Source organism: Triturus cristatus, chromosome 10 (genome assembly GCF_964204655.1).
Source record: "Triturus cristatus chromosome 10, aTriCri1.1, whole genome shotgun sequence".
Taxonomy (NCBI): Eukaryota; Metazoa; Chordata; class Amphibia; order Caudata; family Salamandridae; genus Triturus; species Triturus cristatus.
The window spans coordinates 463264676-463336764 of NC_140593.1; the positions used below are offsets into that span (position 1 = coordinate 463264676).

At 45.6% G+C, this 72089-nt stretch overlaps 1 protein-coding gene across 2 annotated transcripts; it reads left to right on the forward strand.

The window, feature by feature from the left end:
* The first annotated feature begins 7547 nt into the window (after positions 1-7547).
* GJD4 (gap junction protein delta 4) lies at positions 7548-57738 on the forward strand. 2 transcript variants are annotated; one of them, XM_085631889.1, is made up of 3 exons: positions 7548-7626; positions 7805-7938; positions 54357-57738. In XM_085631889.1, the coding sequence occupies exons 2-3, from the start codon at positions 7875-7877 to the stop codon at positions 55523-55525; spliced, it is 1233 nt and encodes a 410-aa protein (XP_085488015.1). In that variant the 5' UTR covers positions 7548-7626; positions 7805-7874; the 3' UTR covers positions 55526-57738. The 2 variants fall into 2 exon arrangements, with proteins under 2 accessions (XP_085488015.1, XP_085488014.1); XM_085631888.1 differs by lacking the exon at positions 7548-7626 and having other exon boundaries at positions 7641-7938.
* The last annotated feature ends 14351 nt before the right edge of the window (positions 57739-72089 follow it).

Consider the following 72089-nt stretch of genomic DNA (forward strand, 5'->3'; position numbering starts at 1 on the left):
CTAAGAACTGGGAGCTCTTAAATTTGAAATCTTGGAAGGGGTCCTGGAGCTGTTGGGACCTGCAGTTATTGTGGATTAAAGTTGAACTTTCATAAAAGAAGTTGAAGAAAGGGAGCCTTTGTAGATCCGAAAGAACTAGAGACAGAACATTAAAGAAGAAAACATTTGCGAGAAGAAGAATTTGTGGCCTTAAAGAGATTTATCTGAATGAGAAGAAGACTCACACTCACGTCTATTGACATTGTATTAGGTTCTGAACGTAAGAGAAGGATGGCAGGGATTAGAAGTACACACCGGAGGGCAAAGATAGTGATAGGTACACTTTTGGGAGTAGTCATAGCTGTTATTTTTGCAGTGGTCATATCTTCGTATGTAGTGGCCTACCGAGAGGAGGGGAAGATGTTGGGAACACCTACACCCGATACCACCAGTACCGAGAGAGACATCTCGTTAGATAAGAGGGAGATGATGATAGAAGAAAGTCGTAGGCTACACATGGATTTGTCGAAAGGTGACTTCAAGCTCAATGCAAATGCAAAACTGTTGTATGAGTACGTTGGTGCGATGGATGCGAAAGATTGCTATTGCTATTGCCCTTGGCCCCGTTACTCTGCCAGGTGACCCTCAGGATCGAGTGATGTATACAGCAGATACATTATGCGCCCTACGTCCTAAAACCATCCTGGCCTGCTACCACACGTTCAGTGCAGAGAAGGCCTTCTCGACTTGCCCACACTGCAATCCGATTCCCCCCCCTAAATCTACCATACCTGCTCTGAAATCAGGACTCCTCAACTGCCGTTCCCTCCCTAAACACGCCACCGAAGTAAATCTCTTAATTCAGAATCAGGATCTTGACCTGTTGTTCTTAACGGAAACATGGCTATCTGACTACACCGACCCGGACGTCGTCACAGCCCTCCCTACAGGTTATCTCTGTCAAGCTTTAAATAGACCTAAAGGGAGAGGAGGTGGGGTAGCCATAATTCACAGGGAACAATTCATCTGTAGGATGACTAACGCTGATATCGAGGACTGTGAGTGCGGCCAGTTCTCCATCCAAATCTCTCCAGCCCTCACCCTGGCAGGGCTTCTGACCTATCGTACCCTGGGGCGCCAGGCAATTTTATCAATTCCATATTTGAATCTATTTCCCAACTAGCTTCTTCCACCTCCAACTTCCTTATATTAGGTGATCTGAATCTCCACTTCCTAGACCCGATGGATCGAGTAGCCTCGGACATTAGACACGACCTTACATCTCTAAAGGTACGTCTAGTGAACAACGAGCCCACCCATGAGAAGGGCCACCTATTGGATCCTATCTTCACCAATATAGCAACGGTGACCACCAACTCACCTGTGACCCTTCCATGGACAGACCATTTCCTGGTCCCTTTTTCCTGGGAAACTCCCATACCTATTCACCTAACCCCTAAAACCCAGGTTACCGACCGCCAATGGCACAAACTGTCACCTGAGAAATGGGCCCTTTCTCTTGCAGATTCCATTCCCGAGCTCTCCTCTGACTCTAATACGGCCGACAAACAATTCAGTGATTGGATCACGTCGTCTCTTGACACTATACTTCCAAAAATCACCACCTTTAAACAGCCTAAAAGGATATCCCCCGCTTCATGGTACACGCCAGAGCTTAAAGCCCTACGCCAAGAGTGTAAAAAAACCGAACGCTCATGGAGACGCGATAAATCAGGAACCAATAAAAACATCTACTCTATTTCTCTTCTAACTTATAAAACCGCTATTCGCAAAACCAAAAGCGTGTTTTTTCAGGAGAGAATAGAGAAAGCGGGATGCTCCGGGAAGGAAGCATACGCTATCCTTAAAGAGCTCTCAAAACCTCCAGAACAAGGACGGGGACCTCCTTCCGACCCCAAAGCCGACCAGGAGAAATGCCAACAATTGGCTAACTTCTTCCAGGACAAAATCCGACTAATCCTGGACTCAATTCCTCCCTCGAGCCCGAGGGGAGAAATTGCTCTCCCATGTTCGACATCTTCTACTGGTCTGTCCACGTGGGGCCAGGTCACAATAGACGAAGTACGGACGACGTTCAACTCCATGAAGAGCGGTTCCCCTAGAGATCCTGCTCCTCTTCGGATCCTTAAGGAGGTAGCCCCTTCTATCATTCCCTCCCTCACTCATCTGATTAATACCTCACTCCAACAGGGAGTTGTACCCCCGAGCTGGAAGAAGGCTGTGGTAAAAGCCTTACTGAAGAAACCTGCTCTTGACCCTGAGAACCTGGCGAACTACAGGCCCATTTCCTTACTCCCAGGAGTTAGTAAGATCGCGGAAAAACTTGTCAACAGGAAACTCTCGCAGTTCCTAGAGGCCAATAACAAACTGAAAAACTCCCAGACGGGCTTCCGACCAGGACAGGGCACGGACATCGCCCTCCTGGCGGCGGTAGAGGAAGCCAGAACGCTATTGGACGGGGGAGGATCAGTGGCAGTGATCCTCCTCGACCTTAGCGCAGCGTTCGATACCGTTGACCACCAACTCCTCATCGAAAGACTGGCAAGAGTTGGAGTGGAAGGTACAGCCTTATCCTGGCTTTCATCCTTCTTGACACAACGATCTTATCAGATCTGGGAGAAGAACGCCCGCTCCTCCGAAATGCCCCTCCAATGTGGTGTGCCTCAGGGCTCCTCCCTGAGCCCCACATTATTTAATATCTATATGTCCACATTGGAGGAGGTTATCACCCCTTTCGGAGTGAGTGTCGTCAGCTATGCTGACGACACACAATTAGTGGTGTCTCTGTCCCATCCCAAACAACAGAAAGCTGATCTCTTCAACTGCCTCACGCAGGTCCATCACTGGATGAATAGATCAGCCCTAAAGCTAAACGGGACAAAAACTGAGGTCCTTTTACTTGGCCCAAAAGGAACCTCACTCCCCCTGGACATGTGGCCAACCTGTCTAGGTCCTCCCCCAGACCCAAAGACTGAGGTGAAAAGTCTGGGTGTATGGATAGATTCTGAACTCTCATTCGCCCCGCAAGCAAAGAAGGTCGTAGGGACCTGCTTTGGTCTTCTAAAGTCCTTGAGGAAAGTCCTGCCCCTTCTTCCTCCTAAATCGCAAAAATTACTAGTCCAAGGTCTTATAATATCAAGACTAGACTATAGTAACGCGATTTATTTGGGCGCACCGGAAGCGACTCTGAATAAACTGCAGAGAATTCAGAACACGGCTGCCCGGATTATCACCAACACCCCGGCCAGATCATCGGCCAAACCCGCTCTCAAACTCCTTCATTGGCTCCCCATAAGAGAGAGAATCAAATTTAAAGCCTTGTGTCTTGTGCACAAAACTTTGCACAACCAAGGCCCCCCAGTCCTCTGCAATTTTATCACCCCTTACATAGCCACTAGATCCCTCCGTTCCAACGCAGAAAATCTCATCAACACCCCAAGATTTAGGAAAGTCCGTTCAGGAGGAAGACGTTTCTCGGTACAAGCGGCCCATCTCTGGAACTCTCTTCCTCGTGACCTTCGTCTTGAACCTCAATATCTGCGTTTCAGGAAGTTGTTAAAGACACATCTGTTTCCCTAGTTCCTATGCCCTCCCCGTGAACTCAGCCTCGGTCCTCAGATGTTATTGTTTTTAGGGTTCTCTAGCGCTGGGATACCTCCGGGTGACTATGCGCTTTATAAAAATAAATAATAATAATAATAATAATAATAATATGTGTGCATGCATTTGCCTGCTTCTGTGGAGGAAGGCATCAGATACCATCACCTTCCATTGACTTATGGAATCTCTTGCAGTTTATTGCTTAGCCTGTTTTACGAAAGGAAACAGTTCGAGTACTATTTCTCAAATTATGACACAGTACTTCCTGACGTACCAGCATTTAAGAATTTGAATAAATATGATTATTATAAGTCGCAAGATAGACTGCAGACTTATTTTATCCCGACTCAAAGTTTGGATACTGCTTATGCACATAGAAACAATCTGACATGCTCGGTGTCGGATATTGAAAAGAAATTTATTGAACAGGTTGAGGAAAGATATAGAAAATTAACCCAAGATAAAGATGGGAGAAAGAAATCAACTGATTGGACAGATGAAGAGAGGCTACATAAGTCAAGGGGAAGCTATGGACCCATAGCTTTGGACGAGGTACAGAGAGGAACTCTATGTATTGCTCGTCCACAGTCGTATAAGGACAAAATTTGGGTGGGACATAGTACCTGTGCCCATACATTTACTGTAGAAGATTCAGCTAGAGACTTTCTGCAGGGTAAGGTACAGGTTATCCCAACGGTGTATTATGTGTGTGGAAAGAATGCATACGTGAGGTTGCCTGAGCAGTGGTACGGAGTGTGTTATTTGGCTGTTATTTTCCCAAAGATATACCATGCCGAGGATTTGAAGTTGCTAGAGGCTGGACAACACCCTAGAGTACGAAGAGAAGTTAGTGCAGGAGCGGTGATTGGTGATATCTTTGGAGCAATCATACCTGGTCTGGGTGTGATTTTAAATGATGTGAAAATACGAAAATTAGCAACTGTGGTTGATGAGTTGTCGATGAATACGGCAAAATCATTGTTGTTGGTGGATGGAGAGATGTTATCGATTAGGACAATGGTTTTACAAAACCGTCTTGCCTTAGACGTGCTGTTAGCCAAAGAGGGCGGAGTCTGCAAGACTCTGAAGGTCCAGGAATGTTGCACTTATATTCCAGACAACAGCAAAGAGCTGAGGAAATATATAGTCAACATTACCACCCTTCATGAAGAAGTTGCCGTATTGGCAGAAGAGAATGTGTGGGAAAGGATTGGAAAAGGATTTGGACATGTGGGAAGTTGGTTTGCTGAGTTGGGAAGTGGAATCCTTGGATATGTGCTGAAGCCAATTTTGATTGTGGTGGTTTGTGTGGTCTGTTTGTGGGGACTCGTGAGAGCCTACAAGTGGTACCGAGGGAACAAAGCTGAGAGGATTATCAGGGGATATGAACAACGAGTGGCATTTATGCAAGATAATCAATACCAAGAGTTGAAAAGAATGGAGGGTTTCAGACACCATGGAATGGTTACCACTTCTGTATAAGATGGATTTGTGTGATGACAAGCTGTCATCAAAGGGGGGAACTGATAGAGCGTTACAGATGCGAAAATTGTAGGGGTGCACCATATTCCTTGTTAGACAGCACCCGCATATAAAGGAACGTGTTATTTGAGAATAAAAGAAATGTATTAATGTGAAATAGAAAAGTAGAAATGTAACAGGCCTCGAGAACAGGGAAAGGCCATCAGTTATTTTGAAATGTAGTGAAACATGTGATGTTTAGGATAAATATGTCGTGCATAAAGAGACATTAAGTCATGTTATAAGGATAAAGAAGGTAACTAATTTAGTAGTAGATGATTATGTAGGTTGTGATAATAATAGTATGTTTAGTTTAAGGCCTAAAACGGTGTATGAAAAGTGAAGGCCTTCGTTTATATTAGCCATGTTTTATTGAGGTGGCAGGATTTTAGCAAAGCTTGTAATACAGTGAATTGTGAAATCTCATGATGTTAGGGGTTTTTCCTATTTAGCATTTGGCGGCAGGTACAAGGTCATGTAGCTCGTTAGTAGAAAGAGTCTTTGTTCGGTGGAAAGGAGAAAGAAGGAGTAGACCTGAAGGGAGTGGATCGGAATGTAAAATTGCAACTCCTGGTACAGAGAAGGCCTGGGACCCAAGGTCGAATTCGTGAAGGAAAGAAGAGTCGATCCAAATGGAATTATACTGAAAGAAGAACCTGCCTGAAGGGGTGTGTTGAAGGGCGTATACAGTATTTTGGGGTTTTGGACTAGGGACAGAGCCCCGTGGGTAGAGCAGACGAGACGTAGGAGAGGGACGGATAGGAGCGATTTAGATCGAGCTCTCAAATGGTGAAGACTTCTCAGGAAGTTTCACTGCTGACACCTTATATGAGATCCTTACCTGGAAAGGAATGCTAAGTAGGTATGTCACCTTAGAGTAGAGTAGGGATAGAATTGATTTGATTGATGACTTTAAATTTTGATATTACGATTGCCATAGGGTATCTGATGCTCTTGGAAGCTGTAATTCTGTTTATCTTTAGTCGCATGCGAATGCTTCGCAGACTAGCTTTTGTATTAATCCCCATATATCTTTTGTGTTTGGTATTGAGGTGCCTATATATTCAGATGTTTTTGCTGATAATAAAAGGTCAACCTCCCAGATTATGAGTCTTCATTTCTGAGAATGTCCAATTGTGGTAGATACGACCTGATAATTGTGCTTCTTCCCTCTACGCTATTCTGCAAGTAAAAAGATCCTGGAGACCTGAGTAGGTTCTTGTAGATAATTATATGAGGTCAAGAACCGGCGTTCCCACTCCTGAATACATTTGACAAATAGCAACTTTTTTTCAGTAGATATGGACATTATAGCACTTGTTAAAAACCGAGTGCGAATAATTCCGCTAAACTCGTAATTCTGACCCCTGACTAAAGAGGAGTTTGTGCAGGGTTCAAAACTTATTAGAGCACCTGTAACAGGAGATATTTAAAATACCTGGTATTCAAATACCTCATTCCCAGGCCCAACATAGTCTAACTTTTCAATTTAAAATACTTTTTGCTCCATTTCTGGTTTGGCAAAAAATCCTCCTAAGAAAATCTCTACAGTAAAATAATCAAACCAACACATGCTTTTCACAGGATCCAAGCGCCAGATTTATCATTATTTCCCGCAACGCAGAAAGGCAAGTTGCTGCGCTGCGTGAAAGGGCAGAGTTGCACCACATTTACCAATATATGGCACATTCCTGCCCTCTGCCTGTGCTGTTGCACAGTATGCTGCCTAGCGCCAACGCAGACATCCTTGCGCCATGGCACAAGGGTGAATGCGTTGCAGGCAGGATTGTTTTTGTGCAGGACGGGGGACACTCTTGCACAAAAACAGTCCTCTGAGGCCTTTTTCTCTTTCTAAGTTTGCTGCAAAAAGTGTGCTTAGAAAAAGGAAACGGCGAGGAAAAATAAAGATATTTCTCATGACTGCGCCTCCCCTGACAAGGCATAGGATTTTAATGCATTCCCAGGTTTACTAGTCTTGCCTTTTGTTACTCTAGATATGCCAACCAATGTAGGACCACGCAAGGTGGCCTTGCGCTGCTTGGTATATCTGACTTTAGTATTGTGTTGCATCTGTGACACCCTGCGTGACGCAAGGGCAATGCCATGCAATACATTGATAAACATGGCCCCAAGTCTCATTTGCACAGACAGACCCAGACAGCCCGAGGGATGCCGCGCATACTCAAAGGCTACCTGCTGCACCGGTTTAGTGCAGCAGATCACACCCCAGGCATCTGGATAAAGCAAAGATGATCCAGCCTGGCTGCACTAAAGCTACAAACGCGCCTAAAGAGGACCAGTTTATTGCCCCTGTGTATTTGCGGTCGACCCCTGAGAAGCCACATGCTTCTGAAGTGGTCGCTGGCCCTGTGTCCCTCCGCCGAACTATTCCAGCAATGCGGGGGGCTGGAATGTCCTTGAAGCGCAGGAATAGCTTCACAAAGGCTGGATGGCTCCGCACAGCTTTCACGCTGCCCCATTAGGCTGAGGAGTAAAGCCACCGAGGTACGTCTGCTTCAGATGGAATAAGAGCGATGGCAGAGAAACAATTGGCACACCCTGGGCACAGGGCAAGCACAGGAGATGCCAGCCTGGCTGCGCGCGGGAGAACAACCCTATTAATAGGGCAATGTGTTTTTTTCCATCTGGCTACCAAGTTAATCTTTTTATTTGTATTAACTAGATCACGTTTGGGTTGAATTTGTCACTTTCGTCGCCAAGTTTGTGCACAGCGAGTTTCTCCGCCTTGTGCCATGCAGCACTGGAACTGGCTGGGGTTTTTAGTTGTCACTCTCAACTACAACGTGACCATTGTGGGTAAGTTTACATTTGCATTCCATTAAAATATATGTATATTACATTTGGCAAATTATTCTCCCGTATGTAGCGCCTAGCTTTTGTAGTCATCTGTGGCCACTACAATTCATCTTTACCTGAGTAGGCAAGTACATTGGAGCAAATCATAATAATATTTGATGGTGTTGTCACCATAAATGTTTAAATTGTAACAAGGAAATACATCTTCGGGAGAGGGTTTTGTATTTTTCGATGTTCATGCTTATTTCAAGGATGTGTGGTTCTTAACTTTTTTCAAACACTTAATTTTTTTCCTAATTTTTTTTTTGCGATTGCTATAATACAAGAAAGGATACCTTTCACATTTTATTGAGGTTGACACTTTTATTATTAAGGGACGAGTAGTCAGATGAAAGAGCAGATTATGGGAGTTGTTGGTGTCTCATATCCTAGTTGCTTGGCATTGGAATACACACTGATAATGAAGCAACCCAATGCTAAACACTATTTCTTAATAGTGATTTGTCTTGCATCGGGCTCTGAGCGCTAGGAAGTTAAAACCAAGACACGGTTTCCCATCAGTGAGTCTGCAGAAACTGCAGTGCAGGACACCACCCATAGCACACCTGAGCCTACTCTATTGAAGCCTGACTGGGATCAAAAGCAGCTCACAATGTCTTTGGGTCCCAAGTCACAGAGCACTTTGGGCATGTCAGTGTACCTTCCATTCACAAGTGCCCTTCTTCAGGAGTGTAATGCAGGCGTCGTTCAACTGCTATTTGCATGTGCGTGACCTAGGTATTTGTGATGCTGGTAGTGGATGATGCATGATGTGGCAGGAGGTCTTTACCAATTCGCGTATATGCCATCTTGTTATATTGCTACACACATTGCCATGCTACCTGTGTGGGCAAGGAATTTTCAACTATTATGTCCTGTTGGAGATGCACAGTCTCCATTTTACAGGCCTACTGTGTGGCGTTGGCTGGGTATTTGGATGTAGTGCTTTATGTGTTGTGTGGCGTGGTACATAGATGTGTTGGAGGTGGTGTGCGGTTGCAACTTGGTGAAGGCCAATTATATAGTACCTATGACCAGTGTTAGGTGTATGTGCAGTGCTATGCCCAGTGTGTTTTGTTAAAAACTGTGTGTGCTATTATGGTTATACATGTTCTTGGCAGTGATTTTACTAAAACATTCTTTTGGAGTTTCTGGGTGTAGTTTCCAAGTGGTGTGGATGATCGTCTGTAGAGTGATATCTCACTCTATGGTTAGTCGCTACTGTTTGGTGAACGAGGATTGTTCTGTCCACCATGTCCTCATGGACTATTAGGTCTGCTCTGCGGTTAGTGCTGTTGGGAGCATGCAACTATATGGTATGAGAAACATCCTTTACCCCACAGTCACGACAACGAGCTACCTTTACAACGCAGTCACTACCCCGACTGCGACGTTTCCATGTGTTCCTTTAATCCGCAAGTCATTACAACGACTTGCTTTACGGGGCGTGTTGTTGGACTGGTGTTGGATTTTTAAGTTTAACACCTTCCCAACTGTTGCGTGGGCTGGAGTTGGAATAGTAATGTACACTATTCCAAAGTCCAGCGCCCCCCAAGACAAGTCGCTGTAATGACTTACGCGGTAAAGTAACGTGTGGTAACGTCGCAGTCAGGGCAGTGTCTGCATTGTAAATGCATGCGGGGGTTCCGACATACAACTATATGGCATAGGTGCACTGTGCTGAATATGTGATTAATGCTGTGTCTAATGTTTTCTGTTGGAATCAAACATTTTGAAAAAGATGAACCCAGCCGTACCTTTACTTATGAGCAAATGTTCTCTCAGGAGCGGGGAGTGTGAATCCCAGGTCAAGAATGTTATGGCTCACCCACAAATACAATTTTTGTGGGTGTTCAGAAACGTTTTTTCGCCGCCCAGAAAATATCCCCATTTTTTGCAATGTTTTAGGAGGGGGGGGGGTTTCAATGGAGGAAACGGATTTTCCAAATGCAGAAAACAAGTTTACATGCGATCACACACGTGCAAGATATTTGTGAATGTGCAATTCAGCCTGTCTCGTGTAAAATTACCCACGCGAAAATTCCTTTCCAGTACCGCAAGATGGAAATTCGCAAATGTTTTCCAGAAATACTCTTGGGAAGCTTTTTTTTATTGCAAGACAAGTTATTATCAAGTACTCCTGCATGTGCTAATATCAGTGCTGTGAAGTCGCAATTTCGTACAAGCCAGCGCTTTACAAATAAATGAATGACACAAAAGGCCTTTAATTCTCATCATACATCAGGATTTTAAATCACCAACGAGTTCACAAACACCCTCTTTGAGTATTGTTTATATCTGATTGAAATCAGTTGATGGAAGCAGGTCATGCCCTTGTCACCCTCTGGTATGCTTGTCTGCAGCACGGACCCAGTGTGTGAGCGCCAGTGATCCCAGCGACCTGTTCTCTGGGGGGGTCTTCACTGTCAACTAGAAACCAGCTCCAGTTGTCCGAAGGACTGAGAAGCACGTGGTGCAAAAAATAAACAGGATGTTGCCTTTTTGGCCTAGAAAGCGCCTTGGACCAGAAACTGTGGCCCTCATTTATGGGATTTTGGTGTAGAGCAACGCAGCAAGGCACTTTGCGGTTCTGCCCTACGCCAAAGTCGCTGCCGACTTTGGTGCAGGAAACCAGGGTTCGAGCCTCGAGGTCGCGTCCACATCCTGTGATTCTGGGCAAATCACTTAATCTCCCGTGCCTGAATGTGTAATGTAAATAAGGTGCTCATGTACAGCGCTCCAATACCTTCGGGTCGAGTTCGTGCTATATAAAAGATGCAACAAAAAAAAAAAAAAAAATAAAGGGCAGAAAATAAATGCTTCGTATTTATGCAATATGGTGCATTCCTGTCCATTCTGTTGGCGCTGTTGCGGTTTCAGCAGCCTAGCGCAACGTAGGTACCCTTGCACCATGGTTTGGATGGAAATGATATCCTGGAGGCTGTTGCATGCACGGCCCTAATAGCTTTAAGGAGCTTGGTGATGCAGCAGCAACGCTGTTTCATCGAAACCGTCACCGGGAGAAGGAGTGAGCCAGCACTTTCTCACAGAGCCTGAGGGTATTATCTTAAGGCCCGAGAAATATATTTAAAAATCGCATCACGAGTTAAGTTTCAAAGTACAGTATTCCAACCACATGTGTTGAAAGGATAGGTTACTGGAATAGTTCTCACGATAACCTGGCGAAACAATTACATATTTTGATATTCACTACAGTATTGCTCTTCTACAGCACAAAATACATTTAAGAACCCGCCGGAAACCTTGTGTTATGTATTTAGGCCCAGATTTACTAACACTTTGATCTGAGTTTGCACCACAAAAGTGACACACACTCAGTGCAAAGTGTTGTGATGGTATTTACTTTTCAATACAAATCAAGATTTGAATTGCAAATTTGCCTAAAGCAACGCAAGGTAGTGTATTGTACAACATTGAGTCAAGGGGGCGTCCATGGGTTGCACATAAGTGTTCCCATGCAACCATCCATGGGCTGTGATGCAAATGCCTATTAACTAACATTTGTAGACTGGGGTTTCTGGCAAACAAATACGCCTCCTCGAAGCGGACATAACATTAGAGCAAGTTCTCCTACTCTTCACATTTTTAGGTCTCGCTTGACCCAGCGCATGCGCTGGTGTGGCGAGACTCATTGAGAGGGCTCCAAAAAGTGCTACCAGGCCAGCCTAGAGCTACAGTGCATGTGTGCGGGCGCGCGCGCAGCGCTTCACCGCGATTACTTCCACTTTTGCGGCCGCACGGCCACTTGGCATAGCCAATAGGTCTCGCTTTTGGGACCTTATAAGTATTTATTTATGCAACTGGCTAAACACTTATAAGGTCCCAAAGGTGAGACCTATTGGCTATGCCAATGCTTGTTTCAACTTTGCATTTGTGCTGCAATGTAGAGCACACACATAAAGCAGGAAAAGCATTAAAGCACAGTACAAAACCTATGCATGTTACAATGCATTCACCCTTTCACTGTGGTGCAAGGGAGTGTGTGTTGGCACACGGCAGCCTAAAGTGGGCCAGCGCAGGAAGAGAGAAAAACAGTCATATTTTAATAAGATATGGTACTGTTTTCCTCTCATCATTTGATGCAACGCAGTGCTGCAACTTTGGTTATCCATCTTAGCCCTCCAGTGTATTCTGGTTATGTGGTGCAAAATAATCCTTACCCACACTGAATGTAGTGGTAGCTTGAGTGTTCAAGTATAGACACTGCTGTGCAGCATACTTGGGAATAGTTCCCTTGTGGTGTCAAGTAATGAGTAAGAGTACTGGAAGAATTATAGGACAGAAGGGATATGGACAGACTCTGGCACACTTAATCGGTTATGTACATTTTTCATGTTCAGTGACTGGTTCAAGTGTGGTGCCATGCCATGAGCAATAGAAGAACATTTTTGCTATCTTGTTTTAATTAAGAGAGTTGGACCCTTCAGATTTATTAGTTTACTCAGAGTCGTCAGAGTTTCATTAATGCTGTTCAAGGTGTCTGTAACCTGGGTTGACTGTGAGCCTGATGCACTGAAATATTTTGGTCTTAAGTGACCTGAGTGTTTTGCACAAGAGCAACTGTCTGCCAGCTGTAATGGGCTGTATCTAGGAACAAATATCCACCAGCAGGCAACTATGGGCTGTGCCCAGGAGCAGCTATCCTGCAGCAGGCTGCTTTGGGAAGTACAAAGGAACAAATATTCCCAAGCAGACTGCATGTGTGGGATGAAGATGGACACATAGGGGTTTATTTATGAGAGCCCTGCATCGCTTTTGCACCACGTAAAGTGGTACATGTGTGATGTAGGGCTCTCAATCCTATTTATGAAGCCTTGAAAACCCACCCTGCATGGCTTTGTGTGGCTTCATAAATCTTGAGTAAGGTAATGCAGCACAAATCTCTGCGTCTTACTCCCCAACCGGGAGGCATTCCATGAGCGTTGTTGTGGCTTTTCCCATGCAACACCCATGGATTTTGATGTTGCCCCAGATTTACTAAATCATGTAAACCTGGGGAAGTGCCAAATTCATATGCCTCCTGAGGTGAGGCGTGATGAGGAGAGGAAAGAGGAAAACACCTCTTAGGATTGTTTTTGTGCAGGAAGGTGTCTCTTCTTGCACAAACACAATCCTGCATGCAACAGAGCCACCCTTGCACCATGGAGCAAAAGTGTCTACGTTGGCTCTAAGCTACTGAATTTTGCACCAGCATAGGGAGAAAGGAGAGGAATGCAATGTATTGCATAAATAGGTTGTATTCCTGCCCTTTCACTTTGGTGTAGGGCAGCACAGCACGTTGCCTTGCTGCTCTGCCCTATGCCAAAATCCCATAAATGAGGGCCACAGGTTCTGACCCTAGGCGCTTTCCAGGCCGAAAAGGCAATGTCCTTAATCTGTCATCCTTTATCTGGACGCACCAGCTTGGATACCATGTGGTCTCAGGTTAAACAGGGGAACCAGGGTCCAATTGGAACTCCCAGTATCACAGATTGGGCAGGCTAGCCAAATGTGAATCCTAATACACAGGTTGCTTAAATGGAGACCCTTTGCTTGGGAAACCCTAGTTGGCTTAGCAGAGGACAAGAGAGAAAGCAGGAAGCTGCACAAAGTATTTATTAACCTAGGACTACTAGCACATAGAGTTATCAAATTAAATGTATTTTAAGTAATATTTTAATTAAATATATGAATATAATTTACAAATATTTTCTAAAAAGCGATTTAAAAAATCACCACAGTCACAAACATTCCTTTTTTAAATTAATATTTAGTAAATTGTTAAAAGGTATATGTTTAATTAATTTAAATGCATTGTTATTTGTTATTAAAAGGTTTAAAGTTTACTTAAACGTTTTAATTATCTTTATTAAATGTTTATTAAAATTGAAAGCAATAAATAATTTTATCACTAATATGTTATTCACAAATTTATCCTTCAAATTATTATAACTCGCTCACATCTATACAGTGTATTCAAATCGATAGCCACACAATTAACTATAGCTTGCACCTTCTCCATACACTGCTTATACCGTTTTATATCATCTCACTTATACGATCTAAAATAAAAGCAATTACAAGCATAGTTTTTTTTAAAAATTCTTTTTATTGACATTTTCAATAACAAACTTAAAACATTGCTTCACACTGCTGCGTACATATTCCAGGCAATGACGACACGCCTCCCCCCCAACAAGGCACAAAGTACGGAATGTAAAGGACATCAAGTCAGTATTACATGGCAATCTCCGCTTTAACCAACCGTCAATCCGCCACATCTGCCCATCCGTGTCTCCCACCCCGACAGCCACCAACCCGCCCCACGAGCAGCAGCAAGTATTAACGTTCCCCTCCCTCCCGAGGGGATAACAGCGTGCTACAGCATTTGTAGCGGAGTTTGCTCCAGCCAGTGTATGAAGGGCCCCCATATATCCCTAGGCCTGGATCGCATCGGCATAAGCTCCCAGTACAGGGCCAACTGGGTCTGGCAATAAACAACGCTTTTAACCCAGACCTTAATGCTAGGTGACGTGCCAGCCCCCCAATGCATAGCAACTTGTCTCTTGGCCAATAATAATAGCATTGCTGGCAGTTTACGGTGTTTGGGCTCAATCATGTGCAGAATCCCCAGCAATGCAACCTGGGGTGTGCATGGGATCAGTAGGCCCGTGATAGTGCATATTATCTCCATTACCCTTGTCCAGAACAACGCTATTGCAGTACAGCCCCACGCCATATGTATAAAGGTGGCCCCCGATGCATGACAGCGCCAGCATTCATCGGTATCCCTTAGACCCATGCGGTGCAACCGGCTTGGTGTGCGGTAAGTCATGTGTATGTACTTGAAGTGGATCAGGTGCAGCCTGTAGTTGGGGGACAGAAGCTCAAGTAGCCTACAGCACAGATCCCAGTGTATATCAGAAATTTCCACTCCCAATTCCGCCGCCCACAGGCCACGCGCCGCCGGAAGCATCACGGGGTGGTTAGCCTGCATTCGCACATACAATCTGGAGACCAGATTGCGGCCAGAATCCACAGACAACACGTTCTCCAGAGCAAGCAGATCCGGCGGTGGCGCCGGGAAAGTGGGGAACAGCCTCCGGCTTGAGTGGCGGAGCTGGTAATAAAGAAGCGTGTCCAGTAGCGTCGGTGCCTCCGATCCACACATCTGCTCCAGCGTGAGGAAGGTGTCACCCGGAAATAGATCGCCTCCAGTGTGGAGGCCTAGCTCCGCGGCCCGCTCCCCGGTTCGCATAGCCCGCAGCGGCGGCCACATCGTGTTCCCGCGCAGGGGCACAGAGCGGGTATAAATCATATCTAATCCGGCCCTACTTCTCAAACCATTCCAGGCCCACCTGAGCGCGTGCACCGGGTCGATTTCCGTGCACCTCCGGACGTGCGGCACGTAAAGGGCAACAGTCAGCGGCAGCGGTGCCGCCCTGTCGGCCTCGATCGCCACGTGCGGTTGAAACGGTGTGGGGTGCGCCCAGTAGTGCAGGAACTGTGCCTGTGCACAGTAGGCATATAAGGAGAAGTCCGGCGCAGCCAGGCCACCCTGTCTCTGTGGGAGAGTGAGGGTCTCCCAGGACACCCTCGGCTGCTTACCCCCCCAGGCCAGCTCCACCATCAATGATCGCAGTCGTCGCAGAAAATGTGCAGTCAGGGGCAGCGGGATATTCACGAATAAGTAGAGGAGTTTAGGCAGGATCACCATTTTAGCCACAGCAATCCTGCCAGCCAGCGAAAGGGGCAAATGCTTCCAGCGACCAACCCTCTCCTCCACCCAACCCGTCACACGCCCATAATTTTCTGTCCATATCTGCTGCATATCTGTGCTCACCCAAATCCCCAGGTATCGCACCGGCCCAGTCGCCCATTTCAGCGGGCAGTCCGGGGTAAAGCGGGGAGTCCCGGTGGTCAGGGGCAGAATGACTGATTTCTCCCAGTTGATATTGACACCCGACAACCGTCCATAGTCCAGCAGTTCTCGTGTCAAAGGGGAAAGGTTGACCTGAGGATCAGAAACATATAGCGTAACATCATCAGCATATAGCGATATGGTCAGCGCCCTTGATGAGAAGCCAATGCCCCTGGCCGCATGATGTTGTCTAATGCGGGCAGCCAAAGGTTCTGTGGCGATGGCAAAAAGCAGAGGCGACAGGGGGCAACCCTGTCTCGTGCCTCTCCGAATGGCAAACGGCTCAGAGATCAACCCATTGACCCTTAACCTGGCAGTAATGTCGGTATAAAGCAGTCTTATGTATCCGATAAAGGCCTCACTTACCCCCATGCGCTGCAGCAGAGGAAACAGGAACCCCCATTCCAGGGAGTCAAACGCTTTGGTGGCGTCCAGTAGCACAGCCGCAGCCTTAACATGTGGGGCCAAATAGTGCAGTACACCGAAGAGAGTGCGGAGGTTATGGGACGTCGATCGGCCCGGTATAAAGCCCGACTGATCCGGGCGGATCATCAGGGGTAACACCGGCTGTAGGCGAGTTGCAAGCATTTTCGCAAAGATCTTAGCGTCAGTGTTGATTAATGATAATGGCCTATAGGAGTCGCACTGCTGGACATCCTTATCTGGTTTCAGGAGGGTGATGATGACAGCCTCCCTCATGGAGTCTGGGAGTATACCCGTCTCAACCGCCTCCGCATACACCGCCAACAGGCGGGGGGCCAGGAGATCCACATATTCCTTGTAGAACTGCGCCGGGAGGCCGTCCGGCCCCGGCGCCTTACCGGCTGCTAATGACCCAATGGCCTCCCGCACATCGTCTGCCTCAAATGGTCGATCGAAATAACCTTTCTGGTGTGCATTAAACCATATAAGCTGTATAGTATCAAAATATTCAGACAGCTCCGCCTGAGGGTGGGCTGCCCGAGACCTGTACAAATCCCTGTAAAAAGTCTGGAAGGTATCTAGTATTTCCGGGGGGGTATATACGGTATCACCTCCCCCAGTCATCACTGCGGAGACAAATGTAGAGGGCCGCTGTGAGCGCAGCAGGAGGGCGAGCGTCCTGCCGGGCGGTCCCCCTCCCCATATCGGCGGGCCATCGCATGTTTAGTCAGGAATTTGAGCTCCCTGTCGGCCTCCGCTTGATATTCAGTGAGCGTGGCGCGAGTGGCCGCCAACGTGGCAGCCGAGGGGTCCGAGCAGTACTGCACCTCCAATGAGTGCAGACGGTCTTCTAATTTACCGAGCGCATCCCTTATGGTCTTTAGGACTTTGGCCTGTCCCGCAATGCAGTGGCCCCTTATCACCACCTTAAACGCGTCCCACAGGGTGCCCAACGACGTCACGGAACCCTCATTGTGCTCAAAGTAGTCAAGTATGTGTTGGTGGATATCCTCTCGAAACACCGGGTCCGACAGGGCCTGTGGCGGCAGGCGCCACGTGAAGGGCGTGATGTATGGCTTGGGGACTTTCAGAGTCAGCTCAACAGGGGAGTGGTCTGAGAGGGTACGCGCCGTATGAGTAACTGCAGACACCCATGCATGGGCCTGCGGGGTCAAGAGCCAGAAGTCCAGGCGGGACCAGGCTCCTTTGTGCGGGGTGAAGCATGTGCCTTCCCTAACCGCGGGATGCAATACCCTCCACGAGTCCAGTAGATTATAATCAGCCATTAGGCCGCGTATAAGGCTTGCAGCTTGTGGGTGATGTGTGCGAGCAGCCCCCTCCCTATCCAGGTCCAGCGACAGCACGGCATTGAAATCTCCTCCCCACACGCAATCCCCTCCACCCAGTGATTGTGCCAAGTGCCAGACGTGACGGAAAAACCCAGGGTCATCCGAGTTGGGGCCATATGTATTAACTAACGTCAGCGGCAAGTGAAATAGTTTCCCGCTCAGTATGATGTAGCGCCCCTCTGTGTCAGCATTTACCTTAAACGTTTGCCAAGGAAGGCCTTTACGGATAAGAATGGCCACTCCCAGGGAATAGCTGGAGCAGCCGGAGGTGTGTATCTCGCCCCATCTAGCACCTCGCAGCTTGTCCCCGGCGCTTCGAGGCAAATGAGTTTCCTGCAGGAAACATGTCAATGTGGTGTCGTGTCAGATAAGCATGCGTCAGGCGTATCTTGCGGTGGTCGTTAAGACCGCGGATATTCCATGTAAGGCAGCGCAACTCGGTCAGGGAGGCTTATATGTGTGTGTCCCATACGGTGGCAAGGATATCAACGTCCCACGGACCAGGGGCCATCGGGGATCCCCCCGCCACCCAGTCCCCGGGATCAGCAATATTATACAGTCAGCCTGCTGCAAGGGTGCGTCGCCATTTCGTGGTGCATTAAGAAACAGCAGTGAGATAGCAACAACCAACAATAACCAGAACCCTTCACCACCCACTCCAACCCCCCAAACAGGTTGAGATACAGTCCCCCCCCACCTCCCCACCCAACAAGAACTGTCATGTAACAATGTCTCGGGAATCATCCCACAGGGCGTGGGGTCACCGGCACACACCCCCGTCGAAAAGCGACAGGGTGGCCGAACAGTGCTGCCTTATGTAAATACAGTACAGTACAATTAGCCACAGCGTAAGGCGGCCCAACATTCCTCCCCCCGCAGCGCTCCGTAGGGTCTCAGCGGCGCGGGCCGCGTCAAGTCGAACCAGTACGCACAGGTCCGGGACAAATCCCACGGCCCCCAAGGGCCCCATGGACCCCCATCCGCGGCTACAGGCCGTGTACCTTACAGTCACGGTGTCCAGCATCTCTGCACATCTCAGAGGGATAGCGCGCTGCGTCATTCAGTGTCGCTCAACTGGCCTAGCGGAGGAGTGCCTTGCTCATCTCCTCGCCCACGTTGCGAGCGCTCCGCCTGCCTCGCAAATTTGAGCGCATCCGCTGCAGCCGTAAAGATCATTGGCTTCCCTTTGTGGTGTATCCGCAGCTTGGCCGGGTATAACATGGCATATTTAGTCCCCACCTTCTGAAATATTTTTTTAGCCGGTATAAATTCTCGCCTTGCAGCCTGTACCGCTTGCGTAAAATCCGGAAATAAGGAGATGGCCATATTTTGGAATCGGAGCTCACCTTTTTCACGCGCCAACCTCAGGATGGTATCCCTGTCACGGTAGTTCAGAACTCGTGCCAGGATCGGCCGCGGCGGAGCCCCAGGCACGGGCCGCGGCCCCAGTGTGCGGTGCGCCCGCTCGACCAAGAACATGGCCGACAGGTCCGCCCCAAACAGTTCGCGGAACATTCCTTCAATAAATTGTTCCATGTTACCAATATTCGTGGATTCTGCAATGCCAATAATACGAACATTGTTTCTTCGGGAGCGGGCTTCCAAATCCTCATTGCGCCCTCTGATCACCTCTAGGACCTTGTCCATGCGAAGTAGCCTCTCCTGGGTGTCTCCTAGGCTCTCCTCGCAGTCGGTAATCCGCGCCTCCGCCGCAGCGATCTGCTCCTCGTGCTGGTCGACTTTATGAGATATGCCATCAAGCCGCTGGGCCATGGAGTCGAGCTTGCCATCGATTTCCTTGAGGCAACCTTTAAGGTCGCGGAACATACTTCTGACATCGTCCTCCGGTGTTGGGTCTAGCTGCGTTTCAGGGACCACATTTGGCGATGGCGGAACCGCCACAGAGCCGCGGGAAGCCTGCTTCTCAAAGTGGAGCTTCCGCTGCTTGGTGTCGGATTTTCCCATGTCGCCTCCCGGGCCTTCACACACCGGCACCGAGGAAAAGGGGCAGTCGGCACTCAGCAGGCCTCGGGCCCCAACCAGCGCCAGACCGCAAAGGCCCGGCAGTCGTCCTTCCAAGCGGCCCTCACGCGTCTCCGGGGACCTCTCCAGGCAGGCCAGGCCCAGCCAGCTTTCGGCTCACCCAGGCAGCGGGTCAGCAGCAGCCATTCACCAATCGGGGACTCACCGCGGTCAGGCAGCCACCCAGAAGGGCACCCGGCTGCTCACGCTCCACGTGCCACCAACTCGCAGTGCCGTATGACAGTCAGAGGCCTGGGCACGGATCAGCATAGGCCAGGAAGCTGGGGTCGTCACATCGCAGGTACGGATCGGGCCTCGCAGCGGCCGTTTTCCGCCGCCCCAAGCCAGCAGGATTACCGGCTCAGTCAGCAGCGCCCGGCCGCGGCCCCCGTCGGCAAGGCCCAGGCAGCCAGATCGTCAGGCCAGCACACAGCGCGCTCCGGAGCCGCCGTGAAGGCCGCACACAGCCCAGCAGGGGCCCGCCGCTACACCTCTGGTTACAGTCACCGGGCATCCAGCACTCTGCAGGCGTCCACGCCGGTCCCCGCTCGCCAAACGGTCAGCGGCCCCCGACCAGGGCCCCGCGTGGCAGACGTCGCCGCCCAGCGCGGCACGCCCCAGCAGCCGGAGTCACGAGGGCCCGTAGCTCCGGATTTCCGCAGCCGATTTCTGTCGCAGGAGCACCGCCGGGATCCTCGGCGTCAGGGCACCTCCCGCCGTAGCTTCCCTGCACGGAAAGTCAGGCAGAGGCAGGATGGGCTAACGGATTGGTTTTTCGGCCGGCAGAGCCCCGTTACACGGCGGCCATCTTGCAGCTCGGCTCGGCCACGCCCCCAATTACAAGCATAGTTATGACAATGCAAATCAAATCTGTTGTGAGAATACAGTGCATGGTAGAGTGGCAAGTTATAGTTAATGGAGTGTGTCTACCGAGTTGAATACACTGTGTATGGAGGTGCGTGAGATATAATAATTAAGAGTTGTCGTGTAAAGTAAGTAAAAGTATACATTTAGAAATTTAAACATTTCTGTACTTTAAATTCTGTTTGTAGCTAAAAAATAAATAGAGTTATATTCAGTTAAAGGTGGTGCGTAAACGATAAAGTTAGGGTATAACTGTAACTTAAGAATTTCTAATATTTGTTGATTTTAAGTTTGGTTTGTTTTGAAAGAATATAACAAACAACTGAGAATGAGCTTGCTACTATCCTAATGTGCTGTCACAAATGTCTTTCACTCATGTATCAGACAAACCATTGGTTTAAAAAAAAAAAAACCCTCGCCACCAACCTAGTTGGAGGCATACTTCATTATTGGGTTCCCACCCAAGATGCCTAATGCATCTCAGGTGTGCTATGACACCTGATTACAGTGGAGCTGGGTTTTTTGTGTGACGTAGTGAATTTGTGAATTAGTTAAAATTACTTCAAGGCAATACGTCACATGGGAAATTTTAATCGTGGATCCATTGGGTAGGTTTAAAAACAGTGATAATGGATGTGAAGTGAGAAAATAATGGTCTCTCACATCCTAGTGTTAGGTAGACATGTTTCAGCCAGTTATGAATGCCGTATGAGTCACAGTGGCTTTCCTAAGTACCAAACTGCCAGGGAAACCCTAGTCGATAGACGCATACACACTAAGGCATGCATATATAGTGTGGAGTCATTGGTAACTAACGATTTTCACCAATCTTTTTATTGATTCTAGAGTGAATATAATGAGAAAGACATTATGCATACAATAATGGTAGCTCATATCATTGATTGAATCTGTGCAGAGCCAGCACTGCGCATGCGTGCCATGCAATGTGCTCATCATGTGTGAACATCGGTTTTTCCATAATTTCACCATGCTTGTGGTGAACAAGCAATTCAATCCTAACACATGATACATACCATGTCACATGATTATTCTTTTATTAGCGAAAGGAATGTTTATTGTTACATTCATACAAGTGTGATCATCCTGCTTGAGCATGGTTCTCCCCCCACATGTATGCAGACATGTGGCCAATAAACACATTTTTACTTCCACATTTAGGTAACTGTGCCTTTAATATCTACAAATTGTGACAAGATTACATGGTGCTAATATTGAGGAAGAAAATGTGCGATACAAACACAAGTGCCTCTCGAAACAAGGCTTGGTGTGAAAATAAAGAGACACAAAAGTGTCTAGCAAATGAATCACCTACTTCAATCGCACCAAATTAGGGTGACATGGTTCTTGAGAGGGGGCGGTGCCTGTAGTCACACGCTGTGGAGAAAATACGTTGCTGTCATTTAGTGCCCCCGAAAATGTCCAATAACTCTTTGACTGGCTCATGAAATCTTTGTCAACGGGAAAAGTCAGGCTAATCTTATGAGTGCGGCCTCCTCCCTCCCGAAAACTTACTTAATCAAGGCAGGCCACCCATCATAGAATCTTTTACTGACCTTCTCAGGATCCGAATGTTACTGATCCCAATGCCGGCAAGGTCTAAGTAGCCATGCTGGCATCTCGCTGCTACGCTTATCCAAATGTGTGTGTGTTCCTTCGTCACACATCTGATACGGGTTGAAGTGAGTCGCCAAGCCTTTTCAAAATGCTATACACGCCTCATGGAAACTTAACCCTTAAAAAAACATGTAACGGAACAGATGGGGCAAAAAATGACTTGTTCTGTTAAGAGCATATCAGTTTGCTATATCTTGATAAAATGTCACTTTCGGCCTGTTTAACACCTCCCCGTCACAGAGGGGTCAAATCATTGATTGATGAATAGTTTAAACATCAGTGATATAGGCCCATGCTTTTAAGCTTACAGAGATACTTTGGAGGTGGTAGACACACACCATATTGTGGCATAAAAAAATCACTTATATAGTCATTTAACGTGATGGGTGATCATGAAAAACTATATCCTGAATAACCGGCCAGAGTGGCTCATAGGCACATGTTAGTAAACGACTAATATATTTTACAAGGTATGAAGTTATAGAGGACTAGAGGTTCTGCAAGTTGTCCTGGCCTTCTTCCAGGTGTTCAATGCCCACCCACCACATGTCGTTCGGTGTGTGACCTTCGTTTAGGAAGTGATCTGTCATCCTCGTTGCATTACATGTGCATCTGACGTTGCTGCGATGCTCTCAAATCCGCATTTTGATTTTTGTATTGGTTATTCCCACATAGCGAGGCTGGCAGGGGCATGTGATCATATATATCACATTAGTTGAGTTGCAGTTTGTGCGTGTTTTTTTACTATCCACACCTTTCCAGGTTCGAGATTTAGCGTTTTGAGGTAGCGGTAACGTGGCACACACTACAGTTTCCGCAGGCATAATGACCCACTACCTCTGGTAGGCCCCAGTTGTTCTTCGTAACCAACACATCTCGGCGCTCCTGCTACGGAACTGATGCATTTCCACCACTGAAAGATCAACATCAACGCATCAATTTATGCATCGCGTCCCGCATCTCGCTGTTGCAACCAGGATAATGTACTTAGCCTGCTTGGGTCCTGCAGCCGACCTGCAATTCATCGTGGTCGGCCCAAATTATAATCTTTGCTCCATTCCAACACGACAAAAAAAAACAATTGTGGCTTATTGCTTCTAATCGCTGGAACTGATTTTAAACTTTAAAATTCTTTAACTCTACTCTGCTCATTGGATATTTGTCTTTTTGGTCTTGATTTATTTATAAAATTAATGTCTATTTTTCTAAACCTGTGTAGAGAATTGTTGTGGTGTTTTTATTGCGTTACTGTGTGTGTGTTGCACAAATACTTTACGCATTGTCTCTTTAGATAAGCCTGACTGCTCTGTGCCAAGCTACCAGAGGGTGAGCGCAGGTTATCTTTTAGTGTGTATCTAGCTTACCCTGACTAGAGTAGTGGCCCCTACTTGGACAAGGTTTATCCTTCTGCAACTAGAGAACCCATTTCTAATACTGCAGTAAGTTCATGGTATACTGTGATACATGCACATGATAAGGCTGTATGTGATTGGCTAATGGATGTGTTTACCAAACATAAAAGTCAGCCATGTCTTTTTTAGCACATTTTGTTTGTGTTTTGCTGCGTTCTGTGTGAGGGTCTTGGATTTAGGTAAGTAGTAGGCTTTATTTCTGTTACCTACCTATACTACATTGTATTTAAAAAGTTTTTAACATATTTTTATTTATATATATATTTATTTTGGTACAGCAGTGTTATAAAGGCAGCACCGCAGTACTCCATACATTTTTTTTTAAATATATAGAAACTGATATACACTTTTTCTGGCTTTTACCATTTTCAAATCATACCTAATACTAACCTACATCTAAGGGCAAAACGCGGAACACAGGTAAAGTGTACCTACAAAGAACATGGCTGCCTATAACTTTTGATAAGACTGCCTTTAAAATCTGGTTAATTTGTGGGTGTTTACAGGCCCAAAATCAGCCTCCTGTTTATTAAAACAGTAGCGCAGCTGAAAATACATAAAATTCCCAATGTGGAAGACAAACAGAGTATATTAGAAAAGGACAAAACAACTACAACTCTACTGCTGATGAACAGATTGAGCCCAAAGTAAATCCTTTCTAGCGTTTCAAAACCATGAAATATTGGATTATTTCAAATAGGTATTTTTCTTAATATTTAACATGCTTGGGTTGATTTGATGAATTGGAAAAAGTTAAAAGGAAAACAAAACTGATATGATAGCGGTGGTTGCAATGATAATTTTGGTTACGGTGATGATAATGGTCATCATGATGGTAATGGTAGTGGTGGTAGTAGTGGTGATAGTGGGGAATGGTTATGGCAACAGTGATAGTATGGTAATCGTTGTGGTGATGGTAATGGCGGTGGTAGTAAGGGTGGTGGCAATGACAGTATAAGTAATAGTAATGGTGGTAGTAGTGAGTCACTACATAGTCAAAACCTCAGAGGGTTATGCGTTGGTACTGTATAACGTTTTGATAAATGTTGCTACGCAGAATGGCTGCTGGGACACTTTTCATACCAAATTAGCAGCTTAATAGGTGCATCCGATGGGCTGCCTGGTTCTCAGCATTGAAAAGAAATGAATAGCTCTGCAAGCATGTCACAGGAGCATGAGGCTTAAGGTGGGATGAGCAGAATGCAAGATTGCTGTGAGCCACAGTGAAGTATTGAAAAGGAGGGAATGACATAGTAGAAGTCATGATCGCCACAGCAACAAGGATAATGGTTTGGAACACGAGCTGGGATCTTGAGAGATTTAAGGACAGTCATTTGGGTAGGGTGACCAGATTTTGAAAAACAAAAACTGTGACATTTCACAAACATAGAAGTAGTCCTACAATTTTGCACCAACTAAGGGGCACACAATGACTTGATTGATAGCTCTCACCAGCATAGAAAACACAAGAATCAGACACTAAGGGGAATTAAATGCTATTTTTTCACACAATATCATCAGTGTTAACTAAATTGTTTTCTAATAGGGCTGCTAACTAGTTCTGCACAGGAACACATAGAAACTAACCTCCTGTGTTCAGTCAATCCTATCTATAAATTGAGGTATGTGCTAAATTTGCAAAAGTTGCCTGGACAGATGGTGAAAAAACAGCACTGCCTCAGCAAATCCGAAACGCCTCATCACTCTACATTTTGGGTGTATGGAAACCGGAAAAAAATCAGCTAACTTGTCTATCTTAAGGTCATACCATCCCAAGATCTCTGCAACAAGCTCAGCATCTTCTTCCACCAGAAGACCATGACCCTTTACAACAACTTCAACGAGCCAATGAATGCCTTCACCCCTACGACCACTACCACCTCCAAACCAACCATCACCACCTGGAACCCTGCATCCATCGAACATATTGCCACCACCATGAAGAAAACTCACTCATGAGCCCCCACGGACCCCTGCCCCTCTCACATCTTCCACAGAGCCTCCACGGCCATCGCTCCCGAGCTAGCCCGCACCATCAACTCCTACCTGGCCTCTGGCTCCTGCCCCACGGACTGGAAACGTGCGGAAGTGAAGCCCCTCCTCAAAAAACCATCAGCCGACCAAACTGACCTCAAGAACTACCGACCCATCTCCCACCTCCCCTTCGCTTCCAAAGTCCCAGAAAGGCTCGTGAACGCCCAGCTGACAACCTTCATCGAAGATAACTACATCCTTGACCCCTCCCAATCCGGTTTCCGCAGCAACCACAGCACCGAGACAGCCCTGATCGCCGCCACCGTATGTTGCTCGACCAGGGCCACACCGCAGCCCTCATTCTCCTGGACCTCTCCGCAGCTTTTTGACACCATCTCACACCGCACGCTAACCACCAGGCTCCACAACGCGGGAATTCAGGGACACGCCCTCAACTGGATCTGATCCTTCTTCTCCGATAGAACACAGAGGGTCAGGCTCCCCCCTTCCTCTCCAAACCCACCGACATCATCTGCGGAGTTCCCCAAGGATCTTCTCTGAGCCCGAGTCTCTTCAACATCTACATGGCCCCCATCGCCGCAATAGTCAGGCAGCACAGGCTCAGCATCGTGTCCTACGCTGACGACACCCAGCTCATCCTCTCCCTCACCAGCAACCCAGAAGACACTAGACTCAGCTTCCAGGAAGGAATGAAAAACGTGGCCACCTGGATGAAGGACAGCTGCCTCAAACTCAACTCCGAAAAGACAGAGGTTCTCATCTTTGGACCCCGCCCCTCCGCCTGGAGCGACTCCTGGTGGCCTCCCGCCCTGGGACCCCCACCCACCCCGACGGACCACGCTCGGAATCTCGGCATAATCCTCGACTCCTCCCTCTCCATGAACCACCAAATCAACGCTATCTCCTCCACTAGTTTCAACTGCCTCCGGATCCTACGCAAGACCTTCAAGTGGATCCCCCCGGACTGCAGAAACACCGTCACCCACGCACTCATCACCACCATGCTCGACTACGGCAACGCCCTCTACGCCGGAATCAACAAATCCCTACTATGCAAACTCCAAACCATCCAAAACGCGGCTGCCAGGCTCATCCTAGGGACACCGCGCCACAAACACATGACTCCACACCTGTGAGAACTCCACTGGCTCCCCGTCGAGAAGAGGGTCACCTGCAAACGGATGTATGACGTTACAACGCACACTTTTACAACGCATGCACTTACAACGCATTTTTTACAACGCATAATCCATTACAACGCACTACACTTACAACGCATGACACTACAACGCATTTTTAAAAACTACCTTTACAACGCATACCATGACAACGCATACTATTACATTGCATTTAAGGTAAGTATTAGATAGTATAGGGGTAAAAATTACTATTCTAACTCCAGGGGGTGCAACAGTAGGGTAAGTGTTGGATAGTATAGGGGTAAAAATTGCTATTCTAACTCCAGGGGGTGCAACAGTAGGGTAAGTGTTGGATAGTATAGGGGTAAAAATTACTATTCTAACTCCAGGGGGTGCAACAGTAGGGTAAGTGTTGGATAGTATAGGGGTAAAAATTGCTATTCTAACTCCAGGGGGTGCAACAGTAGGGTAAGTGTTGGATAGTATAGGGGTAAAAATTGCTATTCTAACTCCAGGGGGTGCAACAGTAGGGTAAGTGTTGGATAGTATAGGGGTAAAAATTGCTATTCTAACTCCAGGGGGTGCAACAGTAGGGTAAGTGTTGGATAGTATAGGGGTAAAAATTACTATTCTAACTCCAGGGGGTGCAACAGTAGGGTAAGTGTTGGATAGTATAGGGGTAAAAATTACTATTCTAACTCCAGGGGGTGCAACAGTAGGGTAAGTGTTGGATAGTATAGGGGTAAAAATTACTATTCTAACTCCAGGGGGTGCAACAGTAGGGTAAGTGTTGGATAGTATAGGGGTAAAAATTACTATTCTAACTCCAGGGGGTGCAACAGTAGGGTAAGTGTTGGATAGTATAGGGGTAAAAATTTCTATTCTAACTCCAGGGGGTGCAACAGTAGGGTAAGTGTTGGATAGTATAGGGGTAAAAATTACTATTCTAACTCCAGGGGGCGCAACAGTAGGGTAAGTGTTGGATAGTGTAGTGTAATATTATGCGTTGTAATGGTAGGCGTTGTAATGGAATGCGTTGTAAAGGTAGTTTTTAAAAATGCGTTGTAGTGTCATGCGTTGTAAGTGTAGTGCGTTGTAATGGATTATGCGTTGTAAAAAATGCGTTGTAAGTGTAGTGCGTTGTAACAGTTGCGTTGTAAAGGTTGTTCCCCCCTGCAAACTACTCACACACGCCTACAAATCCCTCAACAACATCGGACCCAAATACCTCAACAACTGAATGAGCTTCCACGCTCCCAAGCGGAACCTCCATTCAGCCGACCTCGCGCTAGCAGAGGTCCCACGCATCCACCAGAGCAGAGCTGGAGGGAGAGCTTTCTCATACACCGCAGCCACAGCTTGGAACACTCTCCCAGTAGAAATAAGACGCTCGCCAACCCTGCACACCTTCAGATGGGCTCTCAAGACCTGGCTTTTTGACTGACCGGAGCAGCCCTACCTTTCCCTCCCACAGCGCCTTGAGACCCTCACGGGTGAGTAGCGCGCTTTACCAACCCCTGATTGATTGATACTTGCATTTGAGACAAAAACACTTCTGCACTGAATAACTAACCTAAAAGTGTTGCTTTCTGTTGAAAATAAATTTATGAGACAGAGGTAATGTGTGATCACTGACTGTAATTTCAGATATAATTTAGTTCTTCATGTATTGGTGTGAAACTACTTCCTAGATGGCAGATGATACATCAAGCGGCCAATAGCACTGGGTGAGAAGTGTATAAGCCAGTGGGTTGAGCCAAGATATATAATCAAACCAGTGGCTCAAGCGTGCTGATCGAAAGAGCCATTGGATGAAGAGAGCTGACCAATGCAAGCTCTGTACACTGGCAAGAAAGGGTCCTGCAGACATCTGCGCTGTTAAGGCAGACCTAAAATGTGAATGGCTCCCAAGGTTCCCTATTGTCAGAGAATGTCAAATAGTTCAAATATAATTATCGTAGAACATTATGTAAACCCATCATCTCCCCCGAAGACTCCAAGATAAATGGATTAATTTCAATTAAAGGAAAGGCACATTCAATGCTCCGTGAAGGCAAAATGGAAAATGGAAAATGGAAGGAGACACACAAAAGAGATAAGAGAGAAACAGGAGCATTTTTAGTATTTATGCGGTTTCATCAGATTAATGGTTTTGTATTGGTGTACAAATTAGGTTGTAAAACATTAATCAGTAAGTCTTGTACAAATATATTATAACATTCTCTCCACATCCCTTCTACCTTTCTGTTTACTGGTATAGATTAGCTAAATAAAGTACTCACCACCATGACCAGAAATCCGGTGGGTTTCGCTGAATAAATTGAATGGAACTCTTGTACTGGAAAACTGTGACAATAGAGAGTGGCAGTCTCTATTTCATCTTCGTAGATTTGAAATCTGCGTTTGATCTGGTATCAAGAGAAAAGCTGTGGGCCGTTTTAAGCGCTTTGTGGGTGCCTCCGTATGTCTGCCACATGATAAGGTGCTTGCATGAAGGCAATTACTCCCAAATTAGATTTGGCACGCGTGGGGAATTAACCTCACCCATCCCAATTGACAGAGGGGAAAAGCAAGGGTGCGTGCAGTAAGGCAAGGGTGCGTGCTTGCACCCACCCTTTTTTGTTTATCAGTGCACTTGTGGACATGTTAAATGCAGAAAAGGATAATGATGCACCCAAGATAGCTGGCAGAAAAATACCGGCAATGATGTTTGCCGATGATACTCTGTTGCTCTCAAAAACACCAATGGGCATACAGAGGATCCTCGACAACTTCAAGGCCTTTTACGACAGCAGGGGACTTGAGATCAATTGCTTGAAAACCAAATATATGGTTTTCAACCCGATCAGTACCACCCGCTCTAATCCTAGCCTGCATGTTACTCCTATGGAGAGGGTTTCTGTTTGCGACTACCTTGGGGACACCCTGACTGAAAAAATGGTCTGGGGGGCGCAGATCAACAAAACCAGTCTGAAACTGGCGCAGTGCATAGGTGGGTTACTGAAGTTATTTAGGAAGTCTTCAACCAAGTCCATCGGCCCAATAGGGGAGATTTATAAAATGCAAACTAGGGGCTCTGCTATGTATGGGGCCAAACTATGGGGGCATTATTCCCTAAGAAATATCATCATGATCGAGAATGTATTTATCAGACAGATCTTTGGTCTTCCATCTAGCACCCTGCTTATACCACTCCGCTTAGATTTAGGGATAACACCTATTACTGAGGATATTGCCCTTAGACCATTACTCCACTGGCGCAGACTGTGGCAACCCCGGAATTAGGTGTTTACAGGGATGAGCTAAAGGAGGTGCTGACTCTGAACGGTGTTGGGAAAATACCATGGTTGGCTTATATAAGGGATACCTTCCAGAACTTAGGCAGAGCAAGCCTGTGGCATACTCCTGAGGAAGCCTGTGTCTTATTCTCTCCGAAGTAACTGGCGCAGGGATATAGGCAGGACAGGCTAGCCAGATTACAGGGGTGTTCGGTGGCAGGTTCCCTGACAACCTCGTTCATGAGGGTCAAAGACCAATATAGATTAGAACCTGCCCTAGACAAGTTACAACTTGTGCTGTCGAGAAAACTCTATGTCCAATTTAGGCATGCCTTCACGAACAAATGGGTAGGCGCACCTGCCCTAGGCTGTGCTGCCTGTGACCATGCAGAGGAATCAAAGCTACATGTCTTCTTTTTTTGCCCTGGCTATAAAAACTTTAGGCGCCGCTGGTTGATACAACTATGCAGAAACTTGGGCACTAGACACTGCATGGAGGCATTTAGATTTTTAAAGTATGATACTTCAACTCCTATCGTATTTGCGGTGTCACGTTTTGTGTTCAATTTTTATATGGGTTTATCCATGAGCTGTAATGAATTGTGTTATTTTATTGGGGAGTGGGCAACCACAGTAATTTGGAGCTGTAACTATTGGGTCTTTGTTTTTTTTAAGCATATTTCTTTGAGAATGTCTTTTTTATTAATATGCTGCTTATTCTGCACTTTTATGGTCTACTGACCGCAATAAAGTCTTTGAATTGATAACATTCTCTCCACATCACTTCTAACTTTCTGTTTACTGGTATGGATTAGCTAAATCAAGTCCTCACCACCATGACCAGCAATCTGGTGGGTTTCGCTGAATAAATTTAATGGAATGAAAAGAAGGGTGAAACACAAGACACGTGCAAGACACAAGTGCTGGTACCAGACTATACAGCAGAGGAAGAGCTAACCAACACCCTGCTGCCTCTCAGCACTGAGCTGGCTTCTTCCTAATGAACCAGAAAAGCAGCTGATCTGCAGTTTTCCAGATTGACCTTGAAATGGTCTGTGGCTACGCTCAGGGGCGGCTCCTCCTCAGGAGCGGAGGAGCGTTGCCCCGCCTGCTACGAGCCAAGCAGGCAAACACAAATAAATAAAATGGCATGTCAATGCCATTTTATTTATTTCCCACTGTACAGCGCGAGGGTTGGGCTGAATCCTGCAAATACAGGATAACAGCATTAGTCTACAGTGCGCATGATGGATTGGCCGGCAGTCTTGTGATGGCCAGTCAGACATGAGCACTATAGACCCATCAATCCAAAGGCTGTGTAACAGCATGAGGATTGCTGCCTCAAGATGAGTGCTGGGTGAGCCTGCTCCAACCAATCCTGGAGCTGCGTTCACAGCATGAAAGCAGCTCCATGATTGGTTGGAGTTGCATTCTTTGAGAGTTTGTCCGCCCTAGAATGCAGATACATTCCTGCCAAAATATTTCATAGTTCACGGAACTGCTATGAAAATGAATTATTTAAAAAATCCCCAGGTATCAATGTTCCTTAACAACACAGTGATCTTGAAATTCAGCATAGCCATTTGACAGTATTTGGGTCTTCTCTGAATTCAATATGTAGCCTTAATAACCACTGAACATTGAGTCAGAGCTTCAACTGCTGGGAGAGGTGCTGCTGGATCTGAAGTGTGAATTAAAGCATCTGCAAATGCCATGATTTCTTGTTTTGACATTAGCACAAACAGCTGATCACACTGCCTTTGTTTGAAGGCAACACCACAATAGAAAGGCTCCGTGCATAGGCAGGGAAGAAGGAGTCATAGGGACAAGCTTGACTGGTGCCATGAGAAATAGTAAAGGATGCTAAATGAATGGCCGCTGATGGATACTATGCAAGGGGGGAGGGATCTAAGATGTGAAGCCAGCAAATAAATTGCTTAGGAATATCAAATCGAGTAAGCACAAGATACAGAAATGGGGCATTCAACTCGGGCAATTCATATATGTATTTATATTTATTTAGAGACTTCATCTAAAGCCTTTACCAAAGGGCCTATAAAAAACCGAGTTCAAAACACACTTTACAATGATTACAGTAAAGATAATACGTACAATTAACAATGAAAGACCAAATATCATAGAACTAAAGGTGTTGAGTAAAACAAAGGGGCAAAAACATCAGTAGCACAGATGAAGGGGAGACTATGTAATAACCAGTCGACTGAGGATTCGGGGTAAAATGGAATATTAAACCTTTAATAAGGAACAGAGACAGCAGGTGAGACTGTGAATGGCTTTATAAGCTAAAAAGACAATTATGAGAAGACAAAATAGTTTTGAGGTGTAATTAGAAGGAGGGAGCACCGACAGGAAAAGGAATGACGAAAGATCATAGATTGCACATTAAGGATTAGACTGAACTACCATAAGACTTATCAACAGAGGACTGCAGACCTCTCTACCTATAGCTACGTAGCTGCTTTACACTGTTTTCCAGTGCCATGCCATCCATACTAAAATGTTTCTGTATTTGTTATTGAACCCTTCATCAAATGGCCCTCTATAATAATATATATAAATATAAATATAAATATATATATATATATATATATATATATATATATATATATATATATATATATATATATAAAATGGTACACCGCCTGCACATTAGTGGTTAGGAAAAGGGAGCAGACTATCAATGCCCTTTGTAAGACTCCCCACTAACGCAAGATATGAGAAACCAGATTGCTATGTACAAATGCATGGGGATGTATATGGTGGGAGAAAAACAAAAGACTGTATTTGAAAGCTTATATGTAGGAAGTACATGGCATACAGCGGTCACCAATAAAGTGTGTTAATTTATTTTTTTTTTTAAATGGCCCTCTATTCATCTAGAGCAGATGTCTTCAAACTGTGGGGCAATCCACCCCACCACTTCACTTCCATTGTTGCTTTCAGCGTGAAACGCCACGTTAGGCTGAAAGTGCTTCACCCCCCGCCATCGTGTGTTTCAGCTCGAGCTGCTGCTGCAGCTCCAGCTGCTGGGGGTTCGGCTGGGCAGTGTCTGGAGTCTTATCTCCAGCACCCCTAGGCTGTGCATGCCTGGCTGGATTTCCACAGCCTTCCCAATAAAGAGAGTGTGGAAATACACGTTTTCCAGGGAGTAAACATTCCTACCAGGAAACTGTACCAGGTAGGCGATCAAAGGCAGTATTCAGACAAATGGGGCTGGAATCTTGCAAACTATTCATTACCTCCTGGTCAGCCCTCCCCGTCCCAGTCCAAACCAGATGACCATAACTCCTCCCAACATTAACTCCCAAGCAAACTCCACGCCCATCCCTTCCCTCCAGGCCACTCTCATACCCTTAGGCATATAACATGTGACCCCCAGAATCACAACCTGTTTGTTTTTTCTGCATTCTGAGGCCTGATCTTTCCTTTGTTCAGAAAGGCCCTTCCTTGTTTCACTGCTCGGAGGATCTGGTGTTGCCTGTCTTCTGTCCGGATCCTCTTTCGGAGGTGGACATGCGGCTGCACTGTTTGGACGTTCAGCGGGCTCTTGAGATGTGCTTACTACGTACTAGGCCTTTTCGTAAGGTGGATTCCCTTTTTGTGACCTTTGGACTGGCTGGTCAGGGTCTGAAGCCTTCTCGGGGTACTCTCAGTCGTTGGCTGCGCTGGGATATGGGTGCTACGTATGAGGCTTGTGGTGTGTTGGTGCCTGGATCGGTTCAGGGGAGGTTGACTCAGGGGGTGGCTGCTTCCTGGGCCTGCTTTCAGTGGGCTTCCATGGCCCAGATCTGCAGGGCTGCTACCTGGAGACCTCCTCAAACGTTTATGTTCCATTATCGTTTGGTGGTGGGTGGGACTGAGTCTGCTGGGTTTGGGGACGCTTTGTTACATTCTGCTCCGGTGGTGTGACTTATTGCTGTGCTAAATAAAGTCTGTTTTTGATATTCAATAAAGCCGATTCTTGCTTTGGTATCTGCTCATCTGATTTGGACTGGGACAGGGAGGGCTGACGAGGAGGTAATGTCTGGTTACTTACCGGTAATATTCATTACTCTGAGTCGTAGCACTCCCCGTCCCAGTCCGGGTTCCCATCCCTCCCTCCCTGTTTGGCTTCTTGTGATTGGTGGTGCAGGTTGTGGTTCTGGGGGTCACTTGTTATATGCCTAAGGTTATGGGGGTGGCCTGGAGGGAAGGGATGGGCGTGGAGTTTGTTTGGGAGTTTCTGGTGGGAGGAGCTATGCTCATCTGGTTTGAACTGGGACGGGGAGGGCTACGACTTGGAGTAATGAATATTACCGGTAAGTAACCGGACAAGAACTGTTAGTCCAGCTATCTGTCTTTCCTTCTTGGCAAGTTATCATCTGCACCATTTGTTTCTCTAAAAGGGAGAATCTTATAAGGAGACAACAATAATTTCACCAGGTTCCCCTTGATCTGGGAACTAGCACAATCCTGTACTCCAGAGGAAACACTGTCAGTTTGAAGGGAATTATGATAGGCGTCCAGCTGCATGTGACATTTAGCACACAACACATGTTTACTTGAGTTGAGGCGTTTATTTACCTACATAATCTATAATTTAGAGATCACGCTCTATGACCTCTAGCTTTTTATCTCTGGCTTCCGAGCACACCTGTCTGGCAGAGCTTTTTTCACCACTGTTATAAAAACATTTAATTACAGTTCCCCAGCGGAGTAAACATGTCACCCTTCATTGTAGTGACAGTTTATTGTATCGTTTAGCCTACTAGACAGCTCATCCATAGTAGTGCATTAGATGTATTGTTTTCAGCACATGGTAAGGACTCTTTGGTGTAGCTAGGTGCCACCTTGAAAATAAGGCTTTCCTCTCTAAAAGCTACATGTTTTGCATTATGAGCAAATGTTAAATATGTAAATGCACAATATTATTGGTCATGTGTTCTTTTAAAAGAAAATGTTTTTTGGTGTGGAAAATGCACACTTAAGAAAAAATCAGAGACATTATCTAGCGTTAACACACTTCTTGATCAGCTGTGTCATTACTTCTCTTAGGCTCCCACTTAATTCCTCAAACTGAATTGTGTGACTTCGTTTCATTGTGAGCATGCCCCTAACAAAGTCTATATGTGGCATTATAGTGCTTCTTCTATGTCACTGAAAGTTTGTGCCATTGTGGTCTTTCCTCAATGTTGCTGGTTGAACGTGCCACTGCTGTCCATCTATGTCACTTGTGCTACCCCCCTTTATTCTACTTCTGTTACGTTGCTGGGTCTGTGTGACACTCTGGCCCTTCTTAAAAGTTGCTGTTTGTATGTGCCACTGTAGACTTTCTTCTATGTTTCTGATTGTTTCACTTCTTAAATACATTACTTTTTTAGAAACAGTAAATCCAGTCTTGCTAATATAAGTACTGCTACATTTATTATTACTTTTGTTATTTACATCACAGTTACTTTACAGTTGCCATAGGTGCTGACTTTGGTTCTGGGGACCTGGGTCCGAGTCCTGGCATTAGCTCAACATCATGTGATCCTGCACAAAATCACTTAATTTACAAGTGACTTACGAAAAATTAATTTGACCTTGATTAAAGTCGCTAGTGCTCATTTAACATGTTCCAATCCTTAGAGCTGAGTCCACGAGCTGAGTCCACAAGCCTAATATAACAAATATTGTGAAGTATGCCTACCATCTGTCCTCAGTTCCTTTGTAGACCAAATTTAAATGCTTTCTTGTGCAGCTATTTCTGAAGCTTTGGAAGGCGATCTTCTTTATAAGCCAACTATGCTAACAAATTGACTCTGGATACTGCTAGAGAATAAAGCGGTATAGATCCTCTTAAATCACTTTTATCACTTTTATAATGTGTATGTAAATGTCCCCTAGGCCTTCTTGGAAAACTGTGGCTGGCCTCCTACTGGCATGGCAACACCTAGCCATACTCCACATGATCACAGAATTTTCAATTATGTCTGAAAGCATGCTTAGTGGAACCCCTTTTTCTGATATCTTGTCTAGGGGCAAGGATGTGGCGCAACAGCCAGAGCCGATGACTGTGGAGCTGGGGAACCAATTCTTGGCGTTTGCTCAACATCCTGTGATTCTGGGCAAATCACTTAATATCCCTGTGCTTACAAAAAATGAATGTGTGTCTGTGTAATGTAAAAGTTGCTCCTGTAAAGCGCTCCAATACCTTTGGGTCATCTTCGCTCTATATAAAACTGCAGAAAATATATTACAAAATGTTGTGAGCACTCCTGTTTCCAGGTACTGCTCAAGACTGGAAGTGGAGCACAACCTAAGGATGGCAGAAGCAAGAATCCATCCACACATTGACTGTCTCTGTGGAGAAAAACAGGCACACCCCTCACCTGTGTTTTGGGAGTGTTTTTACTAATCTATCCTAAATTCTGTGTTGTATGTGAAAAATAAAGCACCAATGTAATTTTTTGTGCTAATTGTTTCTTGGAGACTTTTCATTTGAACTTTATGTTAAGCAAAAGCACTACAAAAACTTCAGTTTACTAAACACTCTTACTTTACATAATAGTATTTGCCCTATATGACCTGGGATCTGCAGGAGGGAATTGCCATCAATGATGCATAGTTACCAGCTACCATAACTTTTTGCCAGGAGGTGGTGGAGGGGCTCGATGTGTAAAAAGGGTTAGATGGGGGGGCTCAGCCGACAAAAGTTTGAAGACCTCTGATCTAGAGGGTACTTGTGTAAAATGAATCAATGAGGCTAAAAACGGATTAAGGAAGCATTATATACCATAAGGCTGAAAGTTGAGTCGTTTGTAAATGACACCAGAACCACGGAAGGTAATATAGGACCTATTACACCTTTCCTATGACATATTTTTATATTACATGTTTATTTTAAGCCATTAACTTGGTAAAGGTTTTTCTTTGCAAACAGGGAAGTATAAATTGAAAATAGTACGTGCAGTACTGTACTTTATTGTTTAGTTGCGGGAGGTGAAAAGAAGAGCAAAATGCTTAATTGTGTAATTATAAGTGTAGAATTTTTATTAAAGCAGCTTCTACTTTTATGAAACTCGTTCTGTCTGCAGAGTGGAGAGATTACTGACGCTGTACTCTGCAGGGTGCAGCTAAAAAGGAGCCCTAATTGGATTGTGAATGTTCAGGTTTTATTTACCCTAGATGAATAGAAGGTTGGATAAATAATGGACAATGGTGAAGCTCTGGAGAATGATTTAGATGCATCAAGATAATTAAAACCACATTTCACAGTAACCTGCAACTATTTGTCATGTTTCCCAGGGCCCTGTGAAATATTTTCCATAGTTGATGAGTTCCTGTGAAATAGTACACTGTGTGCACTAACTGAAGCTAACCACGTAAAATGTATAAGATACATAACAGGCAAAAGTGCAATATGGTTCTATACAGCCATTAAGGGCTTCAGGTGACATTATAAGCCAAAAGGCTGCAGGCAAGGAAGGGGGTGTAAAGGTAGCGGCCTGTCCATAGGCAAGGAATGAGATGTACAACAAATATCACTCCCCCTGCACGTTGGCAATGCGGTTGGCAGAGCTATGCACCCAGTCCAAAAAGGGACCCCCACTCTAGTCAGGGTAAGACAGACATACACCCTAAATCAACCTGTGCTCGCCCTCTGGTAGCTTCCCACAGAGCAGTCAGGCTTAACTTAACAGGCAATTTTTAAAGTATTTGTGCAGCAATTAAGACAGTAAAACAGTGAAAACACCACACAACAATAATCCACACCAGGTTAGACAAATAGAGCTTAATTTTATGATGAAAACAAGACCATAACGACATAAATCCAACAAATAGAACCAGAGTTATACATTTTTAGACATTAAAAAGCTTACAAGCATAAAGTGCCAACTCAGGACATCTGGTCGTGCTGGACCTGGTCAAATATGAAAAATCAAGCCGGCAGAGATGGAGCCCGGGTCGGATACAGAAGTCACGCAGGCCCCGCTGAAGTACCTTTCCAAAGAATGTGTCAACACTGAAGAGCAGCTGCGTCAGTTCCAAGTTACACAGTCAGGTCATGCGTGCGTCGTTGAACCCCTCACAATGAAGACACTGCATCGCCATCGAGCCTTGCAGTCGGGTCCCGGGTCTTTGTTGAACCCCTTCTGATAAGGACACTGAGAAGTTGTCAAGTCTCGCAGTCGGGTCCCACGTCGTCGTTAAACCCTTTATTATGAGGGTGCTGCCTCATCATTGAGCTGTGCTATGGATGCTGTGGAGGCTCTGAAGCAGCGCTGCTTCGGCATCAATGGCGAATGCATCCAATGGGAGGGCCTGGCGAGGTACAAGCCCACCAATGGGGGGGTACAACAACTGCAAGGCGGGAAACTGTGGGGGGTTATAAGCCACCACTCCCCCAGGTAGCTCCTATCATCGTGGAGCAGGGGAGCGGCGCACCGAAGGAATTTTTGTTGGCTTACAGGATGATTGTGAGGCGATGCTCTGTGTGTCAAGTGTCCCGGCGAAGTCCTGGTGTAGCGGTGTTTCTGGGAAGCAGCTTGAGCACCTCATGGAGCAGATCCGTGCTCAGGAGCCTTTTACATTGTGCGCCTTGACTCATCTTGTCCAGGCGTGGTACTTGGTGCGCCCGCTCTCATTGCTCGAAGTGACTGTGTACGGCGGGCCTCGTGAAGCAGGCCTGCGACAGAACGATTTGCGGGCAGCCATCTCCACCACCCCTGAGAGGGTTTCTGCGTCCAGTAATTCAAGAATGTAGGAGCCCCGTGGGTGCATCGGTCGACCGTCGCTGTGTTCCGTGGTGTCCGTGTTGCCAACTCTATCAAGCTGCACATCATTTAAGAGCACCAGCGTGTGCAGCCCCAGAGAGCCGCCTGCCCTCATTGTGCCGGCTGAACGCTTCCGACTACCCCCCTCCCACTCATCCAGCTCCACGTGGTACAGGAGAGGCTGAGGAGCGCTGCTAATTGCAGGACGGGTAGGCGGAAGGGCCTGGAAAGAGAGTCCCGCAGTTTGAAGTACCTGTCAGATATCTCCAGTGACCAGGCTCACTCGGGAGTGGCTGTGTGTTTGTGGCTGCGCAGCTTCAAGAGAGATTGCATCCGGGCTCGCCCACATGAAGCTTCCGGGCCTCACTGAGCTTTGTAGCAGAAACATTGTTTATAATTTCCCCGGCCCCTCCCAGCGCTCGTGAGCCGCTGACTTCTGAAAGGGGGTAAAAGAATGGTGCTTGCTGTGGTTCTAGAGGGGTCTTAGCTGAATTCGCCCGCCAAACAGGAATCATTATGGAATAGTTGCACCAGAGGTTACGTGTACAAATCCTGGAATTTTCTACGGTTGTGGTTGCAGGAAGTTAGAGGTTAAGGGAAGCGAGGTGCACAGGAGCAGCGCTTTTCTCAAAAAGATTGACACCCAGCATTCGAGCACCCCCTATGTATTTACAGGTGGGAGACTGTGGTGTTGAAGTGGCCAACAAACATTAGCAAAGGCAGCCATAAACAGTGACCAGCAGGCTGCAGTAGCAGCAATTGAAGGAGCTTACGCTGCCAAAAAAGGCAAGGTCATCAGTCAAACAGCCAGGAAAGATAAGTTTGTGTTTGGTGCATAGGGAGGGTGGCAGCACCCCGCTCAGAAGCACACGCCATGGAAGGTCAAGGCACAGGCAGGCAGCCAGAGGATTTAAGTGGGTTACTGAAGAAACTTCGGGCTGCATCCGAGGTCCATGTGACCAGCTGGCTGCATTCACACTTGGGCCATGACGAGGGTGAAGGCACAAGTGACCAAACAATGGGGGACGCTGCCGCTCCAGCACCCAAGAAAAGTCGGAGGGCGACGCCCAAACCACCCCAGTCAAGGGCACCCAGGAGAAGAACCCAGACGAAAGACCTGCCGCCTGTAGCCAACCCGGTGGCTGCAGGACAGCAACAAGGGGGTGAGCATATTAATACAATTGTACAGAAATGCTTGAAATCAATGGCATCCTTGTTGTTTAAGGGGCTGGGGTCACAGGCGACTGAGAACACAGGGGCGCAAGCTACAGAAGGAGTATCGGGGCTTCCTTGGCACTTGATAAACCCGGGCTGCATGTGCCAAGAACGCTTGCAAGGGCAGGCCTCACAAAGTACATGGGGGGAGCTAGGATCCCTCTTAGCGGCATGGGCAAGCGCATGAAGCGACCCAACTAGAATGGCTTTTGCCCTAGAAGCTTACACCAGACCCTCACCATGTTTGGCATCAATGACCACAAGGGCTACAGGTTTAGCAAGTCTTATCCCCTTGGCAGTGAAAGAGAGGATACGGAGGAAAAAATTTATCGACATCTTCTCGCTGCTAGAGATACAATTAGATGGGTTGGACCTGCCAGTTTGCAACAAAGAGGACGAGGATAGAAGGGAAAGGAGAAGGAATAGGAAAGAAAGGAATTTTGATAACTAGCTGGACGTATTTAGAATAATGGCGTGCATAATAGTTGAAAAATTCCCGCGCTACACAGCAGCCCTTTGGTTATAGGAGGCCAACATCCATGGGGCACAAAGGCAGTTCCCAGGGGATGCATGGTTGAAATATGACAAAGGTTTCAGGCTAAAGATGCAGACACACCCAGAAATGGAAGGGAATGAAGAAGATGTGTCTGGCTTTATACATAAAATGATGGTAGCTAAAGAAGTGAAAGCTTAGGCAGGAAAGAGTGAACAGCCCTTTCGAGGGTCCTTCTACAAAGGCAAGGGCAAGTTCTTTCATAGGCCCAAACATTTTAACTCATGGAAACCCCCCGCCTGCCAGTGTATGACACCAATGAGTGCACTTGGGGAGCTTCATGCAAATTTCAACACATATGTTCCGTGTGTGGGGGAGGGCACTGGCGGCAGGGTGTCGACGCAAGAAAGAGCATAGAGGGGACAAGAAAGAGAAGAAAAGAAAGCAGTGACATAGTCAAAGAGGTTTTGGGGGGCCCAAAGGGGATGCACAACTACCGGTTAGCCAGGACCCCCATCAACACCCAGCGACTCCGCAGCCTAGCCAACAAATATCACAACAAAACAGATGCTGCAGTCTTAGTGCAGGGGTTTGAGAAGGGGTTTATTATACCATTTGAGGGCCCCCTCCCCCCAGGCAGCGCAAACAACCTAAAATCAGCACTACAACACCCAGATGTCGTCCACAAGAAACTTGAAAAAGAGAGATCCTTGGGTAGGATAGAGGGCCCCTTGCTGCCTCACTTACAAGAGGGGTTGGTAATCTCACCACTGGGAGTGGTTCCCAAAAAGGAGCCCGGGCAGTTTAGACTAATTCACCATCTATCCTTCCCTGAGGGCACGTCAGTAAATGACGGGATCTGTGCCGAAGCCTGTTCAGTGGGATACACCACAGACGACGACGCAATCGACTTAGTGCGGTCTGCTGGTCAGGTGGCTCTCATTGCTAAAGCGGACATAGAATCAGACTTTCACCCTCGACCAGTGTATCCATCCAGGTTTCACCTCTTGGGTTTCCAGTGGGAGGGGGCCCTGTACATCGATAAAGCAATGCCCATGGGGAGCGCAGTATCCTGCGCATACTTCAAGCAGTTCAGCACCTTCCTATATTGGGCCCTGCATGACAAGCCCCCCGCAGAGAGCAAACTTTACTACCTAGATGATGCTTTGTTCACAGGCCCCGCCAGGTCAACAGAATGTAGCGACACACTGGCGGCATTCCAGGAGTTAGATGGGGAGTTAGGGATCCGGCTGGTAGCGGAGAAGACGGTAGGGCCCGCTACGAAGATCACATTTCTATATAATCAGTAGCAGGAACATCCAGATTACCGGAGAAGAAAGTAAGAGATTTCAGGGAAGAGGTTAAGTGCCTCTGTGGACGCAACAAGGCAACCCTCCTTGACCTCCAACGGTTGATCTGCAAACTCAACTTCATGGCCAGGGTTATCCCCACAGGAAGGGTTTTCTCCAGGCGGTTAACCCAGCTAACAGCAGGACTCACTCACAAACACCACCATGTGTGGCTTGGAGCAGGGGTCAAGCAGGACTTGCTCATGTAGGACACATTCTTGACTGATTTTAATGGTGTCCTAATCTGGAGAGAAGGCTGGGTGACAGTTAGGCAGATAGCCCTGTTTACAGACGCTTCAAGTAGCACAGGCTTGGGGGCAATCCTGGGGGATAAATGGTGTTCAGGCCAATGGCCTAACAGATGGCAATAGCTGTGCATCACCGACAACATTACATTCCTTGAACTGTTACCCATAATAGTGGCTCTGACCGTCTGGAGGCAGGAGCTGAGAAACCTGAAACTGACGCTGTGGTCAGATAACAAAGGGGTGGTGAAGGCAATCAATAGGGGATCGGCGAGGTGCCCTGACACACTGAGACTAATGCGGCAATTGGTTAAATTGCAGTTGGAGGGGAACCTAGACCTGAAGGCCCGTCATGTACCAGGGGTGGAGAATGCAGTGGCCGACACCCTGTCAAGAGCCCAGATGAGCAGGTTCAGGGAATTGGCCCAGAGGGCGGACCAAGTAATGACCCCTTTCCCAGAGCAGCTGTGGAGCCTGGCGGGATAGAATTGTCAACATTGGTAAATCAAGACCTTGCCCTGGAAGCTGCCAGATGCTACAGAAAATACGCTGGGACAGTAACGCAGATAGGAGGAATCCAGACACTAGAGAACAGGGCCAAAACAGGAAGAGCAGTTGAGCAATGTATCCAGTGGGCTTTCACTAAGAAGAAGTCTAGATCATGGGCACAGGCCCACCTGTCAGCCGCCGCCCATTTCACGAAGATTCACATAGGACAGGACCCCACTGCATCCCTGTACATTAAAGCGGCAATGAAAGGGTGGAAGAAGGCTGAAGGGGTAAAGACAGACTGCAGGTACCCAATAGATTTCACAAGATTGAGCCAGCTTATGGACACGCCGAAGGAACTAACGAGGGACATCTTTGAGCTCCACCTTTTCAGAGCGGCCTTCTCCACAGCATTTTTTGGTGCCTTCTGAATAAGTGAGCTAGTGGCACCCGGAAGAACAGACCAGCAGGGCGGTGCCTACAGGCCGCCGATGTCAGACCCAATGTAGCCGTGGTGGAGCTACTACTAAGACGGTCAAAAATGGATCAGGCCGGCAAGGGAGCAGTAGTACTGCTCAAGTGCATCAAAGACCACAGATACTGCGCAGTTTGCTGCTTGCTCACATACATGTCGACACGCCCATTTAGTGAAGGCCCGCTTTTCAAACACCTAGACGGGAGCCAGTTAAGCAGGTTTCAATTTACAGCAGTGATGCACCAGGCCCTTGCTAAAGCAGGGCTACTTTCAGCGGCATTTGGCTCCCACTCTTTCAGGATTGGCGCAGCAACATCAGCGGCACAACACCGCATGACCGAAGCAGGGATCCAGTCGGTAGGCAGATGGCGGTCCCGTGCACACAGGACCTACATCATTTACTTTAGAGCCCCCCCCCTCTGGACTGCAACTGGGGGCTACTGCCTGGTTTTGTTTCTGGGGCGCAGACACCAGTGCGAGAAACTGACTGACTTTTTATTACCATTATTTTGGCAGGAAAGTGCTTGGTGTGGGTAGTGGGCCACTCGTTCGTATCCAGGATGCAGGCCTGGTGGCAGGTGGGGGGGCCACAGATTGACGGGAAGACCAGTAAGCACGTGCATCCGCTGGGACAGCCAGGGATGAGATGGAATCAGCTCCCAGCGGCCCTCAAGGACCTGCAGGCAGACACAGCTTGGCACACGGACATTTTGATAATCCATCTGGGGGTAATGACCTTGCACACGGGGGGGGGGGGGGGGGAGGCCCTCCTCCAGGATATCCAAGCGGACCTCACGGGGGCATCCAAGTGCTTTGGGAGTACGACCATCATATTGTCAGAAGTGATCAGTAGAATGGTTTGGAATGGAGCCGAGTCACACAAGGCAGGGGATAACTCAAGGAGAAAACTGAACATTGCAGTTAGCAAATTTTGCTAGACCAAGGAACAGCCTAGAAAGCATCAGGCATGGGCTCATCCACCCGAGCCACCCGGAACTGTATGGGCATGACGGGGTACATCTATCGGAAGAATGGATGCGTACATTCTGGGATAACCTGTGGGGAGCAATGGCCCTGCAAGATTGCAAGTAAAAAAATATATAAAAGAAAAGGAGAGCAATAAGGAGATTGGGGGGAGCCGCAGGAAGACGTTAGCATCCCTGACGGCGTGGCGGAGAAGTAATGGTACAATAGTTGGTTATGGAGACACATCGACAGGGCGGTGTGTAGGAGGAGGGCCACTCACTTTGGGAGGTCCCACAGCAGGGTGAGTTGGCCTAACAAAAAAGGGGGTAGCAGATGGAGACAGCACTCGCAAACTCAGACCCTGCCAGACGGCAGGGCACAAACGAGACGGACACGGTAGCGAGTTGGGGCCTAATTCCGGGGGAGAAGCTACCGCCCACACACAAAGGGCGTGGAGAACAACCAAACAATGGCCCCAGAAAGGACAAGAAAAGAGAAAGGACTACAAGGAACTAACCAAAGAACGTTCAGTGCCATTTATGAACTGGTTATATGCATACAATGCACTGCATAATATTATGAATGACATGCTGAGTGGATGACTGATGACCCAACATATGACAGCTCGCAAATGATAATTTATGACCAGGGGTCATACAAAATATGACAGAAGTATTTGTATATGTAAATAATCCTAATAAACTGCGGCCAACAATGAACACTATAATAACAACGCTGGTTGGCTGTTTATTAGGGAACACAAAGTTGGTTTGGTTGTAATGTATGTACACTGGAATGGGCACAGTGCGGGAATATCGCAGAGGCCGCCCACGTATGGGGCCTCGAGGGGTAGCACTATAACCTACACCGAGCCCTGCAAGGATCCGGTTCTGGGCGGCCTAGAGCACCCAGAAGCAGAACAAGGTAGCCCGAGCCCTCCCAAGGGCACCAGAGCAGAACCAGGCCCCCGCCTAATGGGGGGGGCCTGGAGAGGTACAAACCCCCGAATTGGGGTACAACAACTGCAAGGCGGGAAAGTGTGGGGGGATATAAGCCACTTCTCCCCCAGGTAGCTCCTATCATCATTGAGCAGGGGAACGGCGCACCGAAGGAATTTTTGTCCCACCCACCCTCACCTAAGGAACAGCAGTGTCGCAGTGTTGGACAGCAAACAAGTGTTTTGCTGAGAAGTAATGGTACAATGGTTGGTTATGGAGACACACAGACAGGGCGGTGTGTAGAAGGAGGGCCACTCACTTTGGCATGCCACACGGCAGGGTGAGTTGGCCTAACAAAAGAGGAGGTAGCAAACAAAGACGGCACTCGCAGCCCAGACCTCGGCGGACGGCAGGGCACAAATGAGACAGACACAGTAGCGAGTTGGGGCCTAACTCTGGGGGAGAAGCTACCGCCCACACACAAAGGGCGTGGAGAACAACCAAACAATGACCCCAGAAAGGACAAGAAAAGAGAAAGGACTACAAGGAACTAACCAAAGAACTTTGGGTGCCATTGAAGAACTGGTGATATGCATACAATGTACCGCATAATAATATGTATGACATGATGAGTAGATGATTTATGACCTGAAATATGACAGCTCGCAAATGATAATTTATGACCAGGGGGTCATACAAATGACCAAAGTATTTGTATATGTATATAATCCTAATAAACTGCGGCAAACAACGACCACTATAATCACAACGCTGGTTGGCTGTTTGTTAGGAAACACAAAGTTGGTTTGGTTGTAATGCATGTACACTGGAATGGGCACAGTGCGGGGGTTAATATTTACCACAGAAAAGAGACACTCTGCAAGGTCCTATGGAAAAACTCCATCGTTTTGTAAATACACTGCACACATTCTTGAGACAGGCACAGTGGGATAGACCTTAGAGCCATGCTCACACCAGCAATGTGCACTAATACATCTCTACAGTCTACATTTTTCAACAATCTGCAATGCCTCAAACTGTTAAGCGAAATGCAGGAAAAAATATCCGCACCGTAACAATGTTTTCACTACATAGACTTTGTCTACAGAAATGTATTACAACTATTTAACATGGACATGCACCCAGGCATCCACTGATTGATAAAAATCTTTTACAGAAGATTCACCCTTTCTCACAGACTTTTAGGAACAAGCTTTGGCTTTAAGCTACAACCTACTTTCAAATATAACATTGCAACCCACATTAGGTGCACTCAGATTGTACCTTCTTCAACATGGAGTAATATTTGCAGGCCAAACTTTAGTGATTTGTAAAGGGTGAGTAATAAAGGTTTTGACATACATAATCACACTTGCCGCCAAGACTTACGCTTGTCCCTTCCTATGGACTGACACATGTACACTCACTGCTTTATATGACAATGTTGTTATCAGTGATGCCGTTAATGATGTAATTTGAGATGTCATTAGGGTTGTCATCAATGATGACCTTTAACATGTCTTGAGTTATGTAATATCTGTGTGGGTTATTAAGCAGCGCATGGTGGGGAGCAAGTTACAGTCAGATCAGAAACACACATTCTGGTGAATTTTAGTGTTTTTTGTTTTTTAAACATTAGCTTTTATCTTCAGTGAATATATATGTATGTGTGTGTGTGTGTGTGTGTTGGTGTATGCATGAATACTTACATATACTTTTCATACATGCTTCACAAATGGCAATAGTAATACACACACCATTCTTTTCTGAAATCCAGTCAGGATATCTTCATAGCACCACTTCAGGCATTTCCCTTAATCGTGTTCTCGAGGTATAGAAAGTAATGTCTTATTCAACCTTCCTACATGTATACTGGGCTTTAATTGATGACTGATGGACTCATCAAAGTAACGTGTAAGTATAAACATACAAGTGATAAATACTCAAAAATCGTACAAATAAACAATTGCAGACTATTATTTGGTAATTAATCCATCCTTAGCAATTTGCCATTGGTATTCTAGAAAGGTTGCACTGTACGTTGGTCATTTACCTTTTCTCTTACCATGTGAGTGATGGAACATTTGGTCAATAGAGTTGACTTAGTGGAAAGTATATTAATTCAATGGTTTATTGGTTTTGTGCTCCCTCTACTGGTCCCGTACTAGAACTGTAGGACTATTTTGTTTGTAGTGCCCTGGAAGTCAATTAACCAACGATGTTCAGTAAATCTTTTCCCACATTTGTCCTAGTGATATTAAACTAATGCCCTTAATATGAATATCCATTTATATTCTGATATCTGTGCAAATGTCTGTTTGCGCGAGTCTCAGGAATACCAGTTTTGCCGAAATTACAGCACACCCTGCAGTTTACTGGAGGGAAAAGCTAGGTAAATATTGGTATATTCCCATTTCACAGAAACAGCGCTTTGACGCCTCGTCAGGTGTAGTAAGCGCTATATAAATGCAATTACAATACAATTTAGCCGTGAAAAGCACCACAATCTGCGTGTTAAGCCCCATTTAAAGACTGGGGCGTGTCCAATGTGCGTAGAGAATTATGAGTATTATGTTAGATTGCGAAGGATCGTAAGTGCTCATATAAAATGGCTTGTTCGGCTTGTGCCAATACCGTATTCATTGATCGGGCCAGCGATTTTAATATGGGAGAGATGTGGCCAAGGGGCCTTACCATTTGCTTGCCAAATTTCCCTTTAACCTGTTAGCCTCGGCCACAGTCTGGCAGAAGTGGACTTATTGTCCACCTACCGGGGAAATTACAGTTATGCCATCATCACACCTGTCTGGAATCCTATCAAGAAAATGTATTCAAATAATCACCGTTCTTCTTTTTTTTCTGTTTTGTGTATCTTCAAAAATGTTAAAGCTGGTTTATTTTATGGTTGGGCAAATAACAGATGATATCTGCATTAATACATAGCAGTAGTAGCCTTAGTCGGTGGAGAACACTGGCGTGATTGGATTGATTCAAAGTTAATCATGCCGCAGGACATTACCTTTGTGCTGGAGATACATTTTTCGCTATTTCGAGAATTCCTTGCGGTTTCTATTTCAAAGTATGAAAATAATCAGAATATGAGAAGATGGCAAATGTGTGTTTCGAATAGGATTTATTCATTTTTATGTAAATAAAGTTTATTTTTTCTTTAAAAAATGTATGACTAAATAACACTAAAAGTGCAGGCAATAAAGTCAATAGTTAAATCCTCTAATACCTAAAATTGGTTAGAACAACCTCAGTACTGGGGGAGATCCACTCAAAGGGAAGAGAGGGGAAAAAAAAGACTACTATAAAAAATAAAAAAAAATAAAAAGACTGCTATTTTTCTAAACATTAGCAACATTCCAAAAATAAATCATTACAATGACCCCAAAGCCTTTTGCATAAATCCCTGGTTAGTTAAGAATGTATAGGACTTTTTCATGTGCAGCAAGTGCAGCCAAGGCCATAGTCCAGTCTTCTCCAGAAGAAGCTGATGCGCTTTTCCATTTTCCCATCATGACTGCGACCAAAGCTCTCCTTAAACACCTTCCAGCAAAAAATGTAAAAAAACATTTTTTTTTCGGAAACATTTGCAGGCTAGTACAAGCGATAAATAACAGTCCGATTCAGAAGAAGACAGCTTCTGTAAACAAGCATTGGGAAAGCCAATAGGTTTTCCTTTGCATATCTATTGGTTATGTTAAATCTTTTGTAAACATGTTACAAGCAGCGCCAGCATGGCTTAAATAATAAAAAAAAACACTATGAGGCAGCCAGCGTAGACCACATTATAGAGGTTCTGTCATTTAAGAAATTTTGCACATTATCTCATTGCTGTTTTGCAATATGTTTAAAAACAGCGTCACCTTCTCAATGTGACATTTTTGCTGCCTGGTGCCTCTACAGCGAAAGCAACATAGTTTTGGGGCGCACACATATATAACCTCTTCCAAATCCCTCTTATATATATGCTCATCACTCACCTTTGCTGTAGATAACAAATCTATGCCTGTACTTCACAGTTTGAAAGGCACTATAGCTCTGTGAATAAAGTGCTTGTTGCTGTCACTGGCATCCTCAACCATTCATCCTTCTGAGGATGATAGCATGAATATGACACCGACAACTGTGACACGTTTTGCATGCAATGCTATTAAAAGGCTTATCTTTGGGAGAAATGCCATGTAAACATTGTACCATGTGCACACAAACGGGAAACAGCCTTTACAACAAGGTTTTTACCATGTTGTACCTTTACCACATTTTTTTTACCACGCGTGTTTTTAGAACGCATTTACTTTTACAACGTGGCCTTTGCCATGCATTTAAGGTATGTTTGGGGCTGTAGGGGGTCTCCCCTCACAAATACATTGTTTATTTATATATAGATATAAATATATATGAACAATGCGTGGTAAAGGCGTACCTTGTAAAAGCATATGCAATCTAAAAAATGTGGGTGAAAAATGCGTGGTAAAGGCCTGCTGTTCCAACATACAACCCACACAAACACCAGTGTCTGCATACAACAACTCACAGAGCCTCGGGGTATAAGAGTCAAATCGATAGACCTAGAGAAGAAATGATTTGCATTACAGCATTTGAGCTCCTGTCTCCTTCGGCTACGTTAGATTTGCTTAATGTATATAATGTACTCATAGTTTGAGGGCAAAGACAAAGCTGAAAACCTTACAGGGGCTGCAGAGTTGCAACAAGCATGAAATTTGGCAGATCGGCAATGGGTTCAGACCCTTATCTATGAACACAGTAACAAAAAGAGAACAGGTCTTTTCAGGTATTACCAATATACCTGTAATCCCTTCTAGGTGGTTATTCTAGGTAAATATACTGCCTAGTAACCCATAAGGTCTTGTAAAAGAACCGTTACTCACATACCAGGTAGGTGACAGGCTTCATTAATGGGTTCTGACTCTGGTCATCGAATGAAGGATAGTAATTTGATCCTACTTATACTCAGTCTACATGAGATGCAGGACACCCGAGGCAGATCAGGTATCATGAAGGGTGTGATACCTTGAAGAAAGTGTGACTAAAGAGTCCACCCCTTTGGACGATCCCAGGTGGCAAAAGGCTACCACCGTGAAAGAAGAAAAATAATACGGTGGATTTTCAGTGGGTTGTAAGTACAATCCCCTCAAACAATTGCTGCATGCCTTAGCGTGCATGTCGGCTTTTTGGTCCTGAAGAAAGCCATTCCGACTCTGAGAGGCACATAGTAACATGGCTGAAACATGTAGACCGTTTCAGGATAAGTAGGATCAAATAATATCCTTCACAAATTCTCCACGATTTTAATATTGACCAATACTCCTGTGATAAAAATTTAAGTCGAAGTGACTGGGAATATCGAGCCAATTTTAACCACTGCACTCGAGCACCATTCACTAACCATCACCGCTTCATCCTCGAACAAAAAACCCAGCTCCGCTGTAATCATGCAGTGTAGCACACCCTGGAAACATTTGGTTACTAGGGTGGGAACCCGATGATGAATATCTCACCTACCAGGTAGGTGAGTGAGGGTTCTTTTACACACCTTATGGGTTTCTAGGCAGTATGTTTACCTAGACTAACCACCTAGAAGGTATTACAGGTATATTGGCGATACCTGAAAAAGACCCATTCTCTTTTTGTTATTGTACGTACAAATCACTTGGGAAGAGGAACGGGCCCGTCTCCTGACTTCTCACTCTCATATTGTTGTTTAGCCTGATCTATAAACAACATTTAAGTAACCATGTAAACAAAGCAATACGCCCATGTGGTAGCTACAGACTCCTGGCATGATGCATATTCTGTCAGAGGGTGTCAGCATCCCTGAGTCCAGTCACATGGCTGTGAGGCGCTACGGCACTATTACAGTGGCAAACACAAGGAGATGATGGATGGAGCGCTGAAACTTTTTAGTCACAGATCTGGGTTGAATCCATCATCGTTTTTTAGCTCACTTCGCCAACCCAGTTCAGACCGAGCCATATGCAAATCAGTCTTGATCCTGTTCCCCATGAGAACAGTCTAGCCCGAACTGCCAAGCCTGGTCTTTCCTGGACTGAAAACAAGCTTCCTGGGACCGGTTTCGGGGTAACACCCCTCTGCATCCAGGCTAGCTTTAATCCAGTGGCAAAGAGAGCAAGGGACCCACGTCCGGGCATACCCTGCCAACTAAGGGCGAACAAAGCAAACACCAGGTGATAATGGACAGAGCACTGAAACTTTTCAGACACTCACCTCCCCAGTCACAGATCGGGGTTGAATCCAGCATAATTTTTTAGCTCACTTTGCCACCCCAGTTCAGACACAGCCATCTGCAAATCAGTCCTGACCCTGTGCCTCATGGGACAGTCCAGCCAGAACTGCCAAGCCACGTCTTCCCTGGACCGTAAACAAGCCTCCTGGGACCGGTTGCGGGGTAACACTCCATCAGCCAGGCTAGCTTGAATCCAGTGGCAAAGTGAGCAAGGGACTTAAGTCTCGGCATAACCTGCCAACGTAGGGCGAACAAATCAAACACAAGATGATGATGGATGGATGGAGCGCTGAAGCTTTTCAGACACTCACCCCCAGTCACAGAACTGGGTTGAATCCAACATTATTCTTTAGCTCCCTTCGCCACCTCAGTTCAGACCCAGCTGTATGCAAATCAGTCTTGACCCTGTGCCTCATGGGAACAGTCCAGCCCGACCTGCCAAATGAGGTCTTCCCTGGACCGGAAACAAGCATCCTGAGACCGGTTTCGGGGTAACACCCCTCATCAGTCACGCTAGCTTGAATCCAGTGGCAAAGTGAGCAAGGGACCCACGTCTGGGCATACCCTGCCAACTAAGGGCGAACAAATCAAACACCAGGTGATAATGGACAGAGCACTGAAACTTTTCAGACACTCACCTCCCCAGTCACAGATCGGGGTTGAATCCAGCATCATTTTTTAGCTCACTTTGCCACCCCAGTTCAGACAAAGCCATCTGCAAATCAGTCCTGACCCTGTGCCTCATGGGAAGAGTCCAGACAGAACTGCCAAGCCAGGTCTTCCCTGGACCGTAAACAAGCCTCCTGGGACCGGTTGCGGTGTAACACTCCTTCATCAGCCAGGCTAGCTTGAATCCAGTGGCAAAGTGAGCAAGGGACTTAAGTCTCGGCATACCCTGCCAACGTAGGGTGAACAAATCAAACACAAGATGATGATGGATGGAGCGCTGAAGCTTTTCAGACACTCACCCCCAGTCACAGACCTGGGTTGAATCCAACATTATTCTTTAGCTCACTTCGCTACCCCAGTTACGCTGGGAACGATGATAAATTCGACCCAGATCTGTGACTGGGGGTGAGTGTCTGAAAAGTTTCAGAGCTCCGTCCATCATCTCCTTGTGTTTACTTTTAAAGTGGTATTTGCACCCTGCTGTGCTATACTGGACAGCAATGTTGATATTGTTTTTAACTGATTGTGAGCAGAGCGCTTAGATTTGAATTAATGGACATCGGGAGCTACTGTAGCAAAATTTTAACAAATTAATTTCAGAACGAACGACAGGGCAGTTAGACAGCTCTTAACCCCTTCAGCGCGGCGCGGATTTCCGCGCCACGCTGAAGGTTCCGTGCGCGGGCGGGGCCATGACGGAACGGTTCCGTCATGCGCACAGCGCAACCGACGTGCATGATGGAACCGTTCCGTCATGCGCGTCGAAGGGGTTAACATACCAGACTCACATTCCAGTCAGTGCATAGCACTGCGAGGTCATACCAATGTCAGGTATGTGCTATAGAAATACGAGTAACATGCGATTACAGTACATAACAAAGCCAGTGCAGTAAACAACTGACAAGTCTCTCATTGACAAATTTTAAAGCAGCACTTCAAATACTCTGTAGATTTGATAATCTGTAGAGTGGGGAAGTAGCTCGCGACTCGGCTCCGTCCGGTGTGTGTGCGCGCCATGTGTGGTGTCAGTAGGCGACGCTGAGAGCGTCTGAGGCTCAGGCTGTTCTTCGGGCTGCTCTGGGCGCTTTAGCTCTCCGCTGAGCGTATTTCACCTGTGCAGGACTCAGCATGACTCTTTGCTGCAGGTCCCGGGCTCAGATCACTGTATGATGGGAAGCTGTGGGGGCCAAGGCGCAGGATGGGCTGCACGGTGAGCGCCGAGGATACAGCAGGGGCCAAGTGTCCACGATGATAAGAATCTGTGAGAGGAGCAGCATGGGAATTCAAGCTGCTACGCAGCTGTAAGAGGTCCAGGGGAAGAGGGGACAATCAGGGGTGCTGCTAGGCTTGGGATCGGGAGAGTAACACAAATAATATGCAGTTGCCAAACACGCTTGAGCACAAAGAAAAAAGTAGTGCCATAAAAGGTGGAGGAAACGTTCAAAGGGGGTACTTGGTTCAAGCTCCACTGATAAGAAAACACACAAAGAGAAAGATGACGTAACAGGAAATAACATGCTGCATCCAATCGAAGACATGGAAAACAGAGTGACAAGCATATGAAAAAATGTAAAGTAATGGCAGGCTGTAAGTCCTTTTAAAAAAAAGAAAATTACCACAAAAAACTTCCTAAGTTCAGCTCAAGTCCTGTGCAGGTGAAACCTAAAAATGCCAGGCCAATATCTCAAAATCCTGGAGCAAAACCGTCCTGTATGACCCAAAGATCCAAATGCTAATTTACAGGACTGTTCTTAGGCATTTTTATTGATGTCTCATGCAGTGTAAACATTTTTTTGTATAACGAAGTGAAAATGTTTTACAGAATCTATTGCTTCCAGAGCTACATGCAGTGTCAATTACTAGTCCATGCACATATTCAGAAAATGTCTGTAGAGGGAATTACTAATGTATAACATATAGTGCCTGGATCTCAGAATGTATTTTTGGCTGTAAAGATATATTTATGGACGAATTTTCCTCCATTTATTCTGCTGGAAACACATAAAAATCAGGGGTAAATTAATTAACTGCTTTCTCTGCCACAAGTGGGAAAACATGCAGAGGTAAATTCAACACAAGGAGTGGGAAGTGGGCGCGGTTTGCCTCGTGAGTTTGTGAATGCAGAAACGCATATTGGCATTCATAAACTAAAACCTGACCCTTTCTGGCAAGCTACCTCCACCCCTTCAAGAATGTAAAGGGGAATACATCATCCACAGAGATTAGGGGGTGTAGGGGGAAGGCTTGCTCCATGGGAAAAACAGGTTTGCCCACAGAGAATACAAATTCCTTTTGCACATTTGGCGTTTTGCGTAAAAATGGGCTAACTTTTTGTGTGTATAGAAAAAAATCTACGTAGCTGTCCTGTTCACAAAGCATGTCCTTCATTCTCCTAAAACTCTTTTTGCCCAAATGAAAAAACAAGATGGCACCCTATGAGGACTAATACTATTTGTTCTTCACTTTTAGGAAAGATATGGGTTACGTCAACGATCTTTCTCAGGATGGCGGTTATTGTTCTTGCGGGATACCCGCTCTATCAAGATGAGCAGGAGAAGTTTGTTTGCAACACGCTGCAGCCTGGTTGCTCCAATGCATGCTACGACATATTCTCGCCTGTGTCACACTTTCGCTTCTGGCTGGCTCAAGTCCTATGCTTGTTGCTGCTGCATGCTCTTTTTGATGTATACGTGCTCAGCAAGTCAGCTTCACAGCACATGGGATCAGAGATTTCAACCACCAAAATGACACCTTCTCCCAATCCTGCATTCCAGATTAACTCCCAAATTGACTCATGGGAAATCCTGGATTTTTCTGGGGCCTATTTAGTTCACCTCCTCATTAGAATCATAACTGAGGCCGGATTCAGTACAGGGCAATATTATCTGTTTGGATTGTTTGTCCCCAAAACCTTCAGTTGTTTTGAGCCACCTTGTACTGGCAGCATCGAATGCTACGTCTCCAGACCCACCGAGAAGTCGCTCATGATGATTTTTATGTGGGGGGTCAGCGGAGGCTCCCTTCTCCTTAGCATTGTGGACCTGATCTTTGTGATACACAGGAGAGCAACAGGCGGCACGAGAAGCCACCGATTATTGTTGATGGAAAGGGACTACCCAAAGGATGGGCGCTGTTCCGCTCTACTGCCACAAGATGCCTTTCCAGAACCTCCTGTCTTTGAGGAGATCCATCACCTTCAACCTCATCACCAAGGTCTCGGAAGGAAGAAAACGGTTGATCCAGCGTGTGACTATTCCCCATCATTCCGTTCAAATGAAGATGAAGCCATATCTATTGATTATGGGGGCACTGCCAAGGATACTGCCAGGTCAAATATTAACTCCAATAGTAACAAGAAGGCATATTCCCTTCAGGTTAGCCTCGCACCTCCAGGTAGCACTTTGAATGCCCTAGTTAAGATGGATGAACCCTCAGTCACCACCAAGAGGCAAAGCAGATTAGGGAAGGAAGACCAGAGTCAGGATCCAGTGTTAAAATCTGATGAGAAACAGGACTTAGGCGCTCAGTTTCACACCGGTCCTTTGGGAGGCGAATCTTTGGAGGAGATCACTTCATCAGCGCATTCAGATTTCATCAAGTCTACGCATATCAGATCCCAGAAATCTGAATGGGTGTGAAATGAAAGACTAACTACGTGTAATATTGTTATTACTGATGAGTACAATTTTTAAAATATTAAAGTGTTAAATATACAAACGTACGCAAAATTGTGCCTTTTACTAACTGAAAAAGCCTAGCGAAGAATAGACTTTTTTCAGCATAAATGATTTGTTCCCACTAAGCTTCAATATGATTGTAAGCTTTCTGTAAACTAACCAAGCATCTGTGGAGTTCAGCAAATAATCATAGTATGAACTTTACTATTTTCTATGGTTGTTCCGGTAATGCCACAAGAGACGTTTACATTCATATTATTTTAAAGCAGCGCCTTGAAGACTCGTAGATATGGTAGCACAGGAATAACGCTACAGATAGTTGTACTTTTCTGGGAATTTTTATGATAAGAATATTAAAATCCAAAAGAACATCTGCTACACAGAAAAATAATTTTGGCATGTTTCCGTAGTTTGCACGTATACGACTTGTTAACCCAGAAAGTAAATTAATGTTAAGAAACACCAAAGAATTAGGCAGATATTTAGAAAAATATTGTGTTAAATAAGTGCACTTTAGCTAGTGCAAGTGCATAAAAACAGGTGCTAGGCACTGAGTCAGCGCAGCTGTTAGTGACACTGCCCTGGGTATGTCTATGGAAATGTGGTTGTTTACTGTTGCAAGTTGGGAGCAGTGGGCGGTAACCGGATTGCCCATTAGACAAAATCCAAAAAACTCTATCATTTATAGACAGATTGCCAAGTAAACTGGGACATAGCAGGTGGAAATGTACCAGTATGTGTGCTTGTGACAGGTTGAGGAGACTTGTGTATCTGAAGGCCGCTCTGCTGCATTGTTTTGTTTAATGGTTTGTTCTTAGTATCCTTCCCTTAGATAACAAAACACTCTGAAAATGGGGCCATTACATTTGCAGCTCTATATAAATAATGCTAGCCACTCAGAGAAGTGCCTTAGGCCATGCAAGGAGAGTGGAAAGCACTGTACAAATACCAATCAATTACAACATAATACTATATGGAAAGAATTAGTTTATAAAGTGTGTATTTCCTCTTTTGGCAAAATCTGTCCACCTCCAAAAGCATTACCAACTTCTCCTCCAATAGAACCGGAAGCTTCTATGCAATGACACAAAGGGGGTTATTTACAAAAGTTTTGCACCCGCAAATGGGTGACCCAAAGTGACATAAAGCATTATGTTGATTTATCTACCCTTGTAAAAGCCTGCGCAGAGCAAATTATGACAGGCTTAGTAAATCTGGGCCATAATGTTCATACAGGTTATGTTAATATCATGGGGCATATGTACAAGTGCCTATCGCCACCACAGCGTCACCTATAGCGACGTTGTGGTGGCGATAGGGGCTGCACCTTATGTACAAGGCAGCGTTAAGCCATTTAACGTGGCTTAACGCTGCCTTGTACATAAGGCCCCCTTGCACGCTGTGGTTAGCGTGAAAGGGGTGGGCAGTGGGTGTTGCAGTGGGCATTCCACCGCAACACCCATTCATTTTGATGCTGCCCCCTATATACAAGGGTGGCGTACACAGGCGGCAACACCACAATAAAGACCAGGTAAAAACTGGTCTTAAGATGGCGAAACGAGGAGAAATGCATTATTTCTCCTCGTTTTTGCTTTTTCCATGTGAGCTGCCTTGTGCAGCACACATGGGAAAAACAAAATGCCATTATTAATGTGTAGGAAGGTTTCCCTTCCTGCACAAACTTTTTTTTAAAATGCCATTTTGTCACTTTTATGTGTGCTGCATGAAGCAGCACACATGAAAGTGACAGAATGACATTTTAGGATTGTTTATGTGCAGGAAGGGACACCTTCCTACACATAAACAATCCTCCCCTGCACGCAGACACCCTTGCACTCTGGTGCAAGGATGTCTGCATTGGCGCTAAGTTGCTAAACATAGCACCATCGCAGGGGGAAACACAAGGCTGCACCACATTCCTGAAGTTATGGTGCAGCCTTGTGTTCAGAAGTGGCGGAGAGAGGCGTTAAGCCAGGAATGCTAACGCCTCTCTCCACCACTTCACTGTACACATGGCCCAATGTGTTTCACAGCTGTGCAGCCCGTCATGTCTCTATTTTGTGTAGTGTAATGTTTTCTTTTTATGATATGTGACAGAGGTTTTGGGCTTCGCAGATGATCCTGTTAGCCTACGTGCGTATGTGTTGTTCTCCCATTTCAATTTTAATGTTAAATAAAGGTATTTTGATATTAATCTTACTTGTTTCAAGACATTCATTTGAATGAAAAAAAAGACTCATATGTAGACTTAATTTAGTTAAAGACAAATTGCTTTCTTCACTTCTGTTGCATTTTTAATCAAGAATTGCACATTTTAGAATGAACAAAACTGGCAAAAGTTACATTTATCTGTGATAAGTACACCTATACTTTACCTTTGCCAATGCTTAATTTGTGCTGGTGGTTGCAGGTGGTGGGCACTGGCACTCGTTTTTGTGTACTAGGACTTATTTTTCATCATCAGACTTTGACCCAGAGTAAGACAGTGATGAGCAGAAAAGCGAGAAAAAACGATTAAAAGAAAGGTAGCTAAGCAGTGACAAAGTGTGAAAGTAAAGATGAAAAGCAACCCAGAAGAGTGAAATAAAGAGACCTGCCATTATCGGTGGCGGGTCGAGTGGACCTTACTTAAAATGTTGGCCCTCCCCCAGTTGCACTATTACTTTACGACCTTACTGATCTGGATACCGGCGCGGGTGTTTAAACAACTTACATCTATGATCACTGGCTTTTTATGGGGTACTGGGAGGCGCCGGGTAGCCCTATCTATATTATAATGCCCGTGCTCGGAGGGTTGGCTGCGCAGTTTCAGTGGTTGACACAGACAGTGACGGCAAGGTTGAGGGGCCCGGAGCAGGAAAGAGGGGGAGTACCAGAGCTGAAGTTGCTATCACAACTCCTTTTGGACCTTCCCGTTTGACTGGGTGACCTGCCTGAGGACCTTACGACAGCGAGGCAGTGTTGGAGGAGGAGTGTTAAACGGGCGGGTATGGCTTTGCCATATGCTCCCGATATACCACTTGCTGTGTGTGAGGCGCTCCCTCACGAGGGCTCGTGGCGGGATTTGAGCGACTGGGAGGAGAAAGGGTTGACTACTATTGGGGACCTCTATGAAGACGGAACTATGCTGCCCTTCCATGTATTGCAGGAGCGGTTTGATTTGCGAGGGAGAGACTTTTTGCTACACGCGGCCCTTATGGCGCCTATTCGGGTGCACTGGAAGGAAGGCCAAACTGAACCTACTACCTCTTTCAGTTGTCAGTATGTTGTGACTGCTGCGTGAACAGCCCAAGCAGCATGACGCGCTGAGCTCCTCTCCCAAGACTTTACAAGTATGAACTGGGAGTGACTTTAACTAAACTTATTGGCAGCAAATCATTAAGCGCAATTTATACAGCTGACCCTGCCTTTCAAGTTTACACACACGTGATATTCTCACGCTTGTACCTTCAGCGAATTAATCTGGGTGAACTCGTCTACCCTCAGCTGTTTTCTGAAGCCCTCAATTGCTCTTCCTTGCGCTACGAATAATTGCATCAATTCAGCTTGCTCACCCGTTATATGTCCTGATGATGATCTCGAACAGTTGAGATCGAAACGCCGTTGACCCTTTACAACAAAACTCTTCCTATTCTATAAAGTTGCTTGAGGAGTTTTACACTATTGTTGTCAATGCGATGCCGTTATTTTAAACTTCACCATCACTCTGCACGTCACGCCTCTTTCACTTATTGTGTGAGCACCTGAATTCTATTGTTGTGGAAATGAATGTTTCACATGAACTGACTTATGTCCCTATGTACATTATTAATTTTTTTGCTCCTTTAAAATAATTAATCTTCAACTGTCTAACCATAAGTGCTCTCCTTAGGATCACTTTATTATTGGACCTTTTGGCCACACCCGAACCATTGTTTTTTTACCGCAGGGAAATATAAGGCAGTCACGTGCCTCTATAAGCGGTTGACCCAGGAGAAGTTGGCCCCTTTGGAAGGGCTTAAGCACAAATGGGAAGTAGATGCGGCTGATGAGATACCAGATATGGCTTGGGCTAACATAGTAGCGCGGGCGTGGAGGAGCACTAGAAATGCGAGGTTTCAGTTGGTCCATTTCTATATTCTGCACAGGGCTTATCTCACCCCGGCGAAGATCAAAGCATATTTTAATACAGACACGGATGAATGCCCGCTCTGTAGAAGGGAGGGAGCGGATTTCCTTCACATGATATGCGGCTGCCCGTCATTAGCAGCTTATTGGATGGAGGTGATTGACCTGCTGAATGTAGTAGCGGACTGAGGGTTGAACTTGGCTTTGGGGACATGCATCCTACACTGGTTTCCTCATACGGCTAAAACCAAAGTCACTAGTAAGTTCATATCTATGGGGTTATTGTTGGCCAACAGGGAAATCACAATGCACTGGAAGGCGAGAATACCCCCTGGAGTGGCTAGATGGAAGAAAGAGTTTATTAAATGGGCGGAATGCGATGGGGTGGTACGGCTGCAATTGCAAAGAGATCTGGGAGCGAGAGGGCACTGGAGATAGCAAGGGCATGGGAGCACCTGGTGGGATTGCTAAAAGACCAAGACACTGATAGTGACGATTATACAGCGCCATTTGTACAGGACCTAGAGCACCACCACGATGGTCCACAACAATAATGAAAGGGATGCACTTGCAACTAATATGCTTGGCAGCCGGGGATGGGGTCATGCACATGCACATGTCCACAATATTGGGACACGGGACTACTCCAGCTAATGTGATGTTACAGATTATTGAAAGTAAGGTGCAATTCTAGAAGCAACATGCCTGGGGGGTGGGTAGAGGGAGGGAGAGAGGGTATTTAGGAGAATTATTGGATTAGCCCCGAATCAGTATGTCTTATAGTGAGTTTATAAAGTGCAGATGTTGCATAATGCAATAGATAGAACTGTGTTGGGTTAGGCTATTGTTTATTTCTTTGGTTTTGATTTATAGATCGCGTGAGAATGGGTGGGAGGGCAGGGGAGAGCTTGTCACAGAATAGAGACTCGTATGAATATAATGGACATTGTGATTTATGTAACTAAGAAGTGGCATCGGTACGTGCCTTATGGGTGTAAGTTGAAAAACCAATAAAGTTTGTTTAAAAAAAAAAAGAGTGAAATAAAGAGACAGGCAGTGTAGACTGGTGGAAGAAAGAAGCATGGGTTGGAATCAAGAGTAGGCATCCTTAGTATTCAATACCCTCAGCATTCGGCAATGCCAACATCTTGTTCATAAGAAAAATCTTGGGCTTCCGCTATAAAGCTATTTTATAACTGAAGCATAATACCAACAAGTGGAGATATGAACACATATTGTTGGTACTGGAGCTGGTTCTGAAAGCTGCCAACCAAATGTCTCCTGGAATATGGTATATGAGTGCTTTCAAAATCCCCATGAGCAGATGTGAAGCCACCTCTGTAATGCTGTGATGGAGTCAGACATTGTGCTTCGGAGAAGCCCCTGTCCTAAATTTCGTGGATTCTGGGGGACGCACTCAGTAAGTCTACACGATGCATTTGGTGTTGCACAGATGACTTGTCTACACATATGCCTGATAGACACCAATAATTTCATGTCAGATTTAATGAAATGTGCAGGAATTCTGCCTGAAAGGGAAGAATCGTAGAGCGATCGACTCGTTTTCTAAGTATGCTTATGCACAGAGACATATATGGGGTGTATGATACCTATTTCAGGAGACAAGACATAGGTGAAAGGGTGAAAGCTCTTGGGGAATACATTTAGTCAGAATGTAAGAGAGTTGATTTGATATCAGTGATTCCCTCCCCATAAATTCGAAATTAAACAGTAGGGGTTCCAGAAGGGAGGTCGGAATGAATGTATTTTGGACATTCCTCAACCATAACCACCTCTTTCCTACACAATGAACCTGTACTGATCTAGCTTTGACATTCTGAACTTTGGCACTAGGTTGCACTGAGTGCGCTAGCACATAGATAGGCTGTCCGGTTTTAGGTTTAAACCTATAATAACTGATAAAACCCCACCGGAAGGGAAATAGCCCTCACCAGTGAAAACATATAAACACTGAAAAAAAACCTGCACAACTACAAGCTAAATGCCATTCAAAGAATGGAAAAGGAGAGTGAAAGAGTAATTTGTATTTCTTCCTGAAGGGGCCAATACAATGTAACTTTGTTATATAAGGTAGCGGTAAGAAAGACTGGGCTAACGTTAATCTGCTTGAGTTTTGTTGTTTAGGGATTCCTTTTTTCAGTTTTGTGGTCTTTGGTCTAAAGATACAGGGGTTAGAAGCATATTTTAGGTATTGTTTATTTATTTTATAAACTGTAGAGAATCAGGAAATAACAAAATCATATTTGATTTTTTGGCTTCGTTTGAGTCTTTCACTAATAGGAAAAATGTAGGTTTCATAAGAATCTTTCCCAATATCTAACATCACATTTACTATCAGAGAATGGGTACAAAACCTTTGAGACATCAGCCCCCTTTTCTAGTGAGTCATTATTGATAGTAGGTGAATTGCCAAACACCCCAGGCTTTAAACATTCAATGCAAGATATAGTGACAGGTATATGTGAAAAGAGTGCAGTCACAAAGCATCTGGGATACTGGTGAAAACATGACACCATACTTTTGGAAAACATGGAATGCAGTGTCACTTAGAAAGCTGCCGCAAAAAGTTCTTACCAAGTTCAACAAAGATTGGAGTGATTTTGTTTGTAATTGCCGTGATTCAGCTATGTATATGATAATGTTTGGTTTGACACTCAAAATCGATACATGAGTTGAAGTGCTTCCCTGGAAGAGATCCTTGCCACTTGTTAGATGGTATGCTGAAAGCATCTTTACAAACAGTTAATGAAGAATGCTATTGACTTTTTAGTCCATTCTGGTTCACTGTTTTGTTATGCACGGAAACTAAAACGCACATTTTGTGCTTTGTGTGGCATCAGAGAAAGTGTCATCCCAATTGTGTCACTTTTTCTGGCGTTTACCAGTCCTAGAGGCCGTGAATGCCATATTATCCATGTGGCAACCGTTTACAGAACTTTTGCTGAGTGATGATGCCAAAGGCAAGAAATGTGAGGATCTTTGGTCACATATTGATAGTGATTTGAAAAAAAGTACACTCTACTGCATTTTTAGATTTTTACAGGAAAGCCTGACTGATGTAGGCGAAATGATAAGAAAACTAGTCTGAAAACACCCTTGTCTACCAAATGTTCAGCATAATTGGTGTAGATGTGAAACATCTCTTTAAGAGTAAGCTGGGCTACACCTTTAGTGACTTTGGCACTGGAAATATTCCATGTTAGAGTGCTTGCCACTTGGTAAGCAAAGAAATGTTGAGGAGCAATTCAGGAACTTTTCTTTTACAATCTATGAGAAATAGCCCTTCACCAACCATGGCATTTGAAGTCAATGAAGCCTCACTGTGGTACGCTGCATAAGTTATAGATCCCTTCCATAAACGGAAATTTTCTCAGGAGTTTCAAAAGTACTGCCTCATTTTTGACCGCTTCAATAACTCTGAGGGCATATGCGTCCAGTTCAACGCATATGCTGCAGCACCTGTCACAGAGAATCACAATCTTCAGGTGCACAAGTATTGGCATGGATAGCTATGTCAGTGGCCAGAGTAAACAAATTATATAGAGGCTATTTTGGCATTGCCTGTCTCAAGTGCCAATGTTGAGAGGGTCTTTTCAAAGATAAAAGTTTACATGGGAAGGAAAGAGCGAGCATGCATGACCAAAGACTCACTGAAGAAGTATTATATGGTGTAGTATGATAACTTTATTTGTAAAAATATATTTGAACCTCATTTACACTCTATGTACACTGTCTATATACCACACACTATCAGTGCAGAAAACAAGCAATAATAAAAGCAAAAAGTTCCATAAACACCGGAAAAACACTGTTTCTGTTGTTTTTAATGGCGCAAAAATGTGTAACCACTGATAACCACTGTTTTGTTAAGGTATTGAAATCACTTGAAAACACTGAAAAAACCCCACCAGAATTTACCAAAAATAGAAACTGAAAACAGGAAAGCCTACACATAGAGAAAGAAGGAATGCGGCATACGCTAGCGAATATGGCGCATTCATGCCCTCTTCATTTGAGGCAGCACATCACAGCAAGTTGTTTTGCTGCGTTGCGCTGCATCAACTAATTATAAATCTGACCCTGTGTGAGCAAACGCAAACACTGGCAGAGTGAAGTGGTCATTTTTGCACCAGATTACACAAAAACATGAACATGAGGAATATCCCTCAGAAAAAGTATGTGTGTTCATTTTGCTTGCAGTTTTATTGCCTTTTCTGAGTTTTGTGAAAGTGGGACTTCTTCCAAATTCTATGGCTGCTTGAAAGTGACACAATGAAAAAAAATCTATATTTTATAATTTCACTTGGGGGAAAGAACAAGCCTGAAGAGGGCTGCCTATTCACTCACTTTCTTCCTCCACTATGCTTTTCCACCCTCTCCTCTACTACATCCTGGCCGCCCATGAACTAGAAATAATTGCATGTCTACGCGTTGCATTTCAGAAGCCATTCCTGCTGTTATGTTAGCACACGGGCAGGCAGGGCTGTCATGTAGGCCCTCTGTTGGGGCTGGCCAGAGAAAGTAAAGGGTGAGGAAGTAGAAGGGGGATATAATGTTTAGCTCTCCAGAGGCCTATCCTTCACCCCACGACATCTGAAAAAGCCCCACACTCCTACCGTGTCTATTACTTTATTAGACAAAATAGAAATGTCACTGTTAGAAACTGAGGTTTCTAGTTGGCAGAGGTGTGCACCCTGTTGAAGTAGGGAGCACAATCCTAGTAAGGGTACGTTAAATACACACTTTAAATTAACCTGTGCTCACCCTCTAGTAACTTGGCACAGAACAGGCAGGCTTAATTTAAGAGGCAATGTGTAAAGTATTTGTGTAACACACTCACACAGTAACACAATGAAAACACCACAAAAAGTCCACTCAGGTTTTGAAAATTAGAGAATATTTATCGGAGTAAAAAAAGACCAAAATGACAAAAATCCAATCAGTAGAAGTCTAGATATCATTTTTTAAAGAATAAATACAAAAACAGTGCTTAGAAGTCAATAGCGCTAAAAGGTCGTGAGGGACTGGGGTAAATCCAAAGTTCAGGCCAACAGTGATGGAGGGCAGGCCAGCTAGGAGACTCACTCAGGTCCCCTGAACAAGAACCTTGATCTTTTCCACGCAGTCTGTTCACCCTGTTGTCCTCGAGCTCCATTGAGATACCGGTAATGCGTTGTCATCGAGCCGTACAGAGCATCGTCGTCCGGCCACGCCGGTTGTAGAACTGCTGTCGTGGAACAGTCTCTGCATCGGTATTGAAGGGTGATGCGTCGGTTCCGACCGGTGCAGTAGCGATGATGCCTCGGCTTTTGTAGAAAATCAGGTGCCGAACCCACTTCTGAGGCCCAGGACTGAAGGAGGCACCTTAGACAAGGGTAGGACTCACAGATGTCAGAGTACAGCAGCACCAGCAGGATTGTAGGAAGTCTTTTGTGACCCTGAAACTTTAGAAAACAGAAGGCAAGTCGGCATGCTCCTGGAGTCACTCTGGGTTCAAGGGAGATGGGTTCAGTCCTTGTCCTTAATAGGACAGAGATTGGCAGACAGCAAGGCAGCTCCGCAAAACAGAGTAGTAGTTCCTCATAACAGTCAGTCAAGGCAAGGTGGCAATCCTTAAAGCACAGCAGCCTTTACTCCAGCAGAGATCTTCCCAGGTCCAGTAGTGTACTGATTTGTTAGGGCCAGAGCCACAGTACTTATACCCAAATGTGCCTTTGAAGTGGGAGGACTTCTTAAAGCAGCTCCTTGAAGGGCACAGGTCCCCTTTCATCCCAGCCCAGTCTGATAAAGCTATCGGGGGGGGGGGGGGGGGGGAAAGCGCACAGCCTATTCAAATGTTATTGTGAGCTCCCTCTCCCCGTTCCTGCCCAGGGAGGCTATCAGAATGCAAAAGAGTCCTCTGTCACACACACCTTTCCTGTGCTGTGACTGTGTTTTGGGAATGCACCCAGCCCAGATGTGTATTGGAGACAGGCTGCAGGCAAACAGAGCTAAGAGCAGAGAAACTTCACTTTCTAAAAGCGGCATTTCTAAATTAGTATTGTCAAATACAACTTTACCACTAAAGAGGATTTATCATTACTATTTCAAAGATATGAGATATGATTAAGCTACTCCTTTCTAATGAGGAATGACAGCTTTAAACTGTTTTAAGAAATTTCTAATGCAAGCCTATGAGAGGAGTAAAAAGTAGTGAAAAATGAATGTAACTGTTTGTCAGTACCAGAACATGTAAAAATTAAAAGTACATGTCCTAACTTTTACTTACTCAGGACTTTGCACATAGGGCTACCTAGGGTCTATCTTAGGGATGACCCATGTGTAATGAAAGGGGAGTTAAGGCCTGGCTAGTGGTTTTAAATGCCAAATCGAAGTAGCAGTAAACTGCACATACAGGCCCTGCAATGGCAGGCCTAAGACTACTTGTGTGTGGGTGGCACAATCAGTGCTGCAGGTCCACCAGTAGCATTTAGATTACAGCCCTGGGTATATGGTATACCACTTTACAATGGACTTACAGGTAAAGTAAATAGGCCAATCAGGTACACACCAATGTCACCATGTTCAGGGGAGAAGCACATGCACTTTAGCACAGGTTAGCAGTGGTAAAGTGCTCAGAGTCCTAAGGCGAACACAAAGGTACAGCATAAAGTGGAGGTAAGCAGGCAAAACGTTGGGGAAGACCACCCTAAGGAAGACAGATCTAAGAATCACTTTCCATAATGTTTATACCTCTAAAGATGTGATGTCTACCTGGTAGTTATACTACCATCCGCAATGAAAAATATAGTGTTCCTATTACATGTATTGTACCATGGAAATGAAAGAACGACTGTTAACTGCAATGCTAAAGATAGCACTACTATTATGTCTAGAACATGGGTGAGTAGCAGCAACATGGAGGTAATGAGTGAGAACCGGTAGCAGAAACGTGGGTGAATTGAGGGAAAGATCATTATTTTTCCTACATGGGCCTATTCCCTTCCACAGGGATTAATGGCCACACAGTGTTTGATGAGGGAATTTAGAAAAAAATAACATTGTAAAGAAATGGCATGGCAGTCTTTACCCAGCGAGCTTTGAAAAGTACGTTAGGCACCAGAATCGCCTCTGGAGTTTTAAAGTTTGGAAATAAAATTCTCCCTAGGGCAGTCTAAATGGCTCTCAAAATGTTTAGTATATTCTAGTCTAAACTAGAAAACATAGTTAGAATAAAACAGCCTTTCATGAATTCAGGGAATATGGAGAACAGAGGTTAGAAAGCTTTACAGAGAACAATTAAAAACATTTCTAAATTGTAATTTACCCATTAGGCTAGAAGTTCTTTGTTTGCTTTCCCTTGCTTTCATTAACAAACAAATAGAGGGGTCCGCTTGATTTAATAAATGTTCCAGGTCTCTCAAGGTAAAGCAAAAAAACGGGTGTTGGTGATGACTAGTCTGAAAAAGCGGCAAGCTGTCAGTCAGTGCTTGCGGAGACCAGACAGTTACCCGTTATTTTCTAAGCCACAGGAACCATGAACATTTGTTAAATCATGCAAACCCCTCCATTTAATGTATATGCACTACACAGGTGAATTAATGACAAGTTTGATTCACGTAGTTTTGGCAAGTTACGGGATACTTTCTTTACCATTGAGCCTTGTGCTCTCAGGGCCCAACCTGTTGTCTGTAATTGCCTTGAAAAAGCCCTAGGCTCGCTAGCCACTATGAGGGAAACACGTGTTGGCTGAATCTCTAGAACCTCCAAAAACTTGCCTGTACAACCTCAAATAACTAACATCTATATGGCATGATTTGAACACATAATGGATACCCAATAATAAATGTATATATCAAACTGGAAACATAACAAATGAGCCTCCATTATTATTTAGACCTTATATGATATGAACCTCTTGATGAACTATATTAACTAGAAATCTGCCATATTTGTTATGTCTATGCATCCTGCAAATACAGAGTTTGTATATATACCAGGCTTATGTGCTTTAACCTGGATGGATAGATGGATGGATGGATGGATGGATGGATGGATGGATGGATGGATGGATGGATGGATGGATGGATGGATGGATGGAGAGTGAGCCATGAGGATGGATGATGGAGAAGATAGATGGAGAGAAAGATAGATGCCACGCAGCGGCGGCTCTTCTGCTAAGACTGAGGAGCACCGCCCAAATGGAAAAATAAAATGATAATAACACAATGTTATTATCATTTTATTTTTCTGAGGCAGTTTTACAGGGTGAGGCTGGGCTGTTGTCACACCCAGAAGAGTGTTGGAGTGGTTGGGGCACTTAAGTGTGCATGATGATATGGCTGGTCGTCTTGGACTGGCCAAACAGTCATGCACACTTAGCATGTTCTCCACCAGGCTGTAATGCACAGCCTGGGTGGAGAACATGCACAGCCTCCCACTCCCTGTTTGAGCGCCGAACCAGGTGTTCAGACCAATCACAACGCTGCTGTCATACTGGTGACAGTGGCGCAGTGATTGGTGTAGGGAGGCCTGTTTGCTTCCTGCTTCTGGTCCGAGCGGAACAGAAGAGGATGGAGGATAGGTGGCGGCCGGCAGCCACCCGTACTACTCTGTGGCAGCCACCGCTGATAGCACAGAGAATGGATAAATGGGTGGAGAGTAGGAAGGATGGATGACAGAAATAGGCCGATTAGCTGGATGGCAAAAGGAAGATACAGAGAAGGAAGGATGAATGGAGAGAAGGAAGGGTAGAGAGAAAGAAGGAATTGATGGATGGATTCAATTGTGCCAGGCACTAGACTGTCATTGTACTTAGAATTTAGACTAGGTACTTTGCCTTCATTATCTTTCACTGGCAGATGGTCTTTCAGCAATAATGACAGTGGTTTATGTAATTGTAAATTGGGAGGTCCAGAAACAATAGTTAAACTTTTGTTTTTCTGCTCTAAATCTATTGTCCTATGAAAACGAGTCTTGGTCCCCCTGATTGAGAACTATGGACTGACAACCAGCAATGAAACAAGAAAAGAACTGAAAAGCCCAACATCTTGCTTCGAATCATAGCTCATATGTCTTCAGTCTGAAAGCTTAAAGGACCTGTTTTTAAGTGTCCACATTGGTATCATGGCCAAAACTGCTGACTTTGGAACTGGGTAACCGGGTTCAAATCTCTGCTTTGGCTCAACATCCTGTGACTCTGGGAAAATCATTTAATCTGCCCTTGCTGAAAAACAATGAATGTAACTGTGAGAAATTAATTCTTTTTGCCCTGATTACCCTCATCTTTGACTGATACTGGTTATTACTGACTCTGATTGTGCCCGGGGCCCTGCTAATTGGGATCAGGGCATGTGCTCTGTTTAAAAGCTGTATGGTAAGTAGGTGTGAGACCAATTGGTATGACAACCTACCTGTAAGCTCCTAGTATATGGTATGGCATGTAGGTTTAGAGGATCAGTAGATTTAATGCACTTAAGTGTGAACAGCTCTTTTGCCTGCTGTCATTTTAAAAACCAGCCCTGCCTTGCAGGCTGCTTTAAAAATAAAACTATGTTCAAATTTGACTTTGGAATTAAAGGTACTTCCAAAGTCTTACACTATCTTATCAGATAAGTCACCTCTAAGGTCTACCCTAGGTGCCCCAAGGGTGGCTGTCCTGTTAAGATAAGCTGAGACATTATAAAAAATGTTTTAGAAGCCCTGGTGAGGCAAAGACTGGCAATTTTGCTTCCCCACCATTGTAGTGCATTCGCTCCATAGGCTAACACGGCAAGGCTTTATTTAACTTTAATAAAGTCTAACTATTGACAGGTGTGAGCTAAACTAATAATTCAAAGTGTCAAAATAATAGTTAGAATAAATCCAACAACTTGCCATGGTTGGTTTTAATATAACTATGACAGAAAAGAAGATATAACACCTGATTGGCCAGCCTTTGACAGGCTGAGCCAAACTGCTTTGATGAGGTGTGAAGTGGTCTGCAAGGAAAGAAGGATGCATCTGGTGGGAGGAGAACTGCAGTTGCAGCGCAAAAGGCAGGAAGGGGGCTGGGTTGCCAAACTGGTCTTCAATGGGAAAAATACAGTAAGAACAAGATCCAGGCCCACCCCCGCTTCCTGCACCCCACCCAGCTGGGAGTCTCTGTAATTGTATTAGCAGAGGGGCTGGAAGGGGAGTGTTAGGGAAAGTTAGCCACACTTGTAGGTTGGGTTAGCCAGACCTGAAGCTACAGGAGAGATGTTCTCCATTTTGATTTTTGGGTAACAGTATTTTCTGGGACAAGAAAATGCCACACTTCAAGGGAAGTAGTCATCACAGAGGGTGGCACCCTGCACCCCAGTGGTCAGGTGCAACCCCTTCTAGTCATCTGAGAAACCAGGATAAATATGGGAGAACTGCCCAGCAACTCAGATGCCTGGAAGAAACAAGAAGAAGAAGACTTGCCCTGCTGAACCCATGGTCTGCACCAAGATGACTGCACTCTTAAGGACTGCACCTGCTGCATGCTTTGGGCTTCAACTAAAGAAGGACCTTGCCTTGCTCTGAACGTTTAAGGAGTGGACTCCCTGAAAGCTAAAGGTTAAAAAAAAACTCCACCTGCATCATCTTCACCAAAAATAACCAAGCTGACCTGCTTCAGCTGGCCTTTGAAGGATTTGGCGAGGTGTATTGTAGGTCTTATAGTCCTAACTTCCCAAGAAGCAACTCAGAACTTCGGGGACCTTTATGTTATGTTAAAGGTTTTCATATAGCGCATGTACACCAAGTGGTTTCATGACGCTGGGGTCCAGGACAAACTGCTGCAACAAAGATTTTAGCCATATGCTTGTCGGAACAACCAGGTCTTTAACTGTTTTCTAACCGGAGCAAGGGAGGTCAAAGAACGAATCTCCAAAGGGAGAGAATTCCAGAGTTGAGGAGCCAGGACAGCAAATCCTAGTCCCCCATATTTCTTCCGTTTGGAGGACGGAATGACCAACAAATTCAGATGAGAAGACCTAAGGTCCCAGACAGGAACATAGCGCTGAATCCGGGAGGATATGAATGCTGGACTGTTGCCATGGAGAGCCTTAAAAATGATGCACACCAGCTTAAATGTACATCGTTTGGCTACTGGAAGCCAATGAAGTCTGACCATTAATGGCGTAACGTGGTGCCGTTGAGGTTGATGGAAAATCAGTCTGGCTGCCTGATTTTGCACTAATTGCACACGTTTAAGTTGGTATGCCGGGATGCCCATGGACAGCGAGTTTACGTAATCAGGACGAGAGATGAGTTGACTATGGCCAGCACAACTTGAGTCAGGGCTTCAGTGGTAAACATCTACTAATCTTCCTGATCCTACGCAACTGGAAGAAGCAGGAAGAGACCACTGTCCCAATCTGGGCTTTCACCGACATGTCACTGCTAATGGTGATGCCCAGGCTTTTAGTTGAGCATGCTGGTAGTAGAGGGGTTCCTAGTTCGGATGACCAGAAGTTGGAGTTCCAAGGGTTAGCTGGCCCGCCAATAAGGATAAGCTCTGTTTTATCGGGATTCAGCTTCAGATGGTTTCTATTCATCCACTCGCTAATAAATCGCATAGTCGATCGGAAGTGGAGGATAGACGAAGCCGAATGGTTGATATCAAATATCAGTTGGAGGTCATCGGCATAATTAAAGATACCGATCTTCCTTTCTCCAAGGGAGCAGATCAGGGGCAGTAAGTACAAGTTAAATAAAAGCAGCGAGAGAGAAGAGCCCTGCGGAACGTCACAAGCCAGTTTCATTTTGGGGAGGAAATGAGAGCAAGACGAACAGCCTGAGAATGACTGCTGAGAAAAGATACGATCCACTCGAGCGCCAGGCCCCAGATTCCAGCACTGCTGGCACGATCGATCAAAAGATCGTGGTCGACCGTGTCAAATGCTGCCAAAAGATCAAGATGAACCAAGGCCTGAGTACTGCCTGAGTCAGCCTGTTTCCTAAGTTCGTCCACAACGGTAAGGATTATGGTCTCAGTAGAGTGAGCTGGTCGGAAGCCGGCTTGGTGGGGGTTGAGAAAGTGAGAGCTTTCAATAAAGGAACTGAGGCTACTAGCCACATGAGCTTCCATGACCCTAGCCAAGTAGGGAAGCAAAGAGATAGGGTCGTAGTTTGTAAGGACTAGGGGGTCCACCCCAGGTTTCTTTAGAATTGGAACAATTTCTGCCTCTTTAAATATGTTTGGGACTATACCCTGCTTGAGGGAGTTATTGAGGAGTGCCAGGGGGGTCTGGGCAGATAGAAAAGGCTTTCTGTAGTATGTGCGTAGGGCAGCAATCGGTGGGGGAGCCGGAACTAACCTTCCTCAGAAGGGTTAAAAAGGCTTCCCTAGAAATGGGTGGGAGCTGGCCTAGTAAAAGAGGGTTCGTACATATAGCTGGTGGAGCCGCTG

Coding starts and splice junctions, on each gene's coding strand:
- GJD4 (XM_085631889.1), top strand. CDS start 7,875: ATGCAGCACTGGAACTGGCTGGGGTTTTTAGTTGTCACTCTCAACTAC. Junction 7,939..54,356: donor CTACAACGTGACCATTGTGG/GTAAGTTTACAT, acceptor CTTCACTTTTAG/GAAAGATATGGGTTACGTCA.